This window comes from Desmodus rotundus, chromosome 10 (assembly GCF_022682495.2).
Source record: "Desmodus rotundus isolate HL8 chromosome 10, HLdesRot8A.1, whole genome shotgun sequence".
In the NCBI taxonomy this organism is placed as follows: Eukaryota; Metazoa; Chordata; class Mammalia; order Chiroptera; family Phyllostomidae; genus Desmodus; species Desmodus rotundus.
This window is the reverse complement of record NC_071396.1, coordinates 82,809,177-82,877,259: the sequence shown is the minus strand read 5'-3', so window position 1 is coordinate 82,877,259 and position 68,083 is coordinate 82,809,177. Positions and strand designations below refer to the sequence as shown.

The following is a 68,083-nucleotide window of genomic DNA, read 5'->3' as shown; positions in this document are numbered from 1 at the left end:
AGAAGTAAAAGTGTCTTTTTTGTGAGTGTGAAAATTGAATTTGAGGTATTACAGCAATATTTAGTTAGAAAAATCTAGTAAGTAGTTTCAAATGAGAAGAACACAATTGTAGATTGAGGTAGGAGGCGGAAACAGTCACCTAATTTTCTATTTTTCTGGCTGTTCTTTCTCAAGTCATTTCTTATTGTCTGCCTACCTGTTAAACACGCATGCTTTATGAGATTTTTCCTTCTTTTTTTCTTACTTGGTACCAAGCATGAATGTGTAGTCACTCCCATTGGGCAAATCTATCACAGCTTTCTCTCCCAATCCTCAAACATGGAACATTACCATTCGGGTAGTTCATAGGGTCCTCACATGACCATAATAATTTCATAGGGACATCAAACTCATCATACTGACAGAAAAGATTTCTCTACCCGTCCACACCTCTCCAGCTCAATCTTCCTACTTCCTCATATGCCTTGTCAATTTGGCCACCCAAGCCAGGAGCCTGAGAGCCACCTTCAATTCTTCTTTTCCCAGACTCTCCATACCTGGTCACTTTCCCTTTCTTCCATCCCCTCCCTCTGTGGCCCTGCCAGAGTGACTCATACACCTGCCTACTAACAATCACACTGTGGCATGTGGTTACCTCATCTGTGTCTGCTACTCCACCCATCCTTCTTTCTCAAGAGTGTTAGTTAGTACTTTGAAAGCAGAGGTCATATCATGTTCATAGTGGGCCCAGCCCCTTATATCAAACACATATTAGCTGTCCAATAAAAATTTGTTGAAACCAGCCCACATACTGGAAGGAATTAAATATAAATAAAAAGTAGTATTGTAAGGAAAGGTGTTTGGAATATCCGCTGCGGATGGTACGTTAGAGGTGGGTCTGGTCAGAAAATGTTGGTCTGGGATTGTGTGCAGGTACATGCTTATATGCACACACACATGCACATGTGTTAGTTTGTACATGTGTGCTTTCTCCAACCACACTGAAGCCAGGAGCAGGAGAAGAATAACAGTTGGTGGGTGTGAGTCAGGGCAGCAGAGAGTTAAAGGTGTACATGTCCAGCATATACATGGACTTGAGTGTGGCAGAAGAGATGGACAGGGCAAAGCTGGAGGAGTTCGGGGCCAGCTGAGAAGGCAGTGTGTTACATCAGGTATGGAGAAATGGAAGAGGATTTTTCTTTGCTTTCATCTGGAGAAGGAGCATGGTCCCTTTCCACAGAAACCAACGCAAGAACGACATCACAGACTAGGAGTCCGGATGTTGAGATTCTCATGGACTCTCCAGTTAGATGAACCAAGACTCGCCTCCACCTTAGGCAGTGAGAGAGGAGCCTCGGTCAACTTGGGGTTGGGAGATATCCTCTTGGGAACAGGGTTGGAAAAACTTTGTTGCCTTTCTGAGCTAGAATTTACAGAGCGATAATGGAAGCCCGGCAGACTGCAAGCCCTATGGTCTATCACAGAAAAGCCAGCATATTTTTAATGAACAGTCACACACTTTGGGGAAAACCTTGTCATCCGTGAGAGCATAGCCACAGACCAGCACCCCGAAAGCATGAGGGAGCCTTGTGCAGTGAGTCAGGTGTCCGACTGAGCTGTTCCTCATGTGAGTCACTATGAGTACTGGCTGCTTGGATGCAAAGTCCCTGAACCAAAATGGCTTAAGGAGACTATTAATTTTGTTCATGGAACAGAGGAAAATTAGGAGAAGATACTAGAGGTGCAAAATAGGATTTGGCTCAGCAAAGAAAACAGTTGTCTATTCTTGGATCTAAGTAGGGTGCTGAACACATCTTAAGAGATTTTTAAAAAGTAAATCATACTGGTTTTAAAAGGTGATAAGACTGTAGTAATGCTGGAGTGAGGTGTATACAAAGTAGCAATTATCTTGATTATCTTGGAAACCTTAGCAAGGCCTTGATGTCCCTACTGACTAATGCCTGAAATCCTTTAGCTGGAGGCTCTCACATTGCTTGCATATTACTGGCAGGGTTGCATGTTATCAGTTACTGACATCACAGCGTGACACAGCTAATGTACCAGGCATGCTCCACCTCAGAGCCTTTGCACTCTGTTTCTTTTCCCTAAAAGGTTCTGCTCCAGACATACACAAAGCTTACTCCCTTGCTCTTACCCACCCCCACCCGCTGCCCCAGCCAATACTACTTTATCAGTGAGGCCTTCTCTGACAAGCCATTTAATAAATGTAATTGCTCCCAACCCCAGAGTGCTCCCCATACTCTTTCCCTGCTTCATTTTTTTGTTCATGGCACGTCACAATCTACAAGTAAATCTTCTTTTGGGGATAAAGGGGAAAAGGGCAAGAGACTATTATGTTCCTGGAAGGACGTGCGTGAATGTCACCAAATGCGTGGGGGTGTGCTGGGAGGCCGGGCTCTCTATGGACCACACTCCCCTCAGTCACCATTGCCTGAACAGAGCAAAATGGGAGGAGTTCAGGGGCCTATTGAGAACATTTCTGTGTTCCTCCTCTTCATTAAGGCTCTTTTCTTTACAGGGGCAACAAGTGCGAAACCATAAACTATATGAAAAATCCCCATGCCCTCTGGAGTTGAACAAAGCAAGCAGTCCTTAGGCAGTGCGACTCTTGGGAATGTCAATTTTATCTACCCAGCTCCATTTTCAGAATGAATCTCTGGCTTTGGTTTCAGCCCAGGATTTGTTATGGGGATTCTTGGGAAGATAAGGGAAATGGCAGTGGGTGGGGAAGAGAGGCCGGGAGGGTTTGGTTGCTAACAGCAGCCCTGAACTGGAATTTGGTGTTTGCATGACAGGGTTTGCAGGTTTATAGCAGACGCAGGAGTGTTTACTCAGAGTGTCAGACAGAAACCATCACGCTGACCCCATGTGACTAATGACCTGGGGAGATACACAGAAAAAAACCCCTTAGAAGACCGTAAAGAGTACAGGTTTCTTGGCAGTTCTTTTGCATGGAGACAAGTGACATTCTTAGGAATAACAAAGAAGTAAAATAGAAGCAATGCAATAGCTTTGGAGAGCAAACGTGGAAACAAAATACCGGCATTAAAGATCTTTTCAGAATGATTCCGAATAATGACTTCAGCAGAGACAAGTAGCATCTCAAAAGTAAATAACGATTTCCATTTTAAAGTAAAAACAAGGATTCAAAGATATTCAGTTACTCATTCTAATTTACTTTCAGAATCTGTTTTTTTTTATTTAAGTACCATGCCAGTCAATGTAGTAATCTGTTAATCAGTTTGTGAATTATTTACTTGTTACAACGATTAAAACACACTTAAAGTTATTCAGTAATGACACCACTCACTCACCTGTTTGACATCCCCTCGGGATGGAGACAGAGGGTGGGTTCCAGCCCGCAAGGCGAACAGAGCCTGAGTGGGAACTTGTCCACCAGCATGCTGTCTGTCCCAGGTGTCCTGTACAGAAAATATTGGGGATCACTACTCTGGAGGACACACTTGTAAAAGCCCTGATCGCCAAAAGTCATATGTTGTTATTTTTGAATCGCAAATTAGATATTTTGAATGGCAAATAATTTCTATGTAGTAACTTTACTTTTGTATCAAAACTAATGGAAAATCTTTTAATACGATAAATAGTACTTTAACAAACTCACTTTCATTCATACACACCCAGGGAACTGGAGAGCTGAAGTAGTTTTCAGGTATAAAGAAGAAAATCAGAATGTCTCTAGTGATTGAGCATTTCAGGAAAATATTTTTAAACCTGTTTTGTTTCAACTGTAAATTTTTTTCTTTTTCTTTTTGCAGTGGGCCTTTCATTACTTCATCTAGTTCCTACTTAAAATAGAGACTTTTATTGGACAGAAATATGTTCAAATATCAGGAAAACCAGTTAAGCAGAACTTTGAAACAATGAAGGTTATGGGGTAAGAAAAATACAGTAGTTTTCTTTCTACCCTTCTAAGTTGGAAATTATTTGTCTTCCTACCTAAAACAAAGAGAAGAAAATTGCTCTTGATAATTTAGTTTTAACGATCACAGTGACCCTTATCAGCTTGTTTGAGGGTAGTTGACTTTAAAGATTAAAAGAAAAAGATAATATTCATTGTGAACATTCCTATATTCCTGAAAACAGACCTCTTTTTTTTACTAGGCAATTGTCTGTTAATTTACTGTAACTTTTTTTTTTTTCCAGCTGGACCTGAATAATGTCATACCTTTGGGAGGGTCACACCCATTTCTTGCAGAATCAGCTATTACAATAAAGGTCAGTCAACAGTGTCTTCTTGTGACTAATTTTCCTATGGGTGTGAAAGAGGAGGAGAGTGTATCATCATACTTCTTTCTTAACTTTAGGATTAGAATATTCATCTGAAATCATCGGTAAATTTGATGACAACTCAACAAGTTAAGCAGAGCAGTATTACCGGGTAGACAGAGTTGAACAAAGTAAGCTCCGTGTGAAAGCTCATGTGAAGAATTGCTTTATGGCTCATAACAGTGTCATTGTGAGTTTCCATTGTGTGGCACTGTGGGGGAATCACTCTGAGCCTCAGAATTGTCACTAATTGGAATCTTAAGTTCACGGAGTGTGGTTTATTGTTCTTTATCCCTTGGGTTTTCACTTTAGAAGTACGTGTGAATAAACCATCTAAAACAAACAAAAAATAGAGGAAGGTTGGGGCTTCTTGGTTGTCAGGAATGACAAGAGGATGGAAGTTCTATAGAATATGTTTATTTACTTTTATTTCTTAGAGACTAGATGCATTCGGTCATTTGGTCAGAATGGCAAACCCGAGTCCCTGGCGTGCCCTGCGGTCCTACAGGGACAGAGGCCAGATATGGGATTTGAGTGACACTGGGAAGTGTCTGTGCACCAAACACTCCACCTCCTGACCGATGACCTAGTGATAAAAAAATGTCACTTTGCTTTCTGAGTCAACAGATATTTACTCCAAGGGGGAGTAACAAAGTGCTTTGAGTGATTTGTACTTTATTATGAATGAATTTATCAAATAACTTAACAATTTATTAACTAGTTATAGTCACATTTTTAAAGGAAGCAGGAGGTAGTGATTATGAAAACATTAGGCAGATCATGTCTTAGAAATAAGGTAAAAATACATGCAAAGATAAAGACAAACTTCACTTCCTTTCATTTTATATTAGGTTAACTAGCTTTTGCAAATAAATCTCTTTTCACTTGGGCAGGAATTTGGCACTACAAATCATGTAGAAACTGAACATAAAGTGTGGTCATTTTTTTCCTGTGCTGCAATAATTGCTATTCTAGTAGCATTACCTAATATTTGTGTCCTACTGGAGGGTGGGTCAGTAGCATCATTCCTTTCATGCTTATTTTCAAGTAATTTGCCCCCCAAAGCCAGCTGGCTGCTCTAGTCTACTTGGTGGAAGCAACATAATCAGAACTCATAGGGGGAAAAAAGCCTCCCACTCTGCCCTTTTCCAAGGAAGCTCAACCGAAAATTGCAGATTCTCATGAGTTTGGCTGTTCACTCTATTTATTTGCTTATGTATTCAGAGGAATTTCCAGTGCAGACTGGACTAGACAGAACAAGTCCGTGGCTAAAGCAGAAGATTAGTGAAAAAGAAAAATCGCAGTTGCGGTCTGGAGTTGCAGAAAGAGAATTAGCCTAGTCAATTCTTAACTCTGCCTTTAAGTTACTTTTTGGCCTGTTTTCTTAGCTTCTGTAAAACAAGGCTTTGGATCAGATAATATAGGTGTTTTGAGTTTGTGTGATTTCAGTTGTTTGGATGGCAGTACTCTTAACTTGGAGTTGAGTTCATTTTGCAAATTTAAATTATAAATTACAAAGAGGTACAAAGAGGTTAAGTAACTTGCCCAAAGACACACAGCTAGTAAGAGGTGGAGGTGATATCTGAACTCAAGTACTTTGTCTCCAAAGCCTGAACTCTTAACCATTAACTTAAAACACAGAATTTAAAAAATAAACCAAACAAAAACCTTTCAAGTTTATCTTTTGTTAGTCATTAAAATGTGTTTAACATACCATTATTTTTTCACTTTTCATTATTTTTTAATTTAATCTTTATTGTATTTTTTTCCATTACCATTTAGTTCCTTTATAAGCCAGAAATCACTATACTGTTGTCCATGTCCATGAGTCCTTTTTCCTTTTTGTTCAATCACTCTACTCCCTAATCTCCCCACCCCCTAGCTGTCATCTGCTCTCCATCTATGAGATTGCCCCATTTTCCTTGTTAGTTCAGTTTGTTCATGAGATTCCACAATGAGTGAAATCATATGGTATTTGTCTTCCTCTGACTGGCTGAATGTTCTCCAGGTCCATCCATACTGTTGCAAAGGGTAAAATTTTCTTCTCTTTTACGGCCAGGTAGTAGTAGTTTTATCCACTCATCTGCTGATGGACACTCGGGCTGCTTCCATATCCTGGCGATTGTAATTAACCCTGCAATGAACATAGGGTGCTTTTGTTCTTTCAAATTGTGTTTAGGGTTTCTTTGGATATGTTCCCAGAAGTGGGATAGCTGGGTCAAAAGGCAGATCCATTTTTAATTTTTTGAGGTATTTCCATACTGCTTTCCACAGTGGCTGTACCAGTCTGCATCCCTACGAACAGTGCAAAATGGTCCCCTTTCTGCACACGCTCCCCAGCACTTGTTGTTTGTTGACTTATTGATGATGGCCATTCTGACAAGTGTGAAGTGATATCTCATTGTGGTTTTAACTTGCATTTTACTGATGATTAGTGATGTTGAACATCTTTTCATATGACTATTGGCCCTCTGTATGTCCTCTTTGGAGAAGTGTCTATTTGGGACCTTTGCCCATTATTTAATTGGGTTGTTCGTTTTTCTTGGTGTTGAGTTTTGTAAGTTCCTTATACATTTTGGATATTAACCGCTTATTAGACATATCGGTGAATATGTCCTCCCATTCCATGGGTTGTCTTTTTTTGTTGATGATGATTTCCTTTGCTGTGCAAAAATTTTTAAGTTTGATTTAGTCCCATTTGTTTATTTTTCATTTTGTTTGCCTTGCCTGGGGAGGTATACCCAAAAAATTTTGCTGCAAGCAGTGTCTGAGATTTGGCTACTTATGTTTTCTTTTAGAATTTTTATGGTTTTGAGTCTAACACTTAAGTCTTTGATCTATTTTGAATTTGTTCTTGTGAGTAGTGTAAAAAAGTGGTCGAGTTTCATTTTTCTGCACATATCTGTCTAGTGCTCCCAAAACCATTTATTGATAAATTATCTTTAGCCCATTGTTTGTGTTTGCTTCCTGTCTAATATTAATTGACTGTAAAGGTGTGGCTTTATTTCTGGGCTATTTTGTTCCATTCAACTATGTGGTTTTTTTTATGCCCATACCATTCTATTTTGATTACTATGGCCTTATAGTATAGTTTGATATTAGGTAGCATGATTTCTCCACCTTTGTTCTTCTTTCTCAGGATTGCTATTGCTATGTGGGGCCTTTTGTGGTTCCATATAAATATTTGAAATATTTGTTCTAGTTCTGTGAAATACAGCATTGGAATCTTGAGAAGAATTTACATTGAATCTATAGATGGTTTTGTGTAGTATGGACATTTTAATACACTGGAAGGAATAAAAAATAGTTTAGATGAATCGGAGGAGCGAATCAGTGATTTGGAAGACAGGCTAGAAAAAAACACCCAGGTAGGGCAGCTAAAAGAAAAAAGAACTAAAAAAAGTGAGGAGAGCTTAAGAAACATTTTGGACAATATGAAACATAATAATATCTGCATCATGGGAATACCAGAAGGAGAAGAGAGCAAGCAAGGAATTGAGAACCTATCTGAAGAAATAATGACTGAAAAATTTCTTAATCTGGTGAGGAAAAAGACACACATATCCAGGGAGCTCAGAGTCCCAAACAAGTTGGACCCAAACAAGCCTACACTGAGACACATCATAATTAAAAAGCCACAAGAGAAAAGCAGGCAGTTATCTACAAGGGAGCACAAATTGGACTGTCATTTGATTTCTCAACAGAAACATTTCCTTCCAGAAGGTTGTGGTGAGAAATATTCAAGGTGATGAAAAGCAGGACTTACAACCAAGGCTACTATACCCAGCAAGGTTATCATTTAAAATGGGAGGAGAAATAGGGAGCTTCCCAGACAAGAGAAGGTTAAATGAGTGTGTTAACATCGAACCAATATTGCAACAAATATTAAAGGTCTTGCTTTAAGAAGAAGAGAAAGAAAAAAAAAACAGAGGAAAGTAGTCTAACAATAAAATAGCATGAAATACTTATCTATCAATGATCACCTTAAATGTAAATGGCTTAAATGCTCCAACCAAAAGACAGAGGATAGCTGAATGGATAAGAAAATAAGACCCATATATATATATGCTGCCTCCAAGAGACACATATGAGATTGAAAGATACACACAAACAAAAAATAAAGGGTTGGAAAAAGATATTTCATGCAAATGGAAAGGAAAATAAAGCTTGGGTAGCAGTACTTATATGCAACACAATAGACTTTACAACCAAGGCTATATAGTAAGAGACAAAGAAGAACACTACATAATGATAAAGGGAACAACCCAACAACAGGATATAACCCTAGTGAGCATGCATGCACCCAACATAGGAACATCTAAATATGTGAAGCATGTCTTGATGGACATAAAGGGAGGGATCAACAAAAATACAGTTATAGTTGGGGATTTTAAAACCCCATTGACTTCAATGGATAGATCTTCCAGACAGAAAATCAACAAGGGGATAGTGACCTTAAATGTCATACTAGATCAAATGGATTTAATTGATAGCTTCACAGAATTTCACCCCAAAACAGCAGTATATATGTACTTTTCCAGTGCACATGGAACATTTTCTAGGATAAACTACATGTTAGGACACAAAACAAGTTTCAATAAATTTAAGAAGGTTGAAGTCATGTCAAGCATCTTCTCTGACCACAATGCTATGAAACTAGAAATCAATCAAAAGAAGAACACTGAAAAACACACAAAGATATGGAAGCTAAATAACATGTTATTAAGCAAAGAGATCAAGAAGGAATGAAAAGATACCTTAAAAAATGAAAATGAGGATGCAACAATGCAAAATCTGTGGGACACTGGGAAAGCAATCAGAAGAGGGAAATTCATAGCATTTACAGGCCTATCTCAAAAAACAAGAAAAAGATAAAATAAACAATCTAACTGTACATTTAAAGAACTTGAAAAAGAACAACAAACAAAGCCCAAAGTGACTAGAAGGAATGAAATAATCAGAGCAGAAATAAAGATCAGAGCAGAAATAAATGAAACAGAGTCCAAAAAAATGGTACAACAGGTCAATGAATCCAAGAGCTGGTTCTTTGAAAAGGTATACAAGATTGACAAACCTTTGACCAGAGTCACCAAGAAAAAAAGAGAGAGGACTGAAATAAATAAAATCAGAAATGAAAGAGGAGAAATAACAATGGGCACCAAAGAAATACAAAGGATTGTAAGAAAATATTATGAACAGCTGTATGCCAACAAACTGAACAGCCTGGACAAAATGGATACATTCCTAGAAACATACAATCTTCCAAAACTAAATCAGGAAGAACCAGAGAATCTGAGTAGACAGATTACACCTAGTGGAATTGAAGCAGTAATAAAAAAACTCCCAACAAACAAAAGCCCTGGACCAGAAGGCTTCATAGGTGAATTTTACCAAACATTCAAAGAAGAACTAACACCTCTCCTTCTCAAACTATTTCATAAAATTCAAGAGGAGAGAAGTCCCCTAAACTCATTTTACAAGGCCAGCATTATCCTAATTCCAAAACCAGGTAAAGACACTACAAAAAAAGAAAATTATATGCCAACATTCCTAATGAACATAAACACTAAAATCCTCAGCAAAATATTAGCAACTCAGCAATGTATCAAAAAGATCATACATCATGATCAAGTGCAATTTATTCCAGGAACACAAGGTTGGTACAACATTTACAAATCGATAAATGTGATTCACCATATGAACAAAATGAAGTATAAAAACCACATGATCATATCAATAGGTGCAGAAGAAGCATTTGATAAAATCCAGCACATATTTGTGATAAAAAAATCTCAGCAAAGTGGGATGAGAGGAAACATATCTAAACATCATAAAGGCCATATATGACAAACCCACTGCCAGCATCATACTCAATGGGCAAAATCTAAGTGTTCCCCTTAAGATTGGGAACAAGACAAGGATGCCCACTCTTACCTCTGTAATTCAACATAGTACTGGAAGTCCTAGCCACAGCAATTAGACAAGAAGAAAAAATAAAAGGTGTTGAATATTTTGAAATAAAAGGTTTGAATATTTCCAAACTGGAAAGGAAGAAGCAAAACTGTCATTATTTGCAGATGACATGATACTCTACATAGAGAACCCCAAAGATTCCACCAAGAAACTACTAGAATTGATAAGTGAATTCAGCAAGGTAGCAGGATAAAAAAATTAATATCCAGAAACCAGTTGCATTTTTTTATGCCTGTAATGAACCAACAGAGAGGGAAATTAAGAAAACAATCCCTTTAACAGTTGCTACAAAAAGAATAAAATACTTAGGAATACACCTAACTAAGGATGTAAAAGATCTATACTCAGAAAATTATGAAACACTGAAGAAAGAAATTGAAGAAGATACAAATAAGTGGAAGCACATACCATGTTCATGGATAGGAAGAATTAACACCATTATTTTTGATTGACTAATAGTTGGAATGAGATTTTAAAATTTTCTCTTAGATTTTCCTGTAGTAGTTTTGATTTTCTGCAAACTTTAGCATGTTTTCTTTGCCTGACAACTCTGTTTCCTATCAAAATATTCAACATCTCCTGACTTGTTCTTTCATGGAGACATTCTACTCTATCCAGATTTGGTTGGCTAAGGTAGCAATAGCCTGTGTTGGCTTGTCCTGGAGGCCCTGACAGAGTCTTCGTTTTGCAGAGGAGAAGGTCCTCTGTTATCTTGGCAGCATATACCTTTGTTGTTATTTTGCATCTTTAAAAGAATATGTAAAGGCTAACACAAAAAAATGACAGTTCCATGGTCCAAGAAAGTGTATAAAGAAAGAGCGTCTAGTTAGAATATCGACTTAGAGTGCATCTATTAGCAGCCAATAAAATACCTTCTGAGCAAAAACCCATAGTGATTTCTAAGAGCTGAGAGGCAGAGGGAAGATGCAAGAAAATAAATATTATCAGAACTTATTAAACTAAGGGTTTATTACACACTAATTTTTTGACATACAAAAAATTGTGCATAATTAATGTATTCAACTTGATGAGTCTGAAGACAAGTATATACCCATGAAATCTTCACTACAATTTAAGCACAAACCTATCTGTCACCTCCAAAAGTTTCTTTATACCATCTTATTGTTATTAGTATTCTTTTTTGTGGCAAGACCACTTAACCTAAGTTTTACACTCTGAGCAAAATTTTAAGTGTATAACACAAGGTTGTTAACTGTAGGCTCTGGGCTATACGGTAGTAGATCTTTAGGACATATTCTTCTGGCACGACTGAAACTTTGTACCTTTTGACTAATACCTCTATTTCCTACTACACTTTTTTTCACTAATCAAAAGTTGTGGATATCATCCCTGGATGAGAATAAGTTTAAAAGACTGGCCCAACAAGACCTCTTCATTGTGCTTTACCTAAAGAAAGGGGGGAAATGTGATTCTTTTCTCTTGAATATAAATCTAGGGAGCAGACTTCTTGCATGTAAAAGCTTTGCATCTACAACACACACTGAGTATTAGTGACTGGTCCACAGATTTGAAGATGGAAAGACACTGCTTCAGCTACGCCAAGCTACGTGGCTACCCGAGGCAGAGAGTGTGCGTGTGTGTTTGTGTGTGTTTCACCTCCTAGTTAGGAGCGTGTAAATCTTATTATCAGCGCTAGTCAGTTGGACATGGGAAGACATGACTGAAGTTAATCTCACATTTTGTGTTTAGATACTCATTTTTGGCTTAGCGAAGATGCCTCCTTGCAAGAGTGAAAACCATGTCATTATGCCATTTACGTAAATACAGGATTACCTGATTCTGTACTGCTTTATAATTAAGGAAGCTTTTTTGGAACCCTCTCTTGATTATGAAACAATATAAATCCTTCCTGTGCCTTCTGAGAAAATGAGGGCACACATATTCTCTCAATAGTAATGTTTGGCTTATATTATCGTAATTTGGTGTTCTGTGTTTTCACATGAAAATTACTGCTTCCTAATTTCATAATGGAAATTCAGCACACAGAAAACATCAGGGATGTTCTGAGACACAAAATTAAAAATTGAATGGTCCCATGTAGTTCAGGGGTGTACAGGAGGAATGCAGATGGCTTTAAGGAGTAAAATAGTTCTTGTAAAAATGTCTTATGTTCTACAAATAATCATGGAGACACTAAGGTGAATGAACCCATTTAATGTTATTTTTTGTTATAAAACAAAACAAAGAACAAACTCATAGATATAGAGAACAAATTGGTGGTTGCCAGAGGCCAGGGGTGAGGGAGTGGGGGTAGGAAAATGGGTGAAGGGGGTCAAAAGGTACAAACTTCTAGTTATAAAATAAATCAGCTGGGGATATTTATAAAAAAATATAACTGGGGGTGCAATGTACAGCATGGTCACTGTAGTTAATAACACTGAATTGCATATTTCAAAGTTGCTGAGAGAATAGATCTCAAAAGTTCTCATCATAGGAAAAAATATTTTCTTGTAGCCATGGAAGGTGATGGATGCTAATGACACTTATTGTGGTGATCGTTTCACAACCCATGGAAATAACACATATTTTAAAGTTATTGTTATAGCTAGACACATGCCACAAAACCTCCTCTAAAAAGTGCACTGTCAGACTAAATCTTAAGGAGTTTATTGAAAAAGAGATTCTATGACTTCTACGTAGCTTGTTTTTATTATTAAGTGTGGAAGAGGACTGCTCATTGTGCTCTGAAAAATAACCTCACATACACTTCAAAATAGCAGCAAATCATCATTTGCATTCTGTTAATCCATCTCTCTATCTCTACCTCTTTATCTATTTCTAGGTCTCAGTGTTAGATACGTAGAAAGATATATAGAACTCTTTGTCCTGTACATGTATGAGTGTGTCTACAGGAGTGGGCAAACATTGGTTTACAGTTGTTCATGTGGAAATAATACAATAGTTAATACATAATAACATAAGAATAGACTGTGTTTTGAGTAAACCAACTTTTGCCCACCCCAGTGTGTGTGTGTGTGTGTATCATTATACCGATTCTTTAATCTGTAGAATCATATCTAGATTTCCAATCTTTTTAAGTTTTAAAAAAAACAATTTTCATTGTTCTCTTTGTATTATTTTTAAATTTTCATGTTCTATTCATTCTTAGAGCTGAAAATAAACAGATTATTCTGAGAGTAGTAATTTTTAGCAGTGCTGAATAATTCCAGATTAAACCCTTACACTTGTGTCACATTATTGTATGACCCTGAGGAAGTTACTTTGCTTTTCCTGTGTTCTATTTTCATGACTGTAATCTTACAGTTCCTTTAAGAATTAAATTAGAATATGTAACTCTGGCCACCTGGTAGGTAGCCCTCACCCATGTCTTGCTTCTTCCTACTCTAGTGACTGCATTCATTTACATTTGCTCTTTTAGACCATCATTCTCCTGAGTTTTAACTACATCTGTGTTGTGTGTAGATATTTTGGCTCATATTTGAAAAAAAAAGTCACCGTATAAACAAAAAAAGAAAGTAAAGACACCAACCTAGAATGGCCAATGTCTTGATGTCTTGTCATGGAGAGAATCCAGTGCAGTCTGGGTCAGGAAAAGGAGAGGGAATCTCAGTATTCGTCATGGGAAATGTGTCCTTTCTGTCACCTGGAATTTAAATGATTGTTTGTCTTGTTTTCTGACCACTTATTCCCCCTACATAAAACAGTCTTACACTCTGTTGAACAAGTGTTAAACCATGTAATCTGTGGTTCAGAATTACTCTTTGTACACCCAGTAAAGGAGTTGAGAAAATGCTGAATTGCCAAGAACAAGAAGGAAAGATTCTGAACTTTTATTTGTTTTTAAATTGTTAGTTGCATTGAAGCTAGTCAGTTGAATGTATTCCTTTTACACTCTTGATTTCTCAAAGTCAAGATTTTTATTCTTTGAATTTTCTACAAATAGGAGAAACTGGTGATATTTTTGGAAATTACCTACACGGCTTTCATTTTCCTGGAATTGAGTTGCAACATCCGAGTTAAGCCGTCTGTTTTTCTTCACTCAACATCCGCTCTCATCCAGTTTCTGCTTCCCATACCCCAGGTCCAAGTCTGCATTGAAAAATGAGGAAGGTCAGTAAAAAGCAAGATCTGAAGTTCTGAAGAGACTTGACTTTTTGGCATCTCTTTAAAAAAGACATAATAACAGGCCTTTACTGGGGCGCAAACCCACTGCTGTGGCTACTGGCTGCCACCAGAGCCATGGTCCATTTTTTTCCATCACGGTAGGCTAGGAACCTTACCTTTGTTTATTCCAACTTTTCTCTCTGAGTCGTCATAGAATGATGAAACTTTTGCCTGAAAGATGATTCTAAATTACCAAATAAACGAGTTAAAGCATCCAGTTAGTAAAAGTTTGCCCTGACCTCATCCAGCACCGTCTAGATCTACCTGAAGATGAGATCTGGAGTCTTCAGGTATTTCCTTCCTGCCTGGAAGGATGCAGAATAAATATCAGCTAGGAAAAAATGTAATAACTGATAAAAGCATATAGGTAAGCCACTTTCTTATATCAAATTTTTGAATTAATTACCAAGAGTAGTTCATCTTTTAGTGAATGTTAAGGAAGTATTCTTAACTTTGTCACCAGTTATTTTAAAACAATGTTATACTGTTAAAGTTTTACTATACACTGCTTAAAATTGATGATACAAGTAAACAGACAGTTAAATTTTTTTATTTGCTTCCAACAGTTTTTATTTTTGAAAATATACACATACATGATTTTGATTTGAATTTAATTTTACATGGCAAATTAATTCTAGGTCCCCCTAGACCAAATCGATCTATTTTTATTTCAAAATACATTTCATTTCAATTATTTCATCGTATAACCTTTGTTACAATGGTATGGTTTCCTGTGCCATCTGACAATGCAGCAAAATTCCCGTTTCTGATAAGCCGGGTTTTTAAGAGGCAAAGTTAAAATGCTTTGAGGATCCTGAGTACACTTTTGAACTTGGAATAAGAGTTATTATGACTATTGACTTCACTTTTATGTATAAACAGAGGCACAGACCAACTGTGCATGTGCTAGATCCTAGAGAAAATGTCTTGTGAAGAGACAGAGAAGAGGTGCCCAGTGGTAATAGCAAGGGGGCTTCCCCAGGACCCAGCAGACTGCTCCATAGGGTCAAGTCTCCCTCACCTCAGGACAAGTGCACTGAAAGCCTTATATCAGCAGCAGCCTTGTCTTGGAGGAAAGGGCTGCCTGCGCTTCTCAGGCTATCCTAGCACAGGCTTTCCTGGCAGTCAAGGCATCTGGGCAAGGGAAGAATCCTAGATGTAAGAAAATTTAGGGGGTCTCTTTCCCCCAAGGTGTCCTCAAGACTGTACCCGTCTGGGTTAAAACACAAGCACTTTATTAGTTTGCATTCCATCTGGAAAAACAAGTATTGGTTTTGAATATGGCAAAAAAAAATGGAAGGAGAATTTTACATGCAATTAGAGATAGTAGGGCTGGACAATGACCTTTTCAGGACTCAGCTAAGACAATCATGTCAATAAGCAGATAGGGTGCTCTCTGCAGATTAAAGGCTGAAGATCTTGAAGGACCAGAAATGGTTTGAAGAACTGCATTGTCATCACGGCAACATGCACGAAATAATACATCCTAAACCTTCACTAACCTAACAATGTTACGCTCAAGAATTAAATTGCTCTAGCTGTGTAATTTAAAAGGAAGGAGGCTTTAAAAAAAAAGAGCTTCCTGCTAATCCTTTTTCATATCCTATTTGACCTGAAATTCTGTTTATAATACATATTTACAAATTTCATCTTGTGTTATTCTAGTCAGAAGCCCCTTCTGCTTATGAGAAAAGCCGTGGTTCGAATTTCCACAAAGTCTGTAAACATTGTTAACATAATAGACATCATACATGTCATATGTAAGTTGACATTGGCCCATTGACATTTAAAAAATAAGGACCACTTTTAACTATTAACATAGGATTTGTTACTGAGAAGTATGTAGGAAGGAGTACATTTTTTTTGGCTAGATCATTTCAAGATGATTACAGAAACACAAAATACTATTTACACTATACTAAACTTAAATGTTCTACGATAAAATTGTCCTATTGTTAGAATATGAGGCATATAGATGTAGCAAGTTTAATGTATAAACCAATAGCCCTTAGTTTTAGCAAAAGATGGACGTAGGGTCTCCCAGCACCAGGAAGATGGAAAAAGTTCAACTGCGACTACTTTCTGTTTTTTTTTCTCGAGCAGCTCAAAACGCTTTCGCAAACACCTAGGACTCTTAATCATTATTAGTGATAGAAGGTGAAAGAGACAAGAACTGGGATTCTTGACTCCAAGTGCTTAATCTACTAAAAGTTCATTGCATTTTAAAGGGATAAACATTGTTCTTTAGCATTGCAAAAGTAGACGTTTCAAAATTGCTGGGACATTTTTGTACTGAATATGTTAAGACTTTTCAAAAAACATTTAAATTTAATACCACTTGAATAGTATTTGAGAATTAAGAGTGGCAACATATTCACTTTGGGGACATGAACTAGAAAACTGTAATTATGATCACTTTATCAGAGTAGCAAATAAGTGACAAATTAGACCAATGCTGTGAGACTTGCTATGCTACTATGGATTATTTGGCCCAGATATCTTTAAGCAATCAGTATGTGGTTCCTGTTCATTCTGGTCATATCAGACGGGAACAAGGATCTTCTGTACAAATCACATTTCGTGACCCTTGTAGCTCAATTGGACCACAAAGGCTGCCGGGACTACTGGAAATGGGACAAATCACTCTCTCTGTCACTATAACATTTTGTGTGAGAAGTGGATCAAAGGCTGCAGTAGAAGGTTGCATGAGGGAGCCAGAAGCTGAGTAAGTCTCCGTCACCAAACAGCTACGCTGCTGCAGAGGGTCAGGGATGGGAATGGCTGGTTGGAAGGCAGAGCAAGAAGCAGACAAAGCTGAAGCTCCTTGACTGTCTGGTGAAACCTGGCACCTAGAACCTCCTGACTGCTGGATTTCTACGGAGTGGTCACAGGACCCAATCCCAGAACTGCTGTTTCTGTTGGGTGGCTGCGATTGTTTGGCTGTGTCATCAAGCCCGAGGCTTATCTCTGCAAGTTGCTTAAATTTCGGGCCCAGCGAATCCAAAAAGCTCTCATCCAGGTCATCAACGATAAAACTGCAGCAGCCCAGGGAGCCCACAGGAGAGCTAGGGGCACCCAGTCCTTCGTTGTCATAGATCAGCAAGCAGTCATTTGCTTCCTGGCCATCCTCTTCCTCTGCACAGTCAAATGCTTTCTAAAGGTGCAAAAAAGTAGAAAAATGAATTTTATAGGGAACTCAGCTGAAGAATATAATACCAGTCATAGGACTCAAGGTTTGATAACAATTGTGAAATTTAGGTACTCCGTAGACAGAAAGACATACTCTTTGTACCAAAAATATTCTTACAGAAATCATCTGGTGTTTGGAGACTAGTGTGGTTGACATTCCCTCAAAATTGACTCTGGCCTAGGTTTGTGGTCTAATTCTTGATTCTGAAGGCACTTCCATGGACTTAAGCCTACGAAAAAATTGTGTACGAAGCCTGCAGTTTACTCCCTGTGCCAAGTGTAAGGGTCCCTACGTGCACTAGTGCTAACATGTGTCTTTGGGTGTAGGGAGGAGGCATCCCACCCTATACCGTCTGACGTAGCTCTCACCCAGACTGGAGACTTTGCCGACACCCTGCAGGTCTTGTGGGAGCCTGTCCTATAACTAGAGCTCACACCACCTCGAATTTCCCAAGGACCCTCATCCCAATCAAGCTCCCTGCCAGTCTATCCTCAAACACAGTGTTAGCCTTCATCTGCTCCTACAAGGACAAGATCCTGGCACTTACCACTAGTTCTGATACCAAATCTATACGTGAGATCTATTCTAATGATAGCACAACCAACCAGGAGGCAAGTAACCTGCCTCCCACAGTCCTCTCTGTTCTTACACCCCTGTCCCTTTTTGGTTCCATGCTCATCTGATCTTCGAACATATTCCTTCCTCCCTTTTTATTTGTGGGTCATTGATTAAATGGTTCTTCAACTTTTTTTGGACATGGACTCCTTTGAAAATGTGAAGAATACTGTAACCCTTTCTCATACAAATTTATTCACATGTGTTCTGACATCCTTTATGGCATAGGAAATATAAAATAAGCTGCTTTGTATTCCTAAGGAGGATGCTGCTGATCTTGAAATGCAAAAGGTTTTGCTGTCTGTTGCTATTCCAGTCGGAAGGATACAGTGCCACTTGATAGATTCTCTCACTTTGTGTCTATTTACCTATTATTCCTTTTGACCAGTAGCCCTTTGATCAGTAGCCCAATTTGGGCAGCCATCCGAGATTACCTGTATTTGCCTAAAGGCAAAGAACCCTTATTTTTTCTTACATTTTCACAAGCTGTGGAAACAATGAACTGCAAAACTGAAATATAGTCAGGTAAAAAGATCTGTAATGTAAATAAGATATCAGAGCCACAGAGATTTTCACCAAATTACCTGAGAAAAGTAGGACTCCAAGAAATTCATGTTTATTTCTCCTTCACCACATTCCCTCTGGGCGCCCCCTGTGGAGTGCCTTGTCCGCATTGTTCCGGTCTGTTCTGCAGAACAGAAGCCAAGCCCCGTGGTGGTTCGGAATCCCGCAGCAGCTCCCATATCTGCTCCACACACTGTAGCCGTTTCAAGCTTGGTGGTCCGCTCGGTTCCCAAATTTTCTTCCACCACCCTTCTTCTGGTGCATGTGTTTGTACAAACTTCTAAAAAAGAGGGAGAAAATTCTGTACCATCTCATGGTGTGATTTTTCTTTTTACTGGTCTTTGATATCCATGATATCAAGTAAAGCAAGTCAGGGGGAGAAAACACAATTATGTGACTAGAGGTGAGAAGAACACCCCACAGTCTGTTGTGTGAGAGTAACAGAGGACATGAGAGCATAGCAGGGGATATCAGCAGATGAAGTAGCTCTGAACACATACTAATTGAAAGATATACAACGGAAGTGGATTTTCAGTGACAATAGCGTGAAATGGAAAAATAAAAACAAAATATTCGCCATACAGTTATGGAAAGCTTCTAATGCAGTGCTTGTTTGTTTTCAGGGAAGAAAACTGTCATTAAGTTTGTCATGTCAGCTCAATAGGAAAACCAAAGAGGAGACATGCACATTAGCTAATTTGATGCCTTGGTGCTTAAGGACAATTCAATGAGTTGTGACTATTCTGTCAGTTACCTTTACATTACACTTTCACGGAAAGTTCCTTTTTCCTAGTGAATTCTGAATATAGTTTTTGCTATGTAATTATAGTGGGACAATGGGTGAGGATTGGGGTCACAGATGAAAAGAGTTGCATTTTCGGGGACATGTCATGCAGATTTGCAGGCTGCATATTTAAAAACAATCTGTTGCTAAGTATGGAATTAAGAAAAATTTTAATATTAGGCGTTAGGTCTTACTTGTTTCTCTAGTGTATGCCTTAGTTGGGGCATTGAGATACTGTGAGCAAAATAGTCTTTGGTAAACCAAAGAAATAATCTCACCTACATGACAACATAAATGATCTAGTCCCATTATGATTGAAATAAGAATTGGTCGTTGAACTCAAATCAGGATACTGCTAGTTCTGGGGGACGAAGACGCAACAGGATTGAGGATATGTACACAGGAGGCCTTGACCGCAAATAATACCAATGTTAACAGTAGTCAAAGTTGGGTGGTGGGTACGTAGTGTTTGTTTTGTTTTCCTTTGCATTTTTCTATATGTGTGATATCTTTTCTAATTAAAAAATTCATAATTGACTGTCTAAGAGCTGTAGTTCAGTTTACTAAAGTTTGAAAAAAGAATAACAAATCTTCAGATACTAAAAATGGTGGCATCAGTGGGCAAAGAGCTTATTGAAGCCCGAGCTAGGTCACGGACTTGACTAATAAACTAATAATAAACCATTTCATGGAAACCCCATTTCAATGATACCATCTCCCAGCATGTACACATATGTGCAAATTATTAAGAAAATAATTTAGAATGCTTATTATTTTTCAAAATTTCTTATTTAACCCACTATTACTTTCAAAAATAAATTTGATGTCCACTTACCAGAATTTTCCATGAAATCAGTTCCATTGGCGTTTACAAATGGCACACAAATATTTGTGATTTCCTGCAAACCATATTCAAAAAATAAATACATTAAAAAATGAACTAGATTTTGTGGCCCTTTGCAAATGACAACATTACAAGAAACCCAAATACTTGCAGGAATAACCATTTTTATGATTTGACATTTGAAGAACTAAGACCTTAAAAGGCCCCGTTCATTTCAGCACTGACTCACAAGGGGCCTTGAAGGGTCAAGGAGTCTCTTTTTTTGTACCCCACTACCCTTTTCCTGCCTGAGTATAAATGGAAGTTTGCTCTATATAAATGAACTAAATGTTTTACAGACTGGATACTCACCTTGTCTTTAGGTTGGGCTCCTTCGATTCCCCACTGATGAATTGTTCCTTCTGAACCGTCAGGAACTGGGATGAATCCAGCTGTTGCTCCCCCCAGGGGACCTGTCCCACAGTCACAGGTCAGCAGCAGAAGCGGGGCCACTAGAGCAAAGGAAGATACAGATCGAAACATTTGAACCACTTGGAAATGATCAGATGTGATACTTGTCAGAAATGTCACAAAAAATGCAATATTCTTTAATATACATGTGGCAAATCTAATAGAAAACACAGTTTCTATAAAATAAAACTTGGTAAATTAAGAGTACTTGTGTTTCATATGATTATGAAATGAAGGAGACAGGTCAGATCATTCTTGTGATATGTATATTATTGTCTTAAAATAGGTACTATTTGACAACTGATAAAGGCTGTTCAGTTCCTCCATCCTTTTTCATAATTTATTTTTGTTATTATTGCATTTATTTGTACATGTTGAGGCTGTGTGTACATGGTGTCAAGCGAATACACATCTGGATGGTCAAGATTTTTCGTGGGCATGATGTTTTAATAATCTGGTCTCTAATGATCCCTTATTAAACAGTAATCAAACCAGCAAACTCCCTCCCCAGGGGGGAGTGGTGATCTAATATCAGTGCACTCCTCATTGTCATTTAACAGCCCCTCGATTGGAGCGGCCTTCCTGCCAAGGTGCTTCTCATTCTTTCAGTGCCTCCCTCCCCTCTTGGCAGTAAAGATGAACATCATTCTCATGCTAGTGAAGGAAGTGCTTCGCAGGCTCTCAGGGACCACACTCCTGCCTCTGGCTTGTACAGGCCTCTTGAGTCTGCTGTTTGAACTCAGTTCACCCAGAGGCAGCTTAGCGAGGTGTTTCTCTAGGAGAACAGCCACGGGAGTCAGACTTCTAGGTTTCAATTTTTGTCCCCACCAGTCACCAGCTGGAAGTTATGTCATCTCTTGCCTCCATTAAGTCATCAAAAGAGTGGGAGAATAAACAAACACTCTATACACACTCCAGTAATATTCATGGTCAAAATAATGACTTTATCCATGAGTGAGACACTTTTTAAAATATCTTTGCCACGTTCAAGTCTTGTGAGATTCTAATACAAAAAGGGGACCTTGGACAAATGAACCATAAGTTGTTGTAAAGATTACATGGGTTAGTATGGGTAAAAGATTCAGTAGAGAGCTCTAGGAGGATTTGCTGGTATTGTTTGGATGGGCCACATCAATTATGCAAATTATTCAGTCATGTATATGTAAAATTAGACCAAGTGTATAAAATAAAGTAGGTTGGATGTAATTACTATATTTTCTCAAAATTTAATATAATGTTTATATAAATGATCATTCTAAAAGCTTTGTTTATTGCCATTTTCTATTACATGACTTTATTAAATGTTTAGGAAGGATTGAATATTGTGAGTTGACAAATTAGTTTTGAAAGGTGATGTCCACCTGTATGGTCAGTAGTTTTAGATGGACATTATAATTATAGTCTTAGGAAACTTACTTATCACTATATGCGCAATGTATGGTTTTTATATGTATCCATAGAAAAATTTTCCAAGTGTTGAGTGTATTTCTACAGACTGAAAAATGTATGTTCTATTCTGTGCAAAATTAAAAACATGGCACTTTGCAAATTCCAGGATCACATGAAGCAAGTATGATTGTGGCAATAACACAGTATTTTTCTCTGACTGCCACCCTGAGTCACAATCCAAAGGTTCAGTGGCCCGCAGGACATAGCCACACCTCAGGATTTCACATTTCAAAATCGAACTCATCCTGGAGACCTCGCACATCTGCACTTTTCCTGATATTCTAAATTCCATTTAATGGTTTTAGCAGGAGCTGAATTAAATGGTTCACCTGGACTTCCTGTCCACTTTCTCTGTCTGTTAGTCTCCACCTAACTGACAAAAAATGGTTAGTGCCGTTATGCCTCTTTCCAGTCTCATGTCACGGCTCTAAAGTTGGCCTCTCTCTCTTCTGAACTATTACAATAACTCCTGACTGTTCCTTTCTTTCTAATTTACAGTATGCACTGCTGCCTGTGTCATCTTTCTAAAATATAAATATGATCATGCTTGCCTTTTATTCAAATATGTTTAGCACCTCCCCTTTCTCAGATCTCAAAGTGCAAATACCATGTGTTGGGAAGCCCTTTCAAATTAGCCCCAAAGCATTCTTCAGTTTCCTCTTCAATCCACAGATTTCCCATGTGTTAGCCTCCCGAGGCTGTTTGGTCCTAAAACATGCTAAACGTTTTCTGGCTTTGGCTCACGCCATTACTCTCTGGAAACACCTTTCCTTCTCATACTTACTATATCTTACACATTTTCCAAGGCTCAAGATTTTGCAAAGCTTATTCAATATTCCATTTATTCCCTTCCATTATAGCTCTTATCATGGCATAACTTTTCCCCATATAGTTAGACATGCATAACTCTGTGAACAGCATGGAAACCAGAATCAAGTTACCATTTCGTTTGGGAGCTAGAATAAAGACTCACATATATGCACTTGGAAAATCTTTGTTGAAACTAATATGATATTGAAAAACCGAAACTCCGGTTGTCAATATCAGTTAGTAAACTCAATGCTGCACAATAACTTCAGAATAGTAAACGCTTTTGGGGAAAGAGGAAGAATATATGGCATATATAGTAGGCCACTAGATGTATGTATAACAATTTCTTTTTTTTTAAAAAAGGAGACTTGATAAAATACAAAAATATTAGTATCTGTTAAGTCTAGGTAGTGATGATAGTTATAAGGTTATATGTGTGCAAATATTAATATCTGTTAATTCTAAGTTGTGATTATATTTGTGCCTGCCATTTAATTTTCTGTACTTCTAAGCGGTTTAAAAATATTACATAAATTAAAATTTAAGTTAATGGGTTGAAGTGGATTTGATCATAATGAAAAATAATTTTAACTCTAAAAGTCTATGGTTTTTTAATAAATTAGGGAAGTGATTGTGGATTTGTCAAGGATTTCTCTTGTTTATATAAGAGTTTACCAGAAGTTCTTTTAAATTGAAAATATGATTTGATTCACAAGATTTTGATTTAAATGCAACTTTTTAGAAACCTTCTACTGAATAAATATATTTTACTCTTATTAAAAATAATATATGTGTGTAGTTTCCCTGAATGTGTCCAATAAAATTAATCATATTATGTATGGAAAGTTTAAAGGACGTATGTATTCAGGTGGTAAGCTATTTTGAGGAAATGTTGAATTAAACAATAATGCCTTAGAGCCTATGATATATTAACGTGTATCATAAAGCTCAAAACCTATGATAACCTATATGTTTTTCCTAAATTCATTTGTCCAAAGTTCTCTTTTTACTTTAGAAGTTCATGAGACTTGAATATGGCGAAGACATTTTAGAAAGTGTCTCACTCATGGATAAAGTCATTAATTTGACCATGGATTTTACTGGATTGTGTACATAGTGTTCATGCTTTATTTTTCCCCTCTTGGTTGATTCTCTCGTGCTGTTTTCTAAATGTCTCACATTTATGAGTTGCTTCTTTCTTATGCTAATGTCTAACACTTATGACTATAAGTGTGGACTATCATTTATGACCTGCTTTGCTGTGCATGAATATAGATTGTTGGCAAGTGATATGTTAACTTCAAACATTTAAGATCCTTCCTGAAAATCCCATTTTTCCCCAGCTTTGCCTATAAAACAATCAGGGGACCTTTCTTCTGCATTGCAGAGCGCATCACCTGTGTAGCGTGAAGGCCTCTGCAGATGCTGACACCCTGTGAAAAAAAAGAATGAAGCTTTGGCATACTCACACAGCAGTAGCAAAAGACCAAGGAATATCAGGCCAATGGCAGCAGGCCCCAGACTCCAAGATGACGGCTCGTCTTTATACCTGGGCCCAGTGCTCGTGGCTGTACAGAGGTCTCTGTTGTCGCACTGACAGACCTCCAGAGTCAGACTCTCTGGAGTCTCACACTGCCTGTCTTCTCTGTCTGAAATTATGAAGGAGAATCTGTACACTCCAGGGGATACCTGGCGCTGAGCTGTTAGGAGCGCAGAGGTAGCTGTAGAGAAACAATTGCACAAATCAACAGTAGGATAAGGTGTCCTTTGCTCTTAAAACTACTTATTTTTGTTAGCAGAACCAGAGTTGCCATAGACATCGCTGTCACAAATAGTGAGGCTAATAGTAGGGTGAGATTTGAGCGGTTATGAGGGCTTTAAGGGGTTTAGTTGGGTAAATTGGGCTGTATTTCCTCCTTGTCCCAGATGGGCCCATTATTCTCTCTCATGAAGACTCAGTCCTGCCCTGAATTTTCCTACAAAGTGGGGAGGTGGGTGGTGGGAGGGGGGCAGACATCGTTTAAATCCTTGATGTTCTTTCCTGGGGCATATCTACTCTCCTGTATGTCTGTCCCAAACCCTTGGCTCTTGTGTGGCCCTCTGAATGTATCCCTTCTGCCTAACTCCATATTTTTGTGCCTGACTTAGTAAAACTGAAGTTCTGCTTTGGCTGATACTACTACCTCCACTGTTCCCGTCAGTCCTGATCCCATGAGCCTAAGGCTGGTTGTACTGGATTCCCTGTGGTACAGGCCTGCTGTCTCTCTGACTCACGAGCATTGACTGCTCTCCATTCTCCATTGCTGTGTTGTCCCTTTCTGAGTGGGCTCCAGCAGCAGCTCTTGGTAAGCTGCAGGGCTCTGTTGCTTGAATTAGTCTCATTTAGCTAGTTAGTTTACATTTCATATTAATTTGTATTAGTTTCGGGTGTGCAGCCTAGTGTTGAATCAGTCTGGACTCCGCCAAGCCCTTTACCATTACGCCTGGTCTACCCGATCCCACCACAGTTGCCTGGCGCAGCCTCACCTGAGCAGGTGTGTCTCGTACCAGGTCCTGTCTCTCTCTGGTATTTATTTTGCAGCCTGTTCATTGGCTATGTGTCTGGTAAAACTTGGAGCTAAATGCTACATGCATAACTGGGAGCTAAAACCTTACACCAGGATCAGTAAGGCCCCAGGAAACAAGGCCATGGACAACATGATCCCTTCGTGGCACTAGCAATGATTGACACCTGTGGCTAGGACTCCACAGAGCACATTTATAAAAGCAAGCCAGATTGGTTCAGAGAAGAGTTAGAACAAAGTGAGTTCATTTGCAAGGGATTTGAGGTGGCCTGATGGTCACCATAAAATTTAGAAAGGGACGGGAGTCTTATTAATTCTACTGGCTGTTTCTATGAGATCCTTGGAAAAGACAGGAAATGTAAAATTAGCATGATAAAGGCTAAGAGAAAAGGAAGGATGGATTAGCTCTTTCCCACAGCCCCATGGGTTTACAGATTTCTGTTCCCCATGTGCTAAAGATTTGTGACTGGGGACACACTCCGTAGCATTTCCTATGAGCTTTGAACAGGCTGACACTTCTCATACTTTCTGTCCGGTCACAGCCTGCCCAGTTAAGAAAAGCTTATGTATTTAGAAATCTAAAGAGCTCTGCAATAAAACAGATGCCTGACTTCAAGTTATTTTGGTGTGCTCTGGAGATAGAAATAACATAAAAAATAAAAACAATTTGGAGACCACATGACAAACAGCACATATGAAATGGTGCTAACATTATATCATATCATTTCTTTCCTCTTCTGACAAGAGAAGGAATTCATGAGGCTAGGAGCACATCTTCATTGCAGAGAATTTTTTCAGTTGCTCTTGGAAAGAACTTGCTCCCACACAAGCCCTTATCCTTCTGAAAATACAAAGAAGCAGCAACTTTCATTTATGGATGTAACTTTGTTACTCACCATTGAGAGTTGTGATGCTCCACAAAACTGGCAATTTCAGGGACTGATCCTCCACTGCAAATGTGTAGGGGCCGGAGTATTTACTACTGTCCTGCACTCGAGCAGACACAATCACGGAAGGCGATGAGCTGCAAATTGTTTCCTTCTCAAGGACAGTTTTTGGACAATTTTCATTAAAACCAGGTACTTTCACATGGATGGTGCCGGTAGATGTTTTACCTGTGTTCTCTGTATGAATGACATTTTATGGTTAAGAAGATAAACAGAAAAAGTTGTCCAAAAAAATTAACCTCTTAAATTCCTCTTTCACATAGCCAAGTTAGTGTGTCTCCTCATAAGAGATTATATTTGTTATTCTCACAAGTGAAAGTGTCCTACATTCTTTACATCTTGTAAAAAGCAAATTTAAATTCATTAACTTGGCCAACATCTCTAATTTATAGCCTCGGCTATTAATTTAATATACTTGGGACGAAGGCCTGTCAAGTGATGGATGCACTCACCACAAATGAAATTGACATAAAAATACGTTTTCTCCAATGTATCCCACTTCATGACCCTAGCACTATGTGAAAGATTTTTTCTTCTAAAACTTGAGCCAAAGTATTTGGAATAAGAGATGATTTATTTCTGTTGTCAAGATATAAAAGCTTATTGAAGAAAAATTTAAATATGTTGACAAGCAAAAACAATAAAATTAAATCTCTCAGTGGTGGGATTGAGTCATTTTCTGTATTTTCCCTTCATGCTTTTTGCTGTTTTCCCAGTTGATGTGACTTTTGGTGTTTATTCTTTTATTTTTATGTGTGCTTATTGCCTTGAACACAAATTAATTTTATACTTGGGGAAACACGTACACTTTATGAATAATGTTTTTAAAACATCCCAGAAGATTTTGTTGTTTAATAATATAAGCACATGAGGTGTCTATAAACAACTCATTTTATAAGTAACTCACAAAGGCACCTCACATTTGAGTGGAGCTTCCCTGATAGGCTTTCAGTACCAATATTTACCCATCCTTCCCAAACCCAGAAGTTCTGGTGGGTCTATAGGTTCCTGTGGTCCCAACCACAACAAACAGACCACAGGATGGGACACAGAATTCACTGGTACTGCAAACTCCACTGAAATGTTGGAATGTAGATGTTGGAATCCAGATGTCTTCTAGATTCAGCTGCCTCAGACTTGAGACCCAAGGCCCTAATATCTTGTATCCAGTGATAAAGGTGATTTATTAAATAATCATAATCATCTATTCATAAACAAATGCAATTGGGATAACATTTCTTTAAATATGATTGAAATAGTTTTTCTTACCATCAATGGCCAGAATCTCAGCTGTGATTGTTTTGTTAACAATGAAGGTAGAATCCCGATCAATGTTTTTGGCAAATTTGATTTGAGCTGTTTTTGAATCAATAATTAGCAAACCACCATCATTACGTCCCATGATATATCTGTTTTATAATAAAAAAAGGTAATAGTTTTCTTTCAAATATGTCATCTATTTAATCAAAATGACTCATTTTATATTTATTGTATTTACATTGAATATAAGATATTGAAATATGCTTTTACAAAGGGTAGCAGAAAATTAACAGATTAGCATGGACAAACATTATTTTATAATTTTTAAGTATGTATTAGCCTGATTTTTCAAATTTATGCTCTGAATAATAACTGTGTCCTTGCTCTTTATACTCCAGTAACTACTTCTGTATGGTGCTCTTAGATTTTAGGCATACACAAGGTGGCACCCCCAAAAAATCAGAATTATCTTCTTGAGGGTGGGTCCCTTATAGTACAGGCTTCCCCCAGTAGGTGAGTGTTCTAGAAATCCATCTGTACAGTGTACCAGCTGGCGTTGTTGTGAGAGGCTGCCTTCTGTTTCAGTGAATTTTTTTGAAGACTCTTTCTATGCAATTGCCCATTTCTTGATGGGTGATTTACCACCTCACCTGCGTACACCACGCAGAGTGTTCAGAAATTTTTGACCAAAAATGGCATGATCCCCGTACCCTACCTTCCCTATTCACCTGATCTTGCCCCGAGTAACTTTTTTTTTTGTTTCCCCACATGAAAAAAGTCCTCAAAGGGAAACGCTTTCCTGATGTGGAAGAGGTGAAACAAAAAATGGCAGAAGACTAAAAGGCATCAAAATCGACGAGTTCAAAACTGTGTTGAGCAGTGGAAAAAACGTCTTGATAGGTGTATTGCATCAAATGGAGAGTACTTTGAAGGTGACTGAAGTTTAAACACGAAAGAATAAATACATGATTTTTTATAAATACCGTTTTGGGGGTCTTCCTTCGCATGTCTTTGTGTAGACTGTTCTATCTTATTGCATCATAACCTTCTGGGGAACCTCTACCCTTAAGACTCAATTGAAAGTTTTGTGAAACTTTCCCCTGACCTCTCTAGACAGGTTGCAGCATGTTCCTTTTAGTTTACACTTTAACGTATACTTAATGTAATCTTTGCTTATAGTATAATATCACCTAATGATTTAGCTATACATCTCTGTTCCAGTCATCCAGTTCCTTGCTTTGTAGATCTTTGTAATCTTGCCATATAATAGTCTGGGTTCTGTTTTGTAATAATTTATAGATTAAAACTTCATCAAGGAATAATACAGTGTTATTAACATAGTCTTACCTGACATTTGAGGCAGCTTTGCCAGTGTCCTCATCAGTGGCTTGGTACGATCCCAGGACGTAACTGACCAACCTTCTACTACTGATGCCTTTCGGGACAATAAACGTCTTGGAAGCAGGACTGAATGTAATTCCTTCTTGCACGTTTATAACTTGAACTGTGACTTCGGTTGACTTGACTCGATATTGAGAGATGATGGATTGGTGAAATTCGGCTTTGTTTTTAACGGCAATACTAAATCGCGCACTTTGTAGTTGTTCGTAATCTAGAGGCTAAGCAAGAAGAAAATTAGAAAAATGTCACAGAAATATGGCCTGGCAAACCCAGAAGAGGACAAGAAAACTCTATCTCATATGCTATGAATGGATCCTTTCATTTCTATAAGTAGACACAGAAATAGCAACATCATTTCAGAAATCATTGTAATGTTGAGATAGAAAAATCTTTAGAATTCTTGACTCATGAAAGCTCCGTGTGGTAATGATACAGAGCAGGGCACATCTTGTTGGACCAGCACAACATCATCATAGTGTACGCAGGCTGCGTGGTGCAGTGGCAAAGAATCCCAGATTTGCTATGGCTGCGTGGTTTAGCCCTGGTTCTTCCACTTGCAACCTGTGTGACTCAGGGCAAAATATTTAACATCTTTGATCCTCAACTTTCCACTTCTGAAAAAAAAAAAATCCCTCACCTCATCAGATGATTGTGAGACTGAACAAATTAAGGCCCATAATACATTCCTGCAAATAGCAGCTCTGGCCATTCACGGAGTAGTCATTGGATTCATGTACAGTAACGTCTTAAAAATTCCTAGATGGCAAACGCAAACGATCTTCATAAACTTTGCTGACAAAGAGGCTTCTGCACAGCGGTGAGCGGGTGCTCCGTCAGCTTGGTGTAGGACCATTTGCAGATGGTCTTGCATGAGAACTATTTGTTTGACCCTCTGAGGGAGGTGGCCCAAACCAAGGCCCGAGGAGTCCCAGGATAGCCTTTTCTATTCACTAGTAAATTTTCTGAGGTTGGTGAGTTAAGGGAAATGATCATTTGGTTACATTTGTGTATTAGTGAAAAGAGCTTTGCAGTAACTGGCTTTATGGGCTCAAGCATTTCCTAGTGGAGAGGAAGAGAAAAATGTGTAAATAGATCATTATGATACAAGGGGAAGTGACAACAGAGCTTATAGAGTCTGTGTGAAAGCGAGTGAATATTTGTCCTTGAGAGAGTCAGGAAAGCTTTCTGAGAGGCTTTCACGTGAGCTGAGCGTTGAGGGATGAGTAGTTACTCAGGCAGAGGTGAGAGTGCCTGCCGACGCCAGAGTTACACAAGGTGGTGCGGAGTGGGCTGGCTGCCAATGGTGAGAGGCCTCGCCTGAGGAGGTGAACCTCATCTTAAAGGCGAGCAGGTGGTCATTAACCCTGGATGCCTATTACCGTCTCCTGAGGAGCCTTTAAGAATCTCCACCGGGGCTTCCCACAGACCAAGGGAACCAGCTGTTCTCATGGTCCCACTGGCTAGGAAAAGCGGGTGGTTCAATGAGCAGTCAGAATTGAGGGCTACTTTTACAGCCAGTGGAGAATGAGAAAAAGCTTTAAAGGGGAGAGTCACTGGTCCCAACTGGTTTTAAGAAAAACATGGTAGTGGACTGGTTTGGCAGCAGAACAAAGGGAGGTGGCAACAGGGAGGTGGGGACATCTATGGGGGAGATGGTGGTCACAAGGAGGGAAGAGGCAAGGCCACACTACAGCACAGGCCAGAAGCAGGGAGACCAGGGCCGTATTTTGAGGGCAGGCTCTAGGGCAGAATTTGATGACTGGCTGTAAGTTGTGAGGAAACGCCACAATGAAAGGATAAAGCCCAGGTTTCTAGTTTGTGAAACTGGGTGACAAAGAATGCAGGAGACAGGGAATATCTCATTCTCAGGCACTCTTGGGAATTTATGACAAAACTCTTGCAACTGAGGTTGGCTATAGCCCAGTCTTTCATGACTTCCGGCAATCCGGTATTCCAGCAATCTCCTTGTTAAGGGAATATTATGGTTCTTTTACTCTGCTGGACTCCAGAAATTAAAGAAAGAAGCTTCCACATGTCCAACATCCTGTGCCAGTGAATGCCCCACATAGCGGTTATTTTTTCTAGTCTATTCAATATCCAGAAATATTCTTGTTTATTCCAGTTCATGGTGTGTGAGTGTGAATGTGGGGTGTTTGCTGTAGCCAAGCATGTTACATGGAAATGTTACTCAATTACTCATTTTCCATCTTGCAGATTTAGTTATACATTCCCATTGTCTAGGAAAACTTGTCTCTTTTCCCTCTTGATGACTGTAGCTAATCCATTTAAAATAAATTGACAAATTCAAAAGCCACAATTCTATGTATCTGTATCAGTTCCTAACTTCAAATGTAAAGAGGAAATGAGATTAAGTCAAAAAACATATTTTACTTTCTTGTGCTTAAACCAGGCATACCAATAAGTATATGAATGTTAGTGTGTTTGTGTGAACTGCAGACAGAATGAGCTTGGAAGGAAATAAATCACCTCGTTAAAAAGGCTGGCTTTAATTAATGGGGCTATGTGTGTGTTTTTAAAAATCTGATCTAGTTTTATGTGCCCTCTAAGTTTTCTATAAAGAAGTGGCATTTTAAAAAAAGTGCATAAAGTTTACTTGTAGAAATAATCATTTTGGCTAATAGAGAATATTTTTGCTGCTGAGGGAAATCAGGCTTTACCTTAACCACCTTCAGGATGCCTTCGTTAGTTCTGGGATCAGTTTGTATTTCAAACCAATTCCCTTCGTTTCCAGAGGTGAAAAAATACACCGCAAGCCAATTATCTGTGAACTCTTCATCCAAATCTATTACTTGAAAGCGAAGCAACTCAGAACTTAAAGTATTTTCCTCAATATGTGCTGAATACTGAAAAGGAGAGAAGCAGAACTTAAGATTCCATGTCAAAAATATCCAATGTCAGGCTTTATCAAAAGGAATTATATTTATTCTGAATGGTATTAATCATTAATTCTCAAATTTTGTATTGCCTCCTTTAGTAACTGTATTATAGTTACTAAATTCTTGTTTCACAAAAACTTATTTTTTTAAAGAAAAGCGCAGGGAACTTAGATAGAAGCCAACAAGCAGGCAAATGCTGAATTAGGGTGGAAAAGTATATAATAAAAATACGTAATTATTCTTGATGTAGTAAAGGGCGTACCTGAAATTCTCTGAACATTGGGAAATTATCATTGACGTCTTTCACTTTGATACTACTTTCACACTGGCTTGACAGTCCTTCTCCATCTCGGTCTGCACCGCTCACAATGAGATGATAGCTGCTAACTTGCTAAATTCGGAGTAAAGAAAGAAAAGTAATTAATCCCTAGTGCCAAGAGTATGAATGACAACTACTTGCTAGGTGAGTAAGGAGGGGAAAATATTCAAGTTCATGGTTTATTGGATCACGTGTACTGTTTGCCCTCTATCATAGAGGAGGTGTGTGGGGCTCTGGATGGTTGGGTGGCAGTTTCTAAGGGACTAGAACAGGTTTTCTCTTGGGAGCTTCTCAGGGAAAGAAAGTACACTTAGAACAAAAATGGGTGACGATGACGGTGGGATGCTTGTCTGAGAGAAACTCACAGAGTTTTCCTGTGGGTCTCTTCAGAAGATCATTTTTATAAAGAGTAATTCGGAGTATGATGGGGTAGTGTATGGTGATGGAGATGTGGCAGTAGGATGATAGGGAAGGGAGAGGAAGGAGACTCTTTAGTGTTCTGAATGCAGGGTGTTAAATGAAAAGAAGTCAGGAGAAAGTGTGACATCAGAGATGTCTTTTTTCCAGATAGAAATGTCTCCCTTCCTTTATGAAATCTCCTTTTCCCCCATCACAGGAGGAATTAGTCCCAGTTGGTCTTTGTCCATGTATGCCATTGCCTTCTGTTACTCTACCACTTCAATGCCCACTGGTGGACTGATACTTGTGTATTGAGGTACAATTGATTGTGCACGTGCTACGTACACAAACCACCCCACTGGAATCACGTTAGAATGCAAACAATCTCCCCAGATTGCCCGCTTGAGTACTGGGAACCTCTCTTTCTTTCTCCTTTCACTCTCAGGTAAAACAGACGCACCTCTTTTGGCTTTCTTAAATAACACCCTTTACTGTTAAATGCTCCCAAAGGCCTTGCTTACCTCTCGATCAAGAGAATTGGTCAAAGTTCGGACTTCCCCAGAGTGTCTGCTGAGGAGGAACATGGGATTGCCCGCGGGTTCTTGAGAGACAATTTTGAAGGCAATTTTAGAGTTCAAATTGTTTGGCTCATCTGCATCCGTGGCATTTAGTATCATCACCAGTGAGTCTAGGAATGCAGAAGTTTGTGACAGAATATTATGTTCACGTTAAATATCCAACACAGTTCAAATTAATCTTTGTTTTTTAAGATCTTATAAATATGTATGCTCTACAAATACTCCATGTCGCCTACTGTCTATTTTCATGAGGCACAACTGCATTACCTTCCATAAAAATCCTCTAGTTCTCCTTCAGCCTTGGCTTTGTTGGGGTTGAAAGTATTTTCTGTGTTGTTTTTTCCCTTGATGGATGGCCTTGTGATTCTCCCTTTTCCCCAAATTATCCAAATAATGGGAGTGTGTCTCTGACCCTGATAATCTAAAAAGGCCCTGCTGATGCATCCAGGCTACCTAAGGCCACGTCTTCAGCTTTGTGACTGCTGGGTACCCATGTTACTCGTATGTATAGGATAAAATACTTTGAACTCATAACAGAACCACACCTAGAAAGGCAATGGCAGTGAATAATTTACGACAAACATTAGAAAGAAGATTCTGGTTATCGTGATGTGTTTTTCTGGAAAGCTGATGAAACTCAGAACACATTAGCTTATAAAAATGATGTACTGTAGTGATACCTGTATATGAAAAACAAAAGGAATTTGCAGTCCTAAGTTCTGTAAAAGGACTTACTTGCAGGGCTATTTTCTTCAATTTCACCCATGAATATACTTTGGGAAAACACTGGAGGGTTGTCATTGATATCTAAAATTTTGACCGTTAATATAAGTGGTTTCTCTACTTCTTTTCCTTGAGCAGTTAGAGCATGACATATGATCTAGAAAAAAAAGGGAAAATATTAATTGTCATTCAACAAACTTAATTTTTATACTTGGGCCTGTCATGGCATGTATAGAACCTTTGGGCAAAGGAGAAAAATATTTCCCCGAAGAGTAGACAAAGTAGGAAAATGTACCCACTCTGGGCAGACCCATTGGGCTAGTTGCCCCTTCCTCCAGGCTGATACTGACTGCAGGCGGGGTGAAGCTCTTGGCACACTGCATGTTTGAGTTTGGTGCTCGCTCATGTACCTCCTGGTGTATTCCTTCAGGGGCGTGGCCGTAAGTGGAGGCTGTTTGTCGAGGGACTCATATTGTTCTTTGTTGGTAGACTGATTTATGCACTGATCTCTCCTCTAAATTAACCAGTACAAGAGTATCATCTCCGAAAACCATGGTTCATGAGGGGGGGGAAAGGATACCAGTGTTGAAAACATTACTTACGTTGAAGCTTGGGGTTTTCTCACGATCAACTATGGATGTTATGTTAATTTCTCCAGTATTTGGGTTAACAACAAAGATTCCCAAAGGGGGCTGATCAATTCCTCTTCCAGAAATTCGGTAGAAAATGGTCTGCTGGGCTTGGAAATCTGAAGTAATCTGCAGCCAAAAATACCCAGAATGTTCAGGTGATCATCACTCAGGCCTTTTCCTTCCCCTCTTTTCCTCCACCTCTATTGTCTTCAGTCATCTGGTCATTTTAATCACTCTTTCTGACACTGTGCTGCTCACTTTTTACCTTGATAGATACTAGAAATGTGACATAAATTCCACTTGTTAGCATGGACCAATATGAGTTAATCATTTTGGCTTTAGCATATTTGCTTAGAGCGTGGCCACCATGGTGATATTAGAAGGTTGAGAGAAAGTCAAAGACACGTAATATTGACAAGGGTACTTCTGAATGCTCCCTTTTAACATTAAAAAAAGACATTTATTTTAGTTCAAATAGGGAGAGCTGGAGAGAAAAAAGGGAAAGAGATTATATAGTAAGTGCTAAAAATGTGTATTAAAATGTATTGATTTTTATTATTATAATTTTTTAAAGTTTTTTAAGATGGAAAATTTCAAATATATATAGTTAGAATAGTATAATAAACCCAATATATTTTTTCACCCAGCTCCAAAAATTAAGAATAGATGTTTAATTCAATGGTAACTCCCAACCATTTTTCAACTGTCTTATCCATATATATATATATATATATATATATATATATATATTCCTATTTGCTAGTATCTGGATCTAAATAAGCCTTATCCATTGAAATTGGTCCATGTGTCTTTTAATTATTTTTTATTACTCTAGGGTCATAGTTCCTTCATCTTTCTATCTTTATTATTATTATTGAGGCTTTTTTGGTTGTAGACATAAGGTTATTTGTTCTGTGGACTCTCCAGTCTGTCTGCATTGTGCTAATTGAAATTGCCATATTATTTTAATTTACGTCTAATGTATTTATTCGAAAAACTCACACTGCCCCTGTTCATATGACTTACTGTGGCAATTGGGTTTCTTTTCGAGTTGTCTTCTTCTTCTCTGCAGGGTCTTGCAAATTTCACCCATTCACGTTTATATCTCCTTTTGGCTTGTATTGCTGTTCCATTTTCTCCATGTTGCCCTTTTGTCTTATGTGAAAAGGGATTCTGTTTTATTATGTACATTGTTGGACATTTTTGCTTTGCGAATTGATTATAGACACATAGGTTAAGGAGCCCCTATGTTTCAAGACATCTAAGACTCTTGAAGTTGATCTAAGTTGATCTACCTCACACTTTGTCAAAGAAGAAACATTAAATAACTAAAGCAATTACAAAGCTGTGTGATTTTTAACATAGCATTGCCATCTTTTATATAGTTCCCAGTGTCTAATTATTCTGGGCACATGGGGCCTGTTTAATTAAAGCCTGTTGACTTAAGATAAGAAGAAACAGTGCACAAGGCAAACTACATTAATAACATCTATTCCTTGCTGGTATTTAAACTTTATTGGGTTAGTTGTCAGAATTTTAATTTATTTTCACAATTAAATTGTTAACTTAAAACATTTAATATTTTTTTCCTTCCCTGAACATAGTTTTAATTTTTAAACAAAACTATTATTTTAATTACAAAAAAACTTTTCATACTTTACCTTTATTCTCAATTCTCCATGAACCAATACAACCACCTGCAGACATTTAAATAAAATCAAATTAATGTGAGTTTTTCTAATAACACTAACTACATAAGGTAATAATCCTGATATTCACATTCTGCTGTTCATATTATAGTTTCTATTTGGAAAAAAAGTAGATTTGGAAAAACAATATTCAAAGGGTAAAATCCTCAGAATAAAATAAAATGCTCTCAATATAAACAAGTTCTTCCAGTTCTTTAGTCTGACTACAGAATTTTAAAGATATACAGAAGAATATGTTGGATTTTGAAAATCTATTCCTAACAGCCTGTTGTAGCAACCAGACATTTCAAGTCTGGCTGTTTTATAAATACTTCCCAGGAGATATGGAAATTATTGCTTTGGCAAACAATGGCAATCATCATTGTGATAAACTCCAGCAAGTTCTGTAGACGATTATTAAAAACCACGACCTTCCTAGTACAAAGGCAATCCGGTAGTAGTTAGCTGCAGGGTATGGTGTTTTTATTTTTATTTTTTTAGCTGTTCAAGAGTGGTCATATGGAATGGAACTAGTCTGGTTTAGAGAATGGAACATTACAAGTGGGATATGCTATTCCAGTCGCAAGTACAGTTTGCAGTGGGACACAGATCTGCTCATCGCTGCTCTATTCAATTTAAATATTGAGCTTAATTGACTTACTCATCTGAAAATATTAAATGAGGACGAAATGTGAGGGTAGGCAGGCTAGGGTCTTTACTTTCTCAAGAGCACACGGGACCTTCATCTTTGTCACTTTCCATCTTGTTTTCTGCCTAGAATGCATTCTTCTTTCCCCTTCCCCCACTTCAATATCACTCACCCTTTAAGATCAGTTCTTCAGGTTCTAACAACGTCCATGAAACTGTCTTTACTGATGCTTTTTTCCGGTGTACAACACACACTCTGAACCATGCCATTTAGCCCATAGGGCTTGCCGTAATTTACTGTTTCTTATTGTTTCATGTGCATTGTACTGCTAAACCAAGAGAATTGTAAACTTTCCAGATCAGTGCGTCTATATTATTATTTTTTTTTTTTTGCAACCCTTTCCCTATCTGTCCCTCAGCAGATGTTTCACAATTATTTGCTGATTTGCTGATCACCTGATCGGAGGAAAATCTGCCAGGCAAAAGATTGTGAAAAATAAATCAGAAAGAAAATGAAAGTAATAATAGTAGCTGGTGTTTATTATGGTTTTCTGTCATTTGAGCTTTATATTTCTTATCTCACTCAATACTTAGAGCAGCCTTCGGAAGGACGGTCTATTATTATAACCCCTGTTTTATGGACAAAGAGAATGAGTCCTTTGCCCCAGAGTACAGACCTAGCAGAGCCAGAATTTGAACCTTGGCAACCTGACTCCCTTCTGCATTGGATTCTAACCAAAGTGGGCATAAATGAACAAATAAAATATTTGTGGTAGACAGAACGTTTTATAATAGTCAATTAGGATTTTTTTCCTGGCAAAGGCTGGGGGTTACTCCTAAAACAATATAGATTAATTATATTGTTTGTTTTGGAAAATTATAATAAAGAAGTAAGTCCCAGTCTGAACCAAAGGAGTAATTATATCAGACATAGGATACCAGCAGTTTTCCATCCTAAAAATTTCATTGAAATCTTTATCTCCAAAGACGCATATTCAAATTGTCAGAATAAGAACCATTACATATTGTCATAACAGGTCTCAAAATGATTTTATAGCTTTGATGATCTTTATTAAACATGAGCTTTGTGGGAGAGAAGGCCAGAGCAATGTAGTAATTGCACTACTCCTTTCTCAGGGAAGGGATCATTGACCAGACATGCTTCTTTTTACAGAAAACTGGGAAGAGTCATCCAGAAAATATGAATCCTGTTTGTACTAGCCCCACAGAGAGTGGTTCGTTAATAGACACTGAAGTACAATTTCTGTTTTCCTGGGAGGCATAGGAAGGACAAACCTGAAATTATGGAGGGTGAACATTGCAGACGGTTGTATCTTATTTGTTCAATCTTTTCGTAGATTGAGAGTTCTTAGAGAAGTTCTTAGGTCTGAAACTTTTTCTCATTCTCTATTTTAAAATCAAGAATGTTCCCTCATTTTAGAAAGTATTATGAAAATATGATTATTTTTGCTCTTCTAGGAATATGGGGTCGTTAATAAAAAACACTTCTCAATTTTGAGATGCTCTTTAGACATTTAGAAATATAATTGTAGCCTTACATTGTTTAGAATAGTCTTTTTAAAAACGTGATTATTTTAGTTAATACTTATCTGTGGCTACTTAATTATTATAGTTAGTTTACTAATCTAATTATTCTCAACATTTAATAACTATTTCAGTAGTTCCCTGACACTATACATCAACTAAGTTGTCTCTGTAGGTGGCCTGCATTGGAAATACCAATGTGGAGAAAGCACTTCTTATCTTGAGAATTCCTATACTTTTCTTTCTTCCTTTGTTCCCTGGTTATTTTGATATATTCGAATATATGGTTTTTAAGGCGTTGAATGGCATAAACTCCTTAGTATGGATGAGAATCAGAGATATTTTATTGAAATCAAATCAGATTACTACATTAACAAAATAACATGAAATAAACTTATTTGCTATCCAAATGCCCTATGTGCTAGTTAAAAAGTACATAGTTATATCATAAAGGTTGTACTGAATATGGTAGATACACAATAAATCCTTTTTAAGGATATGGGTGACTAGATTTTTAAAATCCACTTATAATAACAACAGCTACTTAGTTTGGCTTTAATTCTGTTTGGAGTTCAAGCTTCAGTGTGGGGAGGGGTAGACTGCTGGACTATGCATTAGATTCATGGAGCCGGTCCCAGCTGGCCTCAGGCACAGCACCTCTTCTCATCACTGAGATGGGTGTAGAGAGGACCTCACTCACTTCCGTCTGGGAAATTTGAAGAATGAATTAGGTAATTCAAATAAATCATTCCAATTTTTAAACATGATTTTGTACTTAATTATTTTTGGAAAACAAGTCATGCAATCTATATAGGTTGGTGATAGCATTTTTGTAATTGGTTAGATGCAATGATTATTAATGTGTCAGGTCATAGAGGTCATTCAGTACATCTTTGATTAATAAATTATGTAGGTACAATTCAGAAGAAATGAATGATTTCTTTGATAATATCTAATTATCCATCTATCCTCTTTAAAATGAAAATTTAACCCCCTCCTCAAAATTCTAATAAACTTTGTATTGATCAAGGCAAATTTCTTACCTGAACAAAAATGGTATGTTTATTTCCTTGGAAATTCTTATTTAATTTAGAAAAGTTCAATTTCACTAACTGAATTTCAGAGTATACTCAATTAATTTAGAAAGTTAAACCTTGTATCATGATAGAGTTGCTAATAAAAACAGATACCCATGGATATTCTCAAATGCTTATTTTAAATGCTGTATAAGTTGCAGTCAACATAGTAATACACAGTTAGACCCTGGAGCCTGAATCCCTGAATTACAACCCAGTCTCGTGATGGACCATCTGTGTAACTTGGAAACATTACTTAATCTTTCAGTTTCCTCATCTGTAAAATAGGGATCATAATTCTATTTACTTTGTAGTCTTCTTGTGAGGATTAATGAATTAATAGGTGTAAAGCTCATAGATGAGTCCTAGCCCACAGTATGTGCTTAGTAAGTGTTAATCACTTCTGTCACCAAACTTGAAAAAAAGATATAAAAGAGCCACTTTGATGTGAAGTGACCTCTTCTTATTACACTCGCATCAAGGCACATAAGAACTTTCCCTTTCTGGAGCACCGGAGGAGACAAGAACCTGTTCTCCTCTGTACAGTTGTGCGGTTTGCTCCTTGCACAGCCCCAGGGAGAGCTGTTCACATTGTACTTTATGTGACTGCCTCTCTGGCAGTGCACGGCCTGCCAACTGCACAGTCACCGTGCAAGAAAAATGTGTGAATTAGACAGACTCAATTATTCAGAGTATTCTTATAGATAGTGACCAATTGCCTATATACTTTTCTTGTGATGAACTTCCCAAAGCAAGCCCTCACCTTGGGCAATCAGATTGAATCTTAACTGGAAAGAAGAACCAAAGGCTAGAGGTTTATGGGAAGCCTACTGGGTACTGAGTGTTCTGGTTCCAAATGAAAATCAGTTTCAGGTCTTAGGTAAGCGGGAGGTGGTTCCTGGTAGAAGTAATTACATCTTTCCTGACTTCTGCTAAGTCGGGCAGGGTTGGCCAGCATCGCTTGGCAAGGTTATTCCGATTCTGGCTCTTAACTTTGAGGAAGGATCAGGAGGAAATTGATTTTCCTACATTTACTAGCACTATAGACCAGATTGTTTCATCCATCAAGAAAAGGAAAGATACTGCAAAGATTTTCCTTCTGTTAAAAATTTGGGCCATTTAGCCTACAGTTTGCTTCCTAAAAGTTTTCTTTTTGTGTCTTCTATAGAAGACAGTGGTTGAAGATAGTGTCACTGTATTTAGAGCACATTCTGCCAGAACCTGATATTTAAACTACTTGTCTCTCTTTTTTCCCCAGCCCTGCCACTACTGACTTTAAAACACCGTGCTTTGGAGATATTTGGATCCCAGACATGTCTACTAGCTTTGCAATGAGTGCATTTTATATAATATAAAACATAAAATGAAAAAGCTTATCGTCCAGATGGTCATAGGAGTGCTATGTGACAAATTGTGTTCCATGTTGTGTTCCATGTTCCATGGACTATGAACAATGGGTCCTTTGAAGACAAACATTGTTTTCAAAAGGTTAAATCTCTGAAGATAAACATTTTTCAATTACAAATCCTTTCCCCCCAATGTATATTTTGTATTGCACAAAAGGGATCAAACTAAAACAGGAAATGGATACATAATAGAAATGCAAAATATTAAGATGTTATCAAGAATCATCCTAATTACTAAAATATTACAAATGATACCTCTTAGAGCCTTAGCAGGCACTATATTTTCAAAGCACATTTTTGCACACTGTTTTATTCTCACTGTGGCCACTTCAATGTAGGCAGGGGGCTATGATTATTCTTATTTGACAGTTGCGGAAATGAGGCCAGAGTGAGTCAGTAGTACAGGCGTAGACAGCAGCCTGTGACTTTGTTACTATATCTCACCTCTGTGGCCAACCCTTGTGTGGTCACAGGATGGTGGAATTAGTTCAAAACCTCCAAACACGTCTTCCAACTTTCAGACTCCACCCTTCCACAACAAAAGATGTGCATGCTCACTAGACAATGCTTTTAAAACATTGCTTTTTTCCCATCACCCCACTGTTTCGAAACTCTGGGTGGTTCTCCACTTCTGAAAGGATTCCATTAGCCTTCACAGAATGTACTTTCAGTATGGCCCTCATCTGCTTTTCTAACTCATGTGCAGATTCCTCAACGCAAACTCTCATTCCAGCCAAACCAGGGTGTCCCTTTCCCCTAGCAAATGTCATAATCGCATCTGCCTTTGCTCACGTTGGTTTGGCAAGGGCAGATAGCTCCTGTTGGCCCATCCATACTTATCAAATCTTACCTAGTCCCTGGAGCCTCGTCTGCCTACATCACTGCAGACTGATACTACCTTCCAATAATGGCATTAAAGTAGACCAGCACCGTCTAATGGAAGTATAGTGAGAATCACATATATAATTTTAAATTTTCTAATAGTCATATTGAAAAAGATTTTAAAAGGTAAAATTAATTTTAACATACATCCCATCTAAAAGACACAAAATACTATCATTTCAATATGTCAGCAATGTAAAAATTATTAATGACATATTTTCCATTTTTTTCATACAAAGTCCTCAAAATATGATGCGTATTTTACACTTAACAGCACATCTCAATTCAAACCAATCTCATTTCAAGTGATTAATAACTGCATGTGGCTAGTGGCTGCCATTTTGGACAGAACAGGTCCAGACCACTCAGTTTAACAATTCTGTGTAAAGTTATATTGTGTGTTAAAATAGCTTACGTACATGTTTGCATGTAAAATTTTCTTGAGGGGAGGGAGTTATTGTTTAGAGAGGCATTATTCAATTATTCATTTATCCATTCTTCCAACAATTGTTACTATAAGACAGACATTATGGTGGACACTGGGGATACGAACGTGAGTGAAACAGCTTTCAGTATGAGGATCTCACAGTCACTCTCGAACCAGGGGGATAATTAGCATGATATACCTCAAAGTAGAGAAAGAGCTCCCCTGAGCTTGCAGGGGTCCAATTTTATGTCCTTATGACGATACAATTCTGACACCCACTGCCTCTTATCTCCTAGCTTCCCAAGTTGGTCATTGGTGTGGATGTCTAGGTTATTAGGCTACCTGTGGTTTGGTTTGGGAATGACCATCTGAAAACATGGGAAAGTCATACAACTGTCACATTTATGTTACAATTCTTTTGGGTCAAATAAATACATTAGAGAACCAAAACAATTACAGTTGACCTTTGAACAACATGGAAATTCTTTTTAATAAACACCACAAATGTATTTTCTCTTCCTTATGATTTCTTAATAATGTTTTCTTTTCTTTAACTTTATTGTAAAAATACAGTTGATAGTATATTACATACAAAGTATGTATTAATTGTTTATGTTATTAGTAAGGTTACGAGTAGTTAAGTTTTGGGGAAGTCAAAAGTTATAAATGGGGCCCAGGCAGGTGTGGCTCAGGGGATTGAGTGCCAGCCTGAGAACCAAAGGGTCACGGGTTCGATTCCCAGTCAGGACACATGCCTGGGTTTCAGGCCAGCTCCCCAGCAGGGGGTGTGCAAGAGGCAACCACACATTGATGTTTCTCTTCCTCTCTTTCTCCCTCCATTCCACTCTCTAAAAATAATTAAATAAAATCTTTTAAAAAAAGTTATACATGGGTTTTTGACTGCGTGGGGGTCAATGCCCCCCTAACCTATTACCATGTTGTTCAAGGGTCAGCTGTAATTATATTGTCTTAATAGAAACAGACTCTAACAGAAAATATAATACTAATTTTCTGCTTGAACATTATCATGAGAGGGACGTTTGGGAATCTCTCTGGCTCACAAGCAGCTGATTCTAATTTTATACACATTTAAATTTTAGAAAGCTCTTTCTTGAGATGTATCTCCCTATAACTTTTTGAAGTCCAAATGTCTCAATTTTATAGAGAGGTGAGGAAAATTGATGTCTCGGCTAACCTAGTTTATTATTGCTAAAGTAGGGAATCAGTATTAGAAATTTAAAAATTTTTCACTCATGGCATTTGCAAGTATTTTGATATCTTCATGTAACTGGTATATTGTGACTTTTTTTCCTTCACCGAATGACAGACACCAAAAAGAACAAACTAGTTTGTAACATCCAGACTGTGCTTTGCTCTCTGGATTCCACGTCTCTTTTAGATAAAAAGAGTTCTACCCAATGGGTATCACTTCCTCAGAAAAGTATCTTATAAAACGTTGTATGTATTTTCCTCCCGAAGGCTGAATATGTTTTGCACATAATGACTAAACATAAACCGTTTTCTTAATAACCCTCTCAACTTCTCTGGAGTCAAACATTGCTTTGATTTTAATTCAACGGTACTTGACTGTTTTAAAAACATGCCAGGTGTCAAGACCAGGCATGTATAGTTCTTAGCCACATGCTTAACAGATACATAACCTTGGAAAAACCACCTGGTTTTCTTTTATGCGTTTTGGCTTGTGTATTAAACAGATGAATAAAAACATTACTTTGAAGAAAGTGAAGGTATTGTGAAAAATAGATCTGAGATCAGGCTATTTGATTCACTAACTAAAGAAATGCTAAATGGCAACTTTCAAATTAATTTTTCTCTGGTTTATTTTTGCATGTAAAATACATTTTAAAAAAATGAAAGGAAGAGATTGGTAATCTTTACAATTGTCTTTTAAAATGTTTATTTCCACGGCACTCTTTTAGACTTTGCAATAAGGATTCAACAATCAAATATGATGCTCTCTTGGTTGGGAAACAGGGAAAGTTTGTGATTATTAGAAGAAAAAGTAGGACTTACCATTAAAAAGACCAGAGCCCCTGTGGTTCTGAAAAGCAGTGAAGTCATTGTCTCCGTCTCCTGCTGAGCAAATCCCTGGGAGCTGCTGCCTCAGTCCTTCCACCCCTCCGCACAGGTCTCTGCTGTCTTCACGAGTCTACTGACGGCCTGTTATGCGGTTCCTCCCCACCCTAACCCAAGGATTGGTCTCACCAGCAACGCTTGAATCACTTTTGCTTCCAGGTAAAAACTTAGACACACCTCAATTCCTAAAGCAATGAAATCCTTTGTTGAAAGCTGAAGGAGTTCACAGGCTAAAGACCGTGTTTAATGGGAAGGTACCAGATGAATAATAAACTAATCATGGTGTGGCTGTGCACAAGCTAGCCCTGACTACACTGAGAAAGAATCCACTTGGCTTCTTCTCAGGGTTTCAATTAAAACTGAAAAGCAGAACAAAACACAAAAATCCCCCAAAACCTAATTGGTAGAGGAGCATTTATTTTTAGGCTGTCTGTATGTGGGTAGATCTAAAGTGAAGCAAAAGGTAGGTGTTATATAGTAATATATTTTATTGAAATAAGTACAAATCTGAAGGAAAAAACCACCACATCAAGCAACTATTAATGCAGGTTTTGAACGAAAACAACTAGAAATACAATGGGAGTAAAGAGTTGTATGGTTGGTGCCTTGGGTATTGAACTATATAAATAATGCATTGCAAAATCAGATCTCTGATAATAATCACATGACACCTTTTCTGTTGTATTTAGTTTAATTTATTTTATTTTAGAAAGGTAAGTTGCCTAGAAAAGTAAGTTATCTTTGTGTACTTTTAATTACTCAAGACATTTCCCCCAGAGCAGACCACCTGCCCACTGCTCCACACCTGTGTGCTTCTAAACATTTGGACTCCAGCCTGAGTTAGGGGATAACGAAAAGCTACTAACACCATTTCAGTTTGCTTATCACACTAGAATTAGAAGCACTTTTAAATATTCCAGAATATTTAAAGAAAGGTTTGGTGGAAGAGCAATTTTATCTTTATAAGTATTTAGGCATCAGGTTTTGGAAGCTTTTTAGTTTCAGGGAAACCAGTTTATCACAGAATATTTTAGGCAGAAAAGATTTTGTTGTCTACAAGCTGGAAAAGAACACTGTAGGCAAAAATCTAGGGGGGGTAGTTTGTGTGTTTTTAATTGTGGTCAAATGTACATAACAAAATTTACTATTTCAACTACTTTGAAGTGTCTGGCTGAGTGGCATTAAGTACATTTATATTGTTGTACAACCATCACCATCATTTGTCTCCAGAAAAATCTTGTTTTCGTAATATGATTTTTATTGAAGACCATATGGTTTTTATTCATGGTTTATTGAATATGTTTTTTTGTGAATAAAGTTTTATTGAAACACAGACATGCCCATTTGTTTATGTATTATATTGTGAATGGTTGCTTTTGTGGTGCAAGGGGAAGTTGAGCAGAGCTGAGTAGCTGGACAGAGACTGTATAGTCCCAAAGCCAAAATCATTTACTAACTTCCAGAAAATGTTTGATTTATTTATTTACATTCAGCAAATGTTTGCTGACCCACGGTTGCCACCATATACCTTAACAGTAGTACCTGTGACAGTTCTGATGGGTGTTGACTCCAATAGAGAAATAATTAGTACATATTTTAAATCCGCTTTCATTTGGAAAGAAAATTTCTAAAGATCAGGTTTACTTTTTTTGGATGTCCCTCTAAATTCCAGGGTGCGGATTTTTTTGCAGGTTTTTATTAGAATCAGAAAGTGAATGACTACGGAACCCTTTCCGACATGGAAAGATGGAAGCGGAGGGGAAAGTCTTTTCTGAATTAGGAAATAGTTTCTCGTGACTGGACTAATTAACAAATATGAGGAATAGAAGCTGGATGAACATTATAAAATGTATTAGTGATTTATACAATGCAGAATTCAGTGATCATAATGTTGATTACTTTCTGACTTCAGTATTTTAATTTGTTTAAAAGTGGTGAGAGTTTTGGGTTTATATGTTTATATATTGGGCTTTTTTTCTTATGACATAATGAGAAGAAATGCATATCCATAGGCAAAAGCTAGAAGGTACCACCATAATACACTAGAACTTATTTTTTGGAATGAGGTGATTATGGATATTGTAGGGGAACTCACTTTTGAGATGCAATATGGCCCCAGCAGCAAAGGCGTCTGGGAAATGTTGAACTCTCTGTGATTGTTAACTATGTCAGTTTTTGACTCTCTGTAACCTCAGGCTTGGCTGACTACCCAGAAAACCAAAACGCCAACCAAAGACAAATGTCATGTCCCCAGGAGGGAGGTTAATGAATGTGCACAGTGTAATAACTGCCTGATGTTATCTGTTAACTTAGGAATGCACTCTTCTCCCTGGTGGTCTATGGGACCACCCACCACATGGTTTTACTATTAACCCCCTATAAAAAGAGTCCCTCTGCTGGGTGCGGTGTGAATTCTCCCTGGCCTGCCAGCACTGAAAGCAGTTGCTTTGCCTGTGTAAGGTAAGTTTCTCTTATGAAAGCTCATGAGTTTGAATAAGGCTATGTGTGAGTTCTTCAGAATTTATTCTGAATTTAGACTTTTGGGGTTTTCCTCCAACAGTTGTACTTAATTTATTTTTTTCATTGTGCCTGTATATATTTTCTGATTTTTTTGGTAATGAGAATGTATTAGTTTTATAATTAAAAAGCTACTTAAAAATAATATGAGCATAACAAGCCTTTGTAAATAACATGTAAACTTTAGGTCACGAAGAGGAGAAAAATGTAATGAATTTTTAATTTCTTCCTCTCCCATTATTTAAAATCTTGCAATTCGTCAAAATTTTATTGTGCTGAAGACAAAAGAGATTTTAAAAAAGCAATAGCAGTGAATTATGATATTCCTAGGCATATCCACATGTTGCTTTGTGGACTAAATTCTAGATATGGCTTACTTTGCTCTGTTTCTTCCCTAAAACTCCAGTTCTTTGACAATTTTAATTCATTAGGGCTTAAAAATGTTAATTGTCATTCCACTCTTTCCTTACCTGAACATAGATTAAGGATTTAACCAGTATTTCACTATTGTATTTTGAAATACACCTAAGGATTCTTGGTTGGGTGCTGTATCAAGGATAGGGCGCCCCTGTAGGAGAGCAAATACCATTCTTGGGCTGATGCAGGCTGGCTTCATCGACTTGTCCCAGTCAAGGAGACCTGTAGAGAGCGATGACAAATCTCACTGTGCGCTCTATAGACAGACAGGGCTCTCCATAGTGCTTTAAGCCAACACTTCCTTTCCTTTGGAGGACTGGGGACTTCGGCCAGGTAATAAAGCACTGGTGCTGGGGCCACATTTACATGGTTATAGAAGGGTAATCCGGAAGTCAGTGCAGTGCTTTCACTTGCTATTTTGTGAAAGGAAAAGAAGGGAGAATTTTCTGTTGAGTGGTTATCTTATTATGCTCTCGATAACAATGGCTTTGGAAACCTAAGCCCAACCTGAAACTGGCTCTTACTCAAGAGGCTGAAATAAAAATGAGGATCATAATAATAATAACCATAATCATTGAAAGGGAGCTTCATTGTATGTGTATGTTGTGCTGCTCCTTATAGACCATATTGGAATTATTGTAACAGGTGGACAGTAGATACAGCACATCACAAGTTTAAAAAGTGAAAGAACCCACTCTTCAGTTTGCTAGAAATTGAAGCAGGGCAGAGGGAGTGAAGCACTAAGAACGAATATTTATTCAAGTGCACAGTGGTTTCAGAGGTTTCCGTGACGTTTCTAATGCTCATTATCTGTGGCAGTTCCATTATTCATCGAGTAGAGAATGTTAACAAGACTTTGCTTTCACTGGCAAGCCTTCACTCGCCTTCGTTTGTTTTGACTGGAAGCATATATTTAATATGTTTTATATTTCTGACATTACTACTTTTGATATGTAAATGTTCTCGAAGGTCTCCACATTCATGAATTAAGATATTGGTCCCACAAATTATGCAAATTAACAAAACTATACATATACCCTGAAATGGCCTCAGAAGTTGTGATCATCACTTTAGGTTATTTAAGGTCATGGAAATCATACACTTCTTCCATTAGGACCATCACCTGATGTCACCCAGAAATGTCAGAGAAGGTAATGGTTGTGCACCTGAAGAGAACAGTCTGCACTTTAATAATTAGTGAATGTAGAGCTGGTAATTCAGTCTCCCAGTAGATCATGGTATGTAGCAAGAGTAGCAAGAGTCACCGTGGTCCTGTGATTCCTGGAATTACTTATTTAAAAATTTGTGTATTTTTATCATATATCGAATCAAGCTCAAATTTCAGAAAGGTGCATATGGATGAATACACATTAAAAATTTTTTTTTACTTAAACTGTGGACCAAGGTCAATGTCTTTTTGCTTTAACTTGGTTTAATTAAGCAATTGCTTATTTGTGGGAATATTTTTGTAAGGTAGTAAACAGACTAAAGAAGAAATTTTTGAAATGCACTTCATTCAACAAAGTGTTTCTTTAGGAAAAGCTTTTCTTTGGTTCTTGTGGTTTGCTGCAGATAGAACTGACTGGGTGGGATTTACTGACATGATGTATTTAGACTCTATCTAGTTTCTTTTTCCTGGGCTTCCTCCACACTAGCCACATTCCTGACATCTCTCACGGAGCTCAGGCAGTGGGTCTATGACTGAACTCATTCCTTTCTTGCCTTGTTCAATCACCCCTCGCTCAGCAACTTGAATGCTATTTTTAAAAGGATGTAGTTTCCAATGGACTTGGAACAGAATCAAAACTGCCAGTCATGGTTTACCGGGAACTAGCCTGATCCATTCCCTGTTTTCCCTTCCAACAACATCACACAATCCCTCCCTCTCACATGCATCTTCTTTTGTTCTTCAAAAACCCTAACTCTTTTGCTGCCTCAGGTCTTCACTTAGTTTCTCTCCCTCCCTCCTAGCTGGCTTCTCATTCATTAGATGGTAGTTTACGTGACCTCAGAGAGTTCTTGCTACCTACACATGAACACACTTATCAGCATTATTATTATTTATTTTAAAAAAGATTTTATTTATTTATTTTTAGAGAGAGAAGAAAGAGAGAGAGAGAAATATCAATGTGTGTTTGCTTCTCATGTGCCCCCCAGTGGAGACCTGGCCTGCAAGCCAGGCATGTGCCCTAACTGGGAATCGAAGTGGTGACCCTGTGGTTCACAGGCTGGCACTCAATCCACTGAGCCATTCCAGTCAGAGTTCCATTATTATTCTTTTTATCAGTCATTCCAAATTGCTTCCTGGGGCTAAGTAATGTGTAGGTTGTTATTTCCTGGTAGGATTGCTTATATTGCCTTTCTCCACCACTTGACTGTGAGCTCCATCAGCGAGGAATCCTGTCTGTTTCATGTAGTAGTATATTCCTGGGGCTTTGCGGAGTGAATAAATGAATACGTCTTTAAAAATTTTGTGCAAGTATAACTGCTGGATCAAAGGGCAACATATAGTTTTGGTTTTTCATGACCATGGTATCTCCTCTGCCAGGTAAGTATTAGTTTTAGTTTTTAATAGATTGTCTTCTAAAAAGCTTAATACCAATTTACATTCCCCCTGATAGTGTAAGAAAACGCCTGTTCCTCCTCCCTTTCAGGCATAAAGCTTGTTATGGGCAATTCTTTTCTTGAGAAAACTACTCTTGTGAGAAAACAATATTTTAGTGCTATGAAAAGATTTGAGTGTTGTTTATTTGGGTGCTAATAATTTATTCTATTATAATAAAATAAAATTAAGATTTGAATATAGCAGTCTAAGAAACTGGACTCAGAACAGAGTAAGTTCTGGACCTTGATTAGTTCCAAAGGACCTACATCCTCCTGGATCCAGCATCATCCTGGCCTTTCCACTATCTCATGTGATGTGATGTGACAAGGTATGATAATCAAATATGCAAAGTCAAATATTAATTTTCTATGCTTTATATGATCCTTATTTCTTGAGTTATTGTTATGATCCTTATATTTATACTTTTTTATTTTCACCCCAGGAAGATAAAGAAGTTTCTTTTTTTTCATTGCTTAGAAAGAGAGAGAAGGAGAGAGAAATTAATGTATGAGAGAGAAACATCAATTAGTTGTCTCCTGTTTGCTCCCCGACCTGGGACCGAACCCACAACCAAGGCATGTGCCCTGACCTGGAATTGAACAGGCAATCCTTTGATTTATGGGACGATGCTCCAACCAACTGAGCCACATCGGCTGAGGCTATTTATACATTTTTAATCTTCATTTTGATGATAAAGAGAACATTTTCGGTATATGTTGCAGGTGAGCCAGAGAACAGTCCTCAAGTACTTTTAAGTAGCATGGGAGTCATTACTTATGTTTTTCTGGCACTCAAATTGTACCAGTGTTATTGTTGATCATTCCTGAGGAAAGAAATTTTTTTGTTCATTGTTTTAATTCAAATCTCAACCCATTACTCCACCCATGGGAAGACATGTGTAGGATGCTTCACCAGCTTCTCAAACCACTAGCCACGGGGTGTGGCTGCCAAGGGACAGGCACGAAGCAGTGTCTATGCCCCCTGCTGGGCTGCAGACCGGTCTGCAGAGGGATGGACTCTAAAAACACCATGGGACATTCAAAAATGATCTGAAGTTTTCAGGAATGACTGCAGTTGAGAACTACTACCTGTAATGTGGTAAGGAAAGGGGATGCTTCTAAAAAATGAGTAGCCCATCATTCGTTATCATTCCAGGTCAGTGCGTTTCTCTACCACAGACTCATGTGTTGCTGGCTTTTTACCTGGTGAGGATTCATATGCTAATGCTTTCATGATTAGTAAGTTCCATGTAAGTTTGGCAAACCTGTAAAACTTGCACAGCTTATTGTACTGTGCATTTCATTACTGATGTCCTGACTAGGAGTTACGAAACCTCCTGAAAAGATAGAGAGAACAAAAGTTTACAGTGTGTTTCTTTTCTGCCCTTTTCAGGGGCAGAATAGCTTTCATATCGTGTGGATCTGTTTTGTACTCACACAGGTACTTAGGAACGCGCTGAACTTTGAGTTCAGACACATGAACACGTTTTTTCCTCCCCTGTAGCTGGGACAAGTCTAATCGGCCTTCCTTTGAATAAACACCATTATTTTATTCATTGTCATTAAGAAGAGGATCAGAATCCATTATCTGCCTGAATTGATAAAAAAATCCAGGTAGTAGAGCAAAATGTCGTTTAGCCTACAGAACTTTTTCTATGTGGTTTCACTTCACTTTTTTGAACATCATTTCAATTTACTTTCCTCTGTTGAAACTTCTGAAGATTCCTATGGATGTATTAAATCTAAACGTTTCTCAAAGCACAATGTTTGCAGGGTGAATTTATGTTTTTTGATCTAGTGCTGGCTCAGTGGCGACATATTCTGCCTCTTTCTGGAAGGATACATCTAGAGAGAGGACAGGTAGAGAAAGCTCTGCCTCTGTTCTTCCTTGTTAGCAGAGCACTCCCATGAGTCAGTGTGGGCTTCGTTTCTGCTGCGTTACACACAGGCCAATTTTATGGACGTATGCATGTTGATTAACTTGTGCAATACGGTGACTTAACACTAATCTGCAGTTCTGCATGTGAAGTCAGGGTTGACATATTCTCAGAACACCCTTTTCATTCCTTTAGACTTGGAGATGATGCAATTAATACTAATTTGGGTTGGCCAGCCTACATTTACAGAAAGTGCTTTGATCTTACGAAATTTATTTCTAGTTCCTCTAAATTTCACTACACTGAAGGTTTTCCATTTTGGGGGGGACCTCATTTTAATAATTTATATTTTGAGGGGAAATTATTTATATCTTCTAGTGTTTTCAAATTTGTCATTATACATATGCACATAGACTTTTTAAAAGAAAATTTGAGGTAGATGTTATAGAAAAATTCGATAATTTTTCTTTATCCTAGTAATGAAAATCAAGAAGGTAAAATGTGAAAAAAATTTCTATTCACAGTCTTAGTTAAAAACTGTAACATATTTGGAAGTAACTTCCTCAAGAATATACAGAAGAATATTAATGAAGGACATAAGACAAGATCTAAGAAAACAGAAAGATGTTATTATGTTCCTGGATGAGAAGAATTTCTACTTTAAAATGTCAATTCCTCAAAGGAAAAAAAAATTGAATGCAGTTCTTAGTCTTGACCCACAGTCTATATGAGGGATGGAAGTGGAGGAGGATAAAAAAATGTAAAAATCTATATGGAAGAAAAAAAATGCCTTCAACAGCTAATAAACAAAGGATTAAGAAGAGTATTGAATGGTTCTTCCCTTCCCAGGTAGCAAAACTCACTCTAATACTGTCATGATTCAAAAAGCAACTGTTCGCTACTCCTGTTGCTTCTGGACTCATGATTCTGCATGAGGGGGCTCAGCTACAGCAAAGCAGACTTCATGTCCCACCCCTCCCGCGCTCCTGTGTGTGGATGGAGGACAAGTCATCTGACTGGTGAGCTTGGGGGCAGGGCTGGTACACGTTGCCTTTAGCCCACTGCCCCTTCCCAGTCCTTGCCACTTTTTACCTTGTCTGCTACTTGGCTCTCCAAGGCTACTTGGTGAGTAAATGAGTGGATGGATGAATCACTGGATGAAGGGGCAGAGATGAAGAGAACTGAATTGTAATTCTTAGCTGAGCTCCAGATTGAGCAGAAAAGTCAAAGAAAAGCTAGAAGTGAGAGGCGGAGCTGAAGACAAGTAGGGGATGACTTGTAGTGGGGCTTCCCTAAGGCACGTAGTTTTTTAACAATAGAAACATCTTTTTATTATGATGCAAGCAGTAAATGTGCAGTATAGAAAGTGAGAAGATACAAGCAGGCAAAAAAGAAAAGAAGGTCACCAAATTCTGACCATCCAGAGGTCACTTCTCTTAACCTTTAAAGTGGTACGTGTCTTGTCTGGAAGAGGAGGCTAATCACCTTTTCTTTGCAGGGTGTTTGGGAGAATTAAATAATTCCATAAGTGATGCGAAGGAAATACTTAGCATGACATTTAAATACATGGAAGGTAAACATCTGTTTCATTTCCTGCTTGAAATTCTTCCACTTATTTTCCTATTCACACAGATGTGACTTTTTGTTTTAGCCAAAATGAGATTCTACTGTACATGCCTGTCACTTGCTTTTTAATATGATTAATCTCTACCTTTCCATGTCAATAAATATTTATCTTCTTAAATACTTAGTTCATATTCAAATGTCCTCAAATAAGCAAAAAAAAAAAAAAAAAAAAGCTTTTTAAAGGTGATTTGTCTTGTCCAAATTAGAATCTAATTCAGAACCACAATTCCATCTTAAATTTATTTTAATCTGTTTTTTTTTGTTTTATTTTTAAAAAAATGGCACCAACTTGTGGTAGAGACTGAGCCGGTTATCTTACAGAATGTGCCACTATTGGATTGGTCTTGTGGTGGTTAATGTATCCCCTCTACCCCCGTATATAATCCCTTGTATTTTCCTTATCCCAGTTAAAGGTTTTTCAGATTAAAATCAAGCGTTTTTGTCCAGAACGCATCCTATGTCCTTCATTTTGCAGCTCACCAGAAAACAGGATAATATCTGAGAGTGACCCACTTGCTTCTTATTTGTTTGCTTTAACACTGCTGATTAATTTTCAGCTTATGCAGACTTCAGGGAAGATTCTAATGATCTGAAGAATTGGTCTTTTTCGCCTGTGAGACAAGTCCCAGAATATGGCTGGGTAGTTCAGTTAGTTAGAGCATCGTCCTGATACACCAAGGTTGCAGGTTCAATCCCGGTCAGGGCACATACAAGAATCAATCAATGAATGCATAAATAAGTGGAACAACAACTCTATGTTTCTCTCTCTCTCTCTCTCAAATCAATTAATAAAAATTAAAAACAATTTTTGAAAAGTCCCAAAACATTTAAACTGGTAATGCCTCCTGTTGCAAAAATACATTATATATTAAACTGGCTCATTGGTAATATCCTTCAATGTCAAAAGACAAAGCAGTTTGTGAAGCTGCCTCCAGGAGTCGTGCTCAGTCAGTCAGTCACAGACTGTCACAGGGGGAGGTGACCTTGGAGTTCAGAACAGAGAGCAGGGTCAGCCCAGTTCCCTCCCTTCAGCAAGTTACTCAGCACAAATTCAGCAGCACAGAGGCACTGAAGAGATTCATGTGCAATGCAGACCTGAGCATGTGTTTTCCTTGGTTATCCCCCTGGAGTGTCGCCTCAGCTCCTGTATGATAAACGTCCAGCTCTTTGACATGGACACATGGTTTTCCATGACGTGGTCCAGTGGATGTTTCCGACTCACGGCCTCCCATTCCCTGGCATGTACTTTATGCTTTTTAGGCTTGTGTCACATGAGACTGCAGACTGCTGGGGTTTCCCTACCTCCTCCCTCCCCCTCCCCACCCCTTTGCTGGCTGCTTCCTTAACACTAAGCTCAGGATTCACTTTCTCCAGGTTCTGGCTCTGGTCTTCCAGACTAGCCTGTGCAGCGCCTCATGCCCACACACAGCCTCTTGGGTGAAGCTTCCTCAAAGATGATGCTGAAATGTTTGCTTAGAAGTTGATCCCTCTTATAAGTGTACCACGTCCCCAAGGATGGGACTTTGTCTTATTCCTTTGTGGCACCAGTGCCTAGCCTGTTCATATCAGACACTCAGTAAATATTTGTTGAAATGAAATGAACTCAGTGGATTGAATGTCTGAGTAACTTGTGAGCTATGAATCGTGTGTCTGGATCCTCACATTGAAAGAACGGGTTTGGGAGTCCTGGGGGAAAATCTAAGGTCAGCGTCAGAGATACTGGGTCAGACTTTAGAAAGTGGGTAAGTACTAGTGTCTGAAAAGTCGGGTTGTGTTAACAGTCAGAAGTCCCAGTCAGGTAGAAGGGAGAAGCAGCCAGAATCAACATCATGAGTTGGGTGTTTAGAACTAGCATGAGAAAAACAACAACAACAAAAAATGGGAATGGAGTGTGAACTAGGAACAGTCCTTCAGAAATCAGAACAAGCAACCAGTCAGTTCACCCTGCACCAACTCAGGACAGGAATGTCTACTTTAGGACGCACTAAGTCTGCTCTTTGTCACGCAGGCTTCCTGGTGAGGTCAGAGCAGGCTGGGCGGGCGTGGCTGGTTCCGGAGTGAGGCAGGCTGCTGAGGGGCTAGCGAGCCCAGCTCAGACCCCTAAGCACCTCAGGGTACTTCCCTCCTCTGGTCTGTCTTTCTGGATGCTGTCCTCTCTCTCCATTCCGATTCCCTTTCTCTCCCTCTCCTTCCTGCTGCTTCAGGATTTTCCCTTCTTCTTGTCTATCAATTTTCTATTTTTCCTTTCTATTTTTCTTTTCCCTCTTTCACAGTACTTCTGGGCAAAATGCAGACTTGAAGTTTGTACTAATCTCTTTATCAGGAAATTTTCTGTTTTGTATTTTCACTGGAAAGTGTGTCACCCCCACAGTATTTTTACTCTTAAAAGAAGACCCCAGATTGCTTGATACCTATTTAGTTTTAATTAAAACCCACCCTTCTAGAGCTTGAAGGAAAGCAAGCTACTGTGTGTGGGGAAATGGATGCACTGATTCTGACACCTCCCCCCATCCCACCCCATGCAGCCCACCCAGAAGGGCAGCACAGGGGAAGGGGTGGGAACACAAAACCTGAAGGAGTTCTGGAGGACCTTTTACAATAGTTATCTCTCAGGGACATTGTTCTCTAAAAGTCTTTATCCCCAACTTCCTCAGTGGGTGGTTTCATACCTGGAGTTTTACTCACATATAGGATGTTCCCAAACTGTTTTCTTCTTGAACTTGGAATGCCTGGAATGCCTCAGATCACTCTCTTTTCAGGAAAGATTTATCATTTAACAGGGATTATCTGATTAAGTAAGAACTGGTGAGAGCTGGGCAATGTCACACCCAGAGAACCTGTTGCTCCCAGAACTCACACTTTACAAGTGATAACCATGAAGCCCAGAGAGGTAAGCGACTCCCCTACCACTGCACAGCTCTTCAGTGGTGGAGCCTAGGCGAGAATCCCATCCCCAGTGTTCGAGTTAGGATGACAAATTGCTACCGAGCAGGAATCATGGACACACGTCTCGCCATCTGTAAAGCACAATCTATTTCATACTCCAGAGGTTGACTATCCAAGCCAAGAGACAAAAGTGGGGACTGCTAGGTTCAATTTAAATGAAAGATGTTATGATGCACCTACAACCCCCTGCCTCTTCTCCATGTAGATGAACTGTCTTTCCTTAGTAACAATTATAACAGGCCTATGGTAGATGAGGATCACTGAGTATTCATTTTTCTATATTGTTCTGCAGTATTCCAGGGATTTGATAACATCCTTATTTTTCCAGTGTTTTCCAGGAAGAGGTATTCTGTATAAAAGATCTTACCTCATGCTTAGCTTATCTTCATGTGATGTGAATATGAGGGGAGACCCCCCAAAACTGGAATTTATTTATTAAAAATGTGTATTTATTCTTTCATGTTTAAACTTCAGTCACCTTCAAAGTACTTCCATTTGATGCGATATACCTATCAAGACATTTTTTCCGCTGCTCCAAACAGTTTTTGAACTCTTTGATTTTGGTGCTTTTTAGTGCTTCTGCCATTTTTTGTTTCACCTCTTCCACACCGGGAAAGTGTTTCCCTTTGAGGACTTTTTAATCGGGGACAAAACAAAAGTTGCCCAGGGCGAGGTTGGATGCATAGGGATGGCAGGGCATGGGGGTTATGCCATTTTTGGTCAAACACTTCTGAACACTTAGTGCGGTGTGGGCAGGTGCTTTGTAACTCACCATTATGAAATGGGCAAACATGTGGAGTGTCTTCAAAACAAATTCACTGAAACCTGACACAGCCTCTCACAACAACACCAGCTAGTACACTGCTATAGATGGGTTCCTAGAACACTCACTTAGTGGGGGAAACCTGTGCTACAGGAGACCCATCCTCCAGAAGGTCATTCCATTTTTTTGGATCTCCCTTGTACAGTTAAGTGCACTGAAGTGTCTCTCACCCACACGGCTGTTGCTCTGCTCCAATAGGCTCTGTCCCCTGTCTGTTTGGCTAGCTTCCCTATTCCCAGCACTAAAACTCTTCCTATTTCTCTTCCAACTTACTCAGAAAATTCAAACATTTGAGAGGCCAAGGAACTTAATATAGTATGGAGATGTTCAAACTTGTTTTAAACGTGGGCAAAAATATTGTTTATCATCAACCAATACACACATACACAGACACTGCACGTGATGTACTTTGCTATTTTCTTTTATATTCTACTTAATTCCATGAAAAATGTCCAGCTAGACATACTAAATTGACTTTGTGATCCATTATTGGGGGATGTAGCTCACAGTATGAAAAACACTAATCCAATTTTCTAATTTAGAAAAAAGGTGAACAGATTTAAGTGACTTATCCCAGAATTAGACTCTATCCAGAATTGGAAAGGCAGAGCAGTAAGCCTTTGTAGGTAGAAGTTGAAGCATCTAATTAACTTTTCCTCCTGATAGATTTATATCTCTTTATGATTTCTCCTTTAGAAAGCTAGAATCCCCCATAGTCTACAGATAGTTAGGGGAGATAATTTTGATAACAATGCTAAGAAGTGATTGAGAAGGCTAATTTAGTCAATAAGTATTCATTCCGTGGGCATTTATTAAGTGTCTAACAGGTTTCAAGCACAGTTAGGGCCTAGAGATACAAAGATGAATGAGATAGTGGTGGAATCCTGCATCAGGGTGTGTCCATGAGTTTGGAAAGGAAGGCGCAGATCTAATTCGTACTGTAGAGGATTTTTCAGCACATGACTAACTGTCATGTGAAGCTGACAAATATTTAATGAAGTCCGAAAATGGTGATTGTATTTTCTAAAACTCAACTTTATTTCTCAAGATGAGTATGTAAGAGGGCAATAGATAGACGACTTTAAGTTCAGACTGAAAGGGATGGTGATAATAATTCATAATAATTATGAATCTGTCCTAGAAATCCAGAAGGTATGCTTGCTATTTATTATGCACGTCACCCTAAGAATCACCAATTGCTCCAAATTGCAAAACTCATTATAAAGCATTTTTTATTTTGGCCAGATTTTCCAGTTGACAAAGTGGTGGATGCTTTTTCTTTTAAGTATTCACTGCTAATCAGTCTTCATGGAGCTTAGTACTTTCAACTTCAGCTTTTTTCCTGTTAAGCTACGTGGCTCGCTGCCTTAGCTGAGGGTGCGGACAAGCACATTGCCAAAACATGCAATGAACAGAACACACCCTGATCTTCAGAGGAAGGATACGCTTTTCAATTCCATGGAAGTCATATTCCTAAACCACTGGGATCTGCTGTGGTGTCTTCTCCCCTCCCTTCCTTTTGCTCTCTAGGGGATGGAACAGTGTGGCGGAGGAATCTGGGAGGAGTCTGCTGCCCCTTGGCCTGCTGGGCTTTCCTTTCTGAGGTAGCCTGTGATGCAGGGCAGAAAGGATCTGTTGACTTAGAGAAGGGGAGCGCTGGGGTTAGTGGAGGGTACAGTCCTGTTCCCTCTTCCCTAGAGAGCAGCCACTCCCTCCTTCAGATCTTAGCTTGCTTCCTCTCAGCAGAAAGCAAGGCTCCCCTTAGTCTCCCAGCTGAAAATTGAGGGAAGAAGGAAGGCACTAACTACTTAGACTAGCTAATTATCAGAATATGATTAAAAATGTTTTATTTTCATTTCTTTAGATAATTATTTTTCACTGATACATTTTATGAAATTGGGGAGGGTGAAAAGTGTTAAGGTTCCAGTTAACTTTTTGTAGCACTGGCTGTGTGGTTTGGTTCTAAAGTGCTACTAGATTTCAGTAGTCGGTGTAAGCACCTGGACTCTAACCAGGCTGTGAGGATCATGAACACCCATCAGAAAGAATGAATGACTTATTAGCTTGTGGTATTTGTTTGGGGAAATTTGCACCCCAGCTTGTAATTGTAATGAATTGACTACTGTCCTGGCTGGTGTGGCTCAGTGGATTAAGCACTGGCCTGCGAACCAAGGAGTCGCCAATTTGATTTCCAGTCAAGGCACAGGACTGGGTTGCAGGCCAGGTCCCCAGTGAGGTGCGTGAGGGGTAATGAGCAATGTATCTCTCACACATTGATGTTTCTCTCCCTCTCTTTCTCCCTCCCTTCACCTCTCTCTAAAAGTAAATAAAATCTTAAAAAAAAGTGATTACTGGATAAGCCAAATGTTTCCTCAGATGTCTAGATCTTCCATCCTCTGTGTTCAGGGATTAAAACAAAATATTTTATCTTAGTTTTTCATCTTCATTTGTCACAGTAGCTTCTCTGCTGCCAGTATGTCAGTACAGGTGGAAGAGAGATTGTAGATTCCTTAGGTAAAGGGAGGCAGGGTGAGGGGTGGAAACATTGGTTTGAAATGATGGAAATGGAAAATAACAGGGAACAGGCAGGTACTTGAAATCCACAAATTGTGAAAGATTAGTCATAGTTTAATGCATCTGGATGGTGTAAAACTCTCATTAAAAATCTTTTTTAAAATTAAGAACAAAGATAACTAGTAAGTACCATCTTACGTTAGGATCTGCCATCAACCTGTCAGATCATGTCTCATCTTTGCTGGGAATATTTTCCCCTCTAAAGCACACGTTTAAATCTAAGGATCTTTCATGATGGATGGTTAACCTGCTTCTGTCAACCAGCCTACAGGGGGCACTTGAGCAATGCCAGTGTGGTTGGTGGTTTAGGTTTTCCCATGGCTTTTTGGGGGAGAGATTTTTTTCAGGGTTAAATCGTTAGAGGACAATTTGGTACTTTCTTAGAAAATTAGAGCTCATAATTTTGGTTCTAGGATTATACTATACACAGATCAGGGCTGAACACATTACAGATATCAGAGCCTGTATTGTCTTCAGTCTAAAGAATGAGTAACTTTTATGGCCATCAAAAATATCCTGGAACAAATTAAGTCTTGAGAGCTGGGGATATCTATCTAAGTATTTCTCTGTAATACTGGCACCTTTACAGATGAATGTAGGATTCATAATGATACCTTAAATCTGTTGGGTTCATGGATTCCATTTCAGAGCTGAAAGGGAACCTGAAAATCCAAAAATTAAAAAAAACTTATTATAGCTATGATAATTGCATTTTGGTATATAAGGTATTTTCACAAATATCCAGGACTTACCTTGTTAATAATGTGCTGTAATATACAGATTCTTAAATATGCGCATAGTCTTTGACCCAGAAATTTCAATTCCAATGGAAATAATATAAAGCCTGGGCAAAACTCCACATCATTATTTATAATATAAAGGAGTAGAAGAAACCAAAATATCCATTCATGGGATGAAATATTCCTTAAAATACTTTCACAAAGAATTTTAGATGTAAAAAGTAAGCACAGCCCTGGCTGATGTGACTTGATTGAGTATTGTCCTACAAAGCCAAAGGTCACTGGTTGAATTCCAGGTCTGGGCACCTGCCTAGGCTGTGGTCCCCAGTGGGGGCACAGATGAGAGGCAACCAACTGATGTTTCTCTCCCTCTCTTTTTCCCTCCCTCCTCCTCTTTCTAAAGATGAATAAAAGTAATCTTCTTTAAAACAGTAAGCACAAACGTTTATATGTAATAATCTCAACTTTAAAAGATGTAATGAATAAGGATGTGGAGAAAGGGTATAGTGATGGTCACGAATTTGGGTTGCTAAGGTGCTTTGTGTCAGCTGAAGGGTAAGCATTACCCTTCACTACCCTTAATTGAAGGGTAACAATTTGTTACCCTGCGACAGCATTAAGTGGAGGGGAAGCTATCATGATGTTAGCGATAGTCATCGTGGGTAGTAGTACATGGTTTTCATTTTTTAAAAATGTATGTTTCCATTTTCTAAATTTTTTACAATAAGTGGACATTAGTTTCATCCTAGGAAACAATGCTGCCTGCACTAACAACAGAAATTAGCTTACAATCTTAGCACTGACTTGTTTATAAATTTTATTTTTTATTTCTCATAAATGTAGACAGTCTGTTATTCTTGATGTGAAGGCCTGGGTGGTAGTCTGCATATTCTGCTTCTTTGGCAGATAGGCCTCCAGGGAGAACCCTACTGTTGGAAGAGCGTTTACTGGTCTTGGTGTTTTTAGGTGATGGTGACATCTTTGGCATAACTGGTAGCAGCCATTTATCATGGGTGACATTGTTGCTGCCAATTGTGAAATGCACAGTTATAATATGACCTTATGATATGGGCCATTAATTAGTTATCTCAAGGATTATGCCATGTAGATGAAACTCAAATCGTTCCCTCACCGTCTTGGTTCACTGAATCAACTTCTTCACTGGTCTCCCTACCAGCAGCCTCATGTCCCTCCTCCTACACGTCTCAGAGCAAACTTCACAGGTGATGGCAAATTCACTGTTGTCCTGTAAATGTTTCAGCCTTCAACTTTCAGGTTCAGATAAAAACTCCTTAGGATGTCATATATAGGAGGTCTCTAATTTCTTATCTAAACAACCACCTCTCATTCTCCAGCTTTACCAACTACGATACTTACCAGTTTTTAAATGGATCTAATCTTTGTCCTTGTTCCCTGTTTCTCTCCTCCTCTCCCATTCTGTTGTATTGGTCTAGAGTGTCCTTCCCATTTCTTCATCTGCGTTATTTTCTATGGGCCCTTCCATTCTCAGCCAAAGGTCATTTTTTCTGAGAAGCCTTTTCCAACTCCACATGGCTGGGGCCCCTTCTTTTCTCCCATAGCCCTCTCACTCATTCCCCTTGTGTAACACTTGTCATCCTGTATTTTAGGTCTTTACTTCTGGCATCTGATGTGAGATCCTTGATGGCAAGGACCCTGTTCACCCCTCTACTTCTAACACTTAGTTCACAAGGAACTAGTGAAATGCTCAAAATATATTCAATGCATGAATGAGCTTGGAACCAGGTTACAGTAATTCCCATATCATTTTTTCTAACTTATCTGTAAAGGAAGATCAAAAGGTGGATTAAGCAGGAAAATGTTTGAAAAGTAATTAGCATAATATTTAGCACAGAATAATATATATTTGTTTGTTTTTTTTAAATTCTTCTCTGTTTATAACCCTTATCTAGTTTTAAGTTTCCCACACCTGGTTGCTTATGGCTCACTGATACCAAAGTCCCCACCCAGTTAGTGCCTTCCTGTTAAAGACATAATGAAGACTTCCCCGTCAGCCAATACTTATGCTGATCACATGTGCGCACTGTGACTTTTGTACTAACACCTCACTATCACTCACCACACATACTCATCTCCTCCCTCAAAAGGGTACACTCAGCGTCTCTCTCACCTTTAACTCAGTCATCTTACTAATCACAGAGAAACTATGAATTTCTAACCAATGTATGGTCCTCTCTTTAAGAAAATTTTCAATGTTTAGAGTTGGTCTTTTATGTCAATAACAATAAGTACAGGCAGTCCTCAATTTTAATTTTCCCACTTCCATTCAGTTCACTTCATCCACATTGTGTACTGGTGCCCTTGCACTGCTTTGTCATGCACGGTTCAGCCTCCACTGGAGCTAACGAACAGGCACTTCCTGCTGGCGCGTGATGCCTGCCTGCCAGCAGGTCAGTACCAGACAATTGCCATCTTTGTTTGTGACACTGAACTTATTTGTATAACTATTAGAATGGTTTTATTGCCTTTTTCCTTGTTATTTTTAAAAATTATAAGACATCTCGCAATCTTTTGTTTATTGACTTTCTTAACAATCCACAGAACACTGGCAAATCCCCTCCAATAATTCTTTCCGAGTGTGAACTCAGTTTCTTCAGTTTTACTGTTATTTTAAGTAAGCTGAAGTAGAATTTCAAGAAGTTGATCAATTTTCATTATCTTTACTTAATATTTAGGCCATGTTTAAAATATTGTAACAGTCATTTACACACTGGAACACTAAAGAAAAAAGTAAAACATAACATGTTTAGTGGCAATAAGTTTTGACTTTCTGGGAATGATTTTTTTTCATGTATCCTGTGAATGTAACGTTTAGGATTCATTTATTTGATTTTTATGGTTGTTCTGAGGAATATATTCTGATGAAAAGTAAAAAACTTGTATCTTAAGGACTCTACTTTGCTCCTTGCTGTCTGACATGACTGTTACTGAATTTATGCATGGGAAATAGAAGAAATGGTTTCGAAAAAGGAAAAAATAAAAAACTATCCGCCAACCAATGGCTACAGAGTAAGGCAATCTTATTATCAGCAGTCTCGCAAATTTCCAGAAATTTTAACTTTCTTCAAAAGTATTTATTGTGCATAAAATCACTTTCTCTGTAACATTTTAGAATTTATTTGATTTAGCTATAACCATAATTTCTGTCAAAAGGAATGTGAAGTGGTTTTCAATCATTTTATTATTCTTTTTGCAAAAGGTAAATTTCTCCCGAAATGCAGTTGTCTTCAGGAGTTACGTATTTGCATTTTCATGCTGAGTGTGGCATTTCCAGGAGCTTCCCAGTGACTGTTCAAAGGGCTGCTGCCTAGAGGCAGCACTGTGGGACTGCAGATACTTCCTTCTAGGTGCCCGAGGGAATTTGACTATATTCGTTCTCGGCCGAAATTAAAGAGTACATGCTATGTACTAGATGTTCTACTACGCTGGAGGTAGAGACATGAGGGAAGTATCGTCGTTATCTTAGATGCTCACAGACGGTCAGGCATGGGCCTGTTAAAATAGTGTGTTGACAGTGGGAATGAAGAAGGAGAGCTAATGAAGCAAGCCGGCTGGGACGGTGGAAGACAAATCAAGACACGCTCTCAGGGAACGGCAAAGCTTGAGGGGAGTGTGGAAGGATGAGTAGGAAAAAGTTAAGTAGGTAAAGGGAGGGAAGAGGGTTTCAGATTAAGGAAGGGGGGCAGGGCAAAGTGACAGTTATGAGAAAGCATGCCCTATTCTAGAAACTACAAATAGTCCATATTCTTCACCTAAAGTAATAAAAAAGGCCAAGGCCATTCAATGTACAAATACTTTGCATGTAGAATGATTAATTAAAGTCGCTTTAGACAACATGACAGGGACCTGCTCCCCTCAGTGGTGATTTAGAGGAGCTCCCAGACTTCGAGGCCAGTGAGCTCACCTTGGAATGTTGGCTTTTCAGAAGACCCTGACCACCCCTCTCGGTTCTCTGCCTTCGTGACCCAGCCGTGGCGGTGACTCTGTGCCCTGCTGGTCAACAGCGCATCAGCTTTCATGGGGACTACGGAGGAGTTGTCTCGTGAAAGAGCACCTAGCTATTCGCCAGGAAAAAACCTTTTCACTGGGTCTTCATTTTCTACCAAGTTAAATTCCCACCTGTAATGGGATACAAGGTCCTCTACCATCTTTCTCTCACATATCCTTCTATAATTAAATTTTTAAAAATTTGGTAAGTAAGAATAATATTTTTGAAATTAGGATATCCTGGGTTTGAATTTTAACTCTGCTATGCAAGCTCTAACAGAAAAAATATCAATTTCTCTTAGCTTTAGTGTCTTCATCTATGACACTGGTATGTTGTATGGTTACCAGACGGGACGTGGCCCGGAGCGGGTCTGTCTCAGAATGGCCTCTAGTGTGTGGGTTTTTGACTGTGTGTAGTAAAGATTTCACAACACGAGTTCAGGTGACTTTGATAGTATGTTTATTAAGGCTGGGGACAGTAAGATAAAAGAAGGACTTAGGGTAGAAAAGGTAACAGGAGACAGCCTAGGTGGTACCCTGCTTTGGCTCCCTAGAAATGTTATAGGAGAGAGCCAAGGTTTTCAGCTTGCTGGGAAGTCAGAGAAAAAGGGGGCCCTTGAGACAGGAACAAGCCGTAATTCTGGGTCAAGCTGCTGCCTCCCACTGCTCCTCTGGCTGCAAGACTCCTGGGGACCCTTAGAGTTTAGGAGGAAATAAAATGTTTACGCCTGGGAAGGGGCAGGGTGTGCTCTAGAGCAAGCTGCCCTGAATCTTTGTCCTCAGAGTTTTTTATCTTCCTTCTGCAGGTGAGAATCTTACGGGGCGATTTCAGAAGAGTATTCCTCAGTTTTCTGGGTGCATTGTTAAATTGCTGATGCATCAAAATGAGTGTGTAGAGGGGCTTGGGAATATTCTTTGGACTGCTATACTGTTTTACTCTTATCTTGGCTCTGTCTGTCTTTTAATGGGGTTTTTGTTATTTGGTCCACTGACTTCACCTGTCTTTGGGTTTAGCTGGCGCAAAAGATGTCAATTGGGTTTCTGTTCTCTGTTTCCCCACCAGGGAGATTTAAGCTATGTATTCTTTGGTTAGGGAGGAGAGGTATAAACCATTCACTTTCAAGTGTCCTTTGTCCTTGGTTATGGGAAATAAGGTCTTGCAATTCACCACCTAGCTCAAACTCTTTGACCTTGTTTAGTTTTCATGTCTCAGTTTCCCCATCCCACTTGCCCTGGAATTTTCCTAGCTTCTTACTATCTTGTCACAGTATCAATAGTGTTTTTTTGAGAATTCAATAGGATAATATATCTTGAGTAATTACTGCAGTAAGCATCATATAAAGTGACTATGTAATAATTTTATAATCCATAATTTGATTCAGACGTTTTTTAAATATTTAATTTGACTACTTAATATTCTCTGGCTATATCCTGTGATTTGGGTTTTTATACCTTTTATAATCTGTTAGACAAAATTCTTTTTTGCCTAGCTCAGATCTCACCTTGTTCAAAAGCCATCTCCATTCTCTCAGATGGAATTAATTATTCTTTTGTTATTTCAACAGAAATAGGGGCCTCTGATACAAGAACAGTAGTAATTTTGTTGAATTTAAATCTGACAGGAAAAGATCGTATTTAATTCTATAACTTACATGACATCTAGAATAGCTGGGGATTATTCAATTAATTTGTTAGTTTACAGTGACCATTACAAATAAAATAATGATTACATTGAGAAATTCCATTATCGTCAAAATAAATGAATTATTCTGAGTTTTAATTTACAAATGAATCTATGATCCTGTATTATACCCATAATGATAAAGATGGTATTCACCTAGAAACACAATGGGGGAAATGTTTCTGAATGTGTGGTTCTATATGGACAACTACATACACCAAAGAAAACATTTTTTCCCCTTATTTTTAAAAAGATTTTATTTATTTATTTTTAGAGAGCAGGGAAGGGAGAGAGGAAGAGAGGGAGAAAAACATCAGTATGTGAGAGAAACATCTATCGGTTGCCTCTTGCACGTGCCCCAGTTGGGGACTGGCCCAAAACCCAGGCATGTGCCCTGACTGGGAACCGAATTGGTGACCCTTCGCTTTGCAGGACAAGGACACTCAGCCAACTGAGCCACGCCGGTCAGGGCAGAACATGTTTTTCTTATCACATATTTTTTTATTGAAGAAATTTATAAAACATTATTACATGGCTAATACATTGCAATCAGAAACATCTAATCAAAAAATGAATTTTAAAATATTTTTTCTATGAAACAAGTTTATAAATACTATTTGTTTTCCTAAAGTATTTCTTTCCCTTCACCTGATAAGACTTTTCTAAGAAAACCCATTTATGCATTTAATAATGCTATCCCCTCAAGTAAACACACAGGGCAGGAGATGTGACTCAAAACCCTAATGTAAGTGCTATATCACTTTTTTATATTGGATAAAACAATACCGTAACCCTTAAACAATGAAGTGAAAATCTTGCCTTATATTTTGTTTGAGATGATGTTTTTAAAATATGCCAGTTTCAGAGGCTTGAGTCATATATGAGGGATACTGACAGTGTTGGAATGATAGAGGACTTCTTCCTCACTGATAATGTTGCGAGAAAAAATGAAATGTTTCTGGTCTCATTTCCATGGATCATATGGAGGAAGCCATCCATCAGAGGTAGACTGCCAATTCTGGAAGCGCCCTTAAATCTTTGCATATTGGTAGAGATAGAAGAAGAGGTTCATGTGGGGAACCGCTGGTTTCAGAAACTGTAACCCCTTATGGCTAAGGCTGAGTAAAAAGACCTTGGGACCATAAGCCACTTGGGAGACAAAGCTTATCTTCCTTGTAGGGGCACTGCCTCTGCCCCTTTTCACCTCACCCTGCTTGGCCCGGGCAGATGACTGGTTAGCCAATGATGGGTAAGATTCCTCAAAGGAGGGATGACCTAAGACAGACACGGTCTCGAAGGGGCCCTCAGGGAAGGCCTTGGGGGGCTATAGAAAAAGGGGGTGATGGACCCTTGCCCCTGGGCTTTGACATAGCCTGAGTCCTCATTCTGTCTGCAAGAAGTCTCCTAATCTCTTGGCTGCCTTACTTCCCCTGTCTGACTTAAGCCTGAAACAATGACTTAAGCCTGAAACAATGCCAGAGGGGAGTGTGGCCTTGTGCTGGAATGGATGGGTTACCTAGGGCAATCAGGCCTAAGAAAGAATGCATAAAATCCTATGAAACCTACTTTGCTAATACCCACAATTTAAATGATAAGGGTCCATGCATGAAATGAGTTTGTTCCCCAAAGTTTTATGGCCTTTTAACTATCT

General features: G+C 38.5%; 1 protein-coding gene across 2 annotated transcripts; it reads right to left on the bottom strand.

Moving 5' to 3' along the window:
• Positions 1–14,945: 14,945 nt before the first annotated feature.
• DSG3 (desmoglein 3) lies at positions 14,946–44,678 on the bottom strand. 2 transcript variants are annotated; one of them, XM_045187856.2, is made up of 16 exons: positions 44,539–44,678; positions 36,494–36,529; positions 35,859–35,987; positions 34,803–34,958; positions 34,213–34,357; positions 33,421–33,587; positions 32,444–32,572; positions 31,963–32,148; positions 29,231–29,502; positions 27,893–28,032; positions 26,573–26,800; positions 24,582–24,833; positions 20,755–20,894; positions 20,395–20,458; positions 18,796–19,052; positions 14,946–17,560 (listed from the first exon to the last, which is right to left on the bottom strand). In XM_045187856.2, exons 1-16 carry the CDS (start codon positions 44,584–44,586, stop codon positions 16,943–16,945), a joined length of 2,967 nt encoding a protein of 988 aa, XP_045043791.2. In that variant the 5' UTR covers positions 44,587–44,678; the 3' UTR covers positions 14,946–16,942. The 2 variants fall into 2 exon arrangements, with proteins under 2 accessions (XP_045043791.2, XP_045043790.2); XM_045187855.3 differs by having other exon boundaries at positions 14,947–17,560; positions 18,796–19,055.
• Between the last annotated feature and the right edge of the window lie 23,405 nt (positions 44,679–68,083).

Excerpts from the sequence above, each read along its gene's own strand:
- DSG3 (XM_045187855.3), bottom strand. The coding sequence starts at position 44,586 with ATGACTTCACTGCTTTTCAGAACCACAGGGGCTCTGGTCTTTTTAATG. Across the intron at positions 35,988-36,493 it reads ATGGAGAATTGAGAATAAAG|ACAAAAGGGCAACATGGAGA; the intron begins GTAAAGTATGAA and ends TTTTCACATAAG. Across the intron at positions 24,834-26,572 it reads GAGCATCACAACTCTCAATG|CTACCTCTGCGCTCCTAACA; the intron begins GTGAGTAACAAA and ends GTTTCTCTACAG.